This window comes from Schistocerca americana, chromosome 5 (genome assembly GCF_021461395.2).
Source record: "Schistocerca americana isolate TAMUIC-IGC-003095 chromosome 5, iqSchAmer2.1, whole genome shotgun sequence".
Taxonomy (NCBI): domain Eukaryota; kingdom Metazoa; phylum Arthropoda; class Insecta; order Orthoptera; family Acrididae; genus Schistocerca; species Schistocerca americana.
The window spans coordinates 19,650,211-19,722,299 of NC_060123.1; positions in this window are offsets into that span (position 1 = coordinate 19,650,211).

Sequence of the window (72,089 nt, forward strand, 5' to 3'; positions counted from 1 at the left end):
TTCACCTACAAATACTTGTGATACCTTGTGATATGTAATTAAAAAGTGTAGGCGGTAACCTCCTATCGATAACCACAGTTTGGTGAAAATTCAATTTCCCTTAGAGTGGCCACTTCACCCCACCTTCTCTTACGTCTGTTCGATGGTCTTTCTTGAAACTGCGCATTTTCCTATCATTCGCTGCGTTTCGTTCCATGATGCAGAATCGCATAGGTGTCCCATCAGGTCCAATCACGTTTCCTTTGTTTATCGGTTTTACTAGATTTTCGTTTTATGGTCACTTACTCCGATATCAAAAAAATGGTTCAAATGGCTCTGAGCACTATGGGACTTAACATCTATGGTCATTAGTCCCCTAGAACTTAGAACTAGTTAAACCTAACTAAGCTAAGGACATCACACACATCCATGCCCGAGGCAGGATTCGAACCTGCGACCGTAGCAGTCGCGCGATTCCGGACTGAGCGCCTAGAACCGCGAGACCACACTCCGATATCAGTTTTGACGTTAGTAGACTACTAAAAGAAAGAAAACCGGTACGATCTTCTTCAGTGAAACAATTTTGAAAAGAAGTTTAGTATTTCGACCCTCTCTATCCTCCTCCACTTCGATGCAATTGTACTGAATGTCTGGATAGGTGGCTTTGAAACATTTACAGATACAACCTAATACCAAAACTTCTTAGGATTTTCTGTCAGATCAGCGAATCGAATCTTCGTCACTTTTTATGTTTTCCGTCGTTCCTTAGTTGCTTGTATATTTTTGGAGATGCCGTCCGTCTATGCAACTAAATGAAGAGCTGTTTGTTCTTTGTCACGCGCGTTTCACTTCTTTTTATTTCTGAAGCATCTTTAATGGCGGTTTATGAATTTTTCGATCTCGAAATGTACTTAATTGTCTGGGTACAGCAGGTCGTCCAATTTTCCAACACATTTCAACTTAACACCTCACTTTCACTGTTCACTTTAAAACCACATTATTCCGCACTTGTAATCTGTATTATTTATGACTATAAACACGCCTCCACGACTAGCATTTAGCCTGTCTTCGCCACACAGTCCAATCGGAGCTTAGAATTTCATTGCTATAGACACTTGCTGTAGCCAGCTTTCTGTCAATAGTACCTCGATATATGTTGAGTTCTGGACCCTTTCCATGGAAGCTCCCGCAGTTAGGTAATGCTACATTAACACTTGCTTTCTCCAAATGCTGTAATTAATGAGGTTGATATTCTTCACTCTCCGAAATCGGAACGTAATTTATTGGACCGCTTCAGTGATTTCTCAAACCTGACGAAAGAAAAGCACACCACACGTGCCCTGCTTCCCAGTATCTGTTTACTGCGTGAAGTTCACATCTGACGTATTAAGAGGTGGCCTAGAATTCTCCATCGGATATGTGAGGCCGAGAAATTTGCGGGCCAGATAGTTTCAGAATAGTGTGAGCCTCTGGCTGAAGCCTTCCGCTTGCTGGGAATGCTGCCTCCGGCCTTGGCGCGAGGCTATCAGTCTTCAGCAGTGCAGCCACTGGCCAGTAGGAACCTAGGCAGGGCTCGGACGCAAGCGGCAGGCGGCCATGCTGCGGCCGAGAGTCACGACTGCAGCTGCCCGCACCCAGTGCACCCAACAGTCTCGGACCTAAACCTAACCCCTGGCAAGTAAATACACTATGGACGTTGGCCTCCCGTCCTGATCTGCCTGCTATTTCCCTGAAGGCACCCTAATCAACCTAACGTCGCTGCTTCCAGTGACCAGCAAACTCATCTTCTGTCCTTGTCCGGTCCTTTCATACGCTCGGTCCCAATCCCAAAAGATAAGATGCCCTGCGCCGACTATGATGTTTTTTCAGCAACAGGCAGGACCTCAAAAATGTTTTTAAGGTTAAAGGGGACAGCCACTTGCCCTGAATCCCCTTTCGTGTCGAGACGCCCCTCTTAAACCGCAGGACAGGACAGGTAGTTTAAATTGTGGAAAGGGGCCAAAATAAGGGGCTGTCAGTTACACTAGAACACACAACTTTATATATGAAGATAGTAACTGTTCTCAAAAGAACAGATACCGTGCCGGCCTAAGTGGCCGTGCGGTTCTAGGCGCTTCAGTCTGGAACCGAGCGACCGCTACGCTCGCAGGTTCGAGTCCTGCCTCGGGCATGGATGTGTGTGATGTCCTTAGGTTAGTTAGGTTTAATTAGTTCTAAGCTCTAGGCGACCGATGACCTCAGAAGTTAAGTCGCGTAGTGCTCAGAGCCATTTTGAACAGATACCGTTGATGACGGTGCGACTTCTCTAGAATAAATGACAATTAATTGAAACCCTCAGCTGCCGACAGGTGTTGTTGATATACCTCGTTGGGGACAACTGAAAAGGTGTGCCCCGACCGGGACACATGTCAATCTTCACATATATAGTTAAAGGCTACCCAGGCATTGACCGTCGTCTGTGCGAATGCGCACAGGTTGCCCGAACTCTTACGGGAATCGCCAAAGCGTGCGCGAGTAATGAGTGGATGGGCAAATATCTCTTAGGTTCATTACATATGTACAATTGCGGACAGTTGGAAATGTGGGTCTCACGGGAAGCGTGCAAGGGATAAGTCCCTGCAGTCGCGCTATTCATCTGTCCTCGGTGGCTCAGATGGATAGAGCGCCTGCCATCTAAGCAGGAGATCCCGGCTTACAAGGGGAGGCCGCCAATTGTGAAATTCAGATTCGATTCATACTGCGCATAATAAAAGCTCATGGCCAGAGGTGTAATGTGGCAAAGCACCAAGATGCACTTCTCAGCCGTTGTCGAGCAAATCGACAGTTAAAAGAAACCGTTGCGGTGAAATACTATCTACGACTAATAATTTTCTCCAGCGTCGTGGCGCAGCGGTAAGCGCTCGGGTTCGTAATCCAAAGGTCGCCGGATCGAATCTCGCGCCATGCATTTTTTTTAAATTAGTTTTTTGTAATTCAAATATATATATATATATATATATATATATATATATATATATATATATATATATATATACTATTAATGAATTGCTTATGCATGTTGGTGAAGGCGGATCGCTCTCCAATTGTACCGCCTCCATTTTTCCGTTTGTTTAACAGGGTGTACCAAAGCTCTCCCGTCCGCACTGATTTTCGACGATGTTATAAGTTGCGCTAGGGACTGCATCTACCTTCTTTCGAAGTTAGCAGGCAACTACGCTCGTTATGCGGCGGCTCGTTTCGGCCCATTCAACGTCTGTTCTTCAAGTGTAACGAGCGAGTAACGGAGTTTATATTGCATACCTGCCACAGCAAATTTGTGTTCGTGGGAGTCTCTATTCTAATTCGAACGTTTGACTTACGCTATACGTATTCGTTTCGGAATATCGTTTCTACGTCTTCCGTTAACTATACGTGGTTAACATTACGAAGACAATTAATAACATTTGTGAAATACAACTTTGTTTACGCAAAACATAATGATGTTCGAAGTCGCCAGTTTTTACACGACAAACGACTTTCAATAACTTGTTATATGCATAATTGTTGCAACTGATTGCCAGGAATTATATATATATATATATATATATATATATATATATATATATATATATATTTGAATTACAAAAAACAAATACTAAAAAAAAAGGTTGCATCGCGCGAGATTCGATCCGGCGACCTGCGGATTACGAACCCGAGCGCTTACCGCTGCACCACGACGCTGTAGAAAGTTGTTAATCGTAGAGAGTATTTCACTGCAACGGTTTCTTTCAACTGTCGATTTTCTCGACAACGGCTGAGAAGTTCATCTTGGTGCTTTGCCACATTACACATCTGGCCATGAGCTTTTATTATGCGCAGTATGAATCGAATCTGAATTTCACAATTGGCGGCCTCCCCTTGTTAGAGTCCCGGTCGGGGCACACATTTTCAGGTGTTCCCATCGAGGTATATCAACAACACCTCTCGGCACCTGAGGGTTTCAATTAATTGTCATTTATACATACAACATTATTATTTGATCAAATATTACAAGAGCCCAAAAAAAAAATTTTTTTTTAACACGCAGCTTTAATCCTTGGGAATTAATTATCGGCTGAAAGTCAGTTTAATTTAAAAACGGCTGAAGGACAATAACTTAAAACGCAAGCATAATCAGAAATTTAAAAGGAAAGCCTAATATTACAACAGTTCTTTATTTAGGCTGAAGGCCCAAAGAACCTGAGATTTTCAGAGCAAACAATTTGAATTCAAAATCGGATGAAAGCCCGACGCTTACGGCTAAACAACATTAATTTTAAAAAAAAGCCTTACGTAAAACAGTTCTTAGTTAGTGACGCCAGTAAATGGAATAAGAAAACGAGGCGGCAGTACCGTAATAGAAGAGGACAAACAACAAATGGCAGGAACACGAGCCGTGCACGGCGCACGTGGTTTGTCCGTAAGTGTGCAGCCTCATTTCTGTTCGCTATTTATGCAGATGGAGCGTATCGAAAGGCGTTGGTGCATCACGAATCCAGAGTGATTCTACAGCTATCAGAGCTTCCGAAGCTTTCGCCATAGGTGCCTTAACGCCGCTGCAGCCAGCGCACGAATCTGAAGCCTTTCGACCGTGGCCAATGCAGCTTTCGACTTTTTCCAGGCAGTGATTGTTTCCCCCTGCGTCCACATACAGCAGGCACAAAACCTATCTACCGTTAGCCTATGTTTTTCCATACGTCTTGCAACATTAACCCAAGCCGTGGTTAGACGCGGTATAAGTATATCGCTGCTTTGCTCTGGCCACCCCTGCCCCCGCAAAGTGTTACTCGAGAACCACACAACCATTTAGGAAAAAGTTGGAAAAGCACTGCTCACAATAGGTGAATACACTGGTCTATTCATTTCTTCGCAGAATCACGAAAGCAAAAGAGCTAAATTAAACGCTGTACACACAAGTATGGCTGCTGCTGCTTCCAATTGGTCTTGCCTCAACGGCAGCATCTCTTCATTGGTGGATCCACAACGTCGTTATTTAAATCCACTGAAGTTATCCAGGTCTTCAGAAAATATAGCAACTGTTACATTACGATTCAAACTACCTCTTAAAACAGCTTAGAATGTATTCACTCGTTCCCTCACCAGCCATCCATCACCAACTCACTGCATCAAAACAAAAACTCAGAGAATATTACAATAATTCCACTCGTTAGGCTGAGGGTACATATTAGATTTTGTCTCTAGTAACGGAATACTACTCGTAAACACAGTTACTAACACGAAAACTACTACCCATGACGTACGTTTAAAATTAACGGACAAATCTTCCAAGAACATCGAGACTTTAATTCAGTGTAGTGCATATCTTCACCAAAGCAGTCTAATTTACTGCGACCAAAGATAACTGGGCATGCAATCCATTTCAGTTGCAACTGATGTAAATTACTTCTACGTGCCAGAATAATGCAACTTCGAAGAAGCATTAGCTATTAAATTTGTACGTTCGCGTAATAGTTCTAAGCGCGAATAGAACATGTTACAAATTTATCAAAGTCGCAACATGTACATATCACTCACATACATATTTCAAAGAATCTCATCATTTTAAACTGCGTCGAAGAATTCTGAGTCAACGTTACATCCGTGTCTCAGCTAAAACGGATCCTCTCGCTGCAATTGCAGAAAGCACAAGAGGCCTCCGAGCGCTCTCTAGATCTACCTCCGAGGGAGAATTTTATCTCCTGTTCTCCTTTCCTGCTAGGCTGTTCAGAAACACTGTATTATAGTTGCCAGTTCCCTCTCATTACGGTCTTCACAGTTGTCAGTCTGCAACATGAAGCAATGCAATATTAGTATGTTGGAAGAATGAGCTTAGTGCGTCACCAGGTGTAATTCTTGCGGTGAGAGAAAAAGCCTGACGAAGCGGGCTTGCTGCCCTTGCGTCGTGCACCTGCCACGACCAATCACTGGCCAAGACTCAGTATCAGGGGTAGACATAAAGTGATACCTGGATCCTTCTATTGCCCACCAGACTCATCTCCTGAAGTAACTATAGAGAAACCCTCAGTTCACTTGTATGTAAGTTCCCCAATCATACTGTAACCATTGGTGGAGACTTTAATCATCAAACAATTACATCAGGAAAATCATAGTTTTTTTTTTAGTGGTGGGCATGATAAGACATCTGAAAAATGATGGAGATGTATTGGATCTAATGGCAACAAACAGACCTGACCTCTTTGAGGATGTCCACATTGAAACTTTTCTTTACGTTTCCATGGAAACGCCTCAGTGTTGCAGGAGTTGTAATGTTGGCGCCTATGGTCTCCAGGCAGTAAAGACGGCAGCGTTTTGCTTCTCGCGCTTGGAAGCTAGCAGCAGTCACGGACCCTCTTTCGCCGTATGGGGCTACCCAGTGTTGTAGCGACTACATTCCGGGGATGTCTGTTCTGTGGCGTCCGACTGCTCTTCTCAGAATCTCCCACAGATGTGGTACTCCAGATGCCTGGAGGCGATCGACAGGCAGCAAGTCCTGGGCTAAATGAAAGTAAGTTTGAGTTCAGATTGTGGCGTTACTGCGTGGCTGCTTTAGCAGGGGTCAGAAGGTAATTGCAATAGTAAAGGTATACTTTGACCAATACGGTAATAGCGGCCCTGTTACTCTTTGATGCACGGTTTGAATTGCATTTCTGTATAGCACTATTTGTTGTTATATTATCGTTGGTATGGAGATAAATTATATTATTAATCTCTTCTCTGTTTGAGAAACAAAATACAGTCTCTTCGGTTTCGGAAGCATTTATAAAATTTGGTAGATTTATCGCCCTTCTTTTCTTTAGGATAAATATATTTCAAAATTCGTATTGTTAATCAAGGTCTGCACTAAATCTGTTGTGCTCCTTCCACGATACTCAATTCCATCCCTTTCCAAAAAACAGTTAAAGCTTTTTTCGTGATAGGCATTTCTGTTGACTTCTGATACATTCGTAATTGGGTGACGCAATCTCCACTTGAGATATATACAGTTAAAAAGTACGTTCATATACTAGCGTCGATTTCTTTACGATCAATTCAGTTTCTGTTCGTAGTGTGTTGGGCTCTATTTACAGCACCCAATTCCTCCGCTCTCCGATGAGTAGTTAAATTTTTTCTTGTGATAACCATATAGACTACTGGCCATTAAAATTGCTACACCACGAAGATGACGTGCTACAGACGCGAAATTTAACCGACAGGAAGAAGATGCTGTGATATGCAAATGATTAGCTTTTCAGAGCATTCACACAAGGGTAGCGCCGGTGGCGACACCTACAACGTGCTGACATGAAAGTTTCCAACCGATTTCTCATACACAAACAGCAGCTGACCGGCGTTGCCTGGTGAAACTTTGTTGTGATGCCTCGTGTAAGGAGGACAAATGCGTACCATCACGTTTCCGACTTTGATAAAGGTCGGATTGTACCCTATCGCGATTGTGGTTTGTCGTATCGCTACATTGCTGCTCGCGTTGGTCGAGAACCAATGACTGAATCGGTGGGTTCAGGAGGGTAATACGGAATGCCATGCTCGATCCCAACGGCCTCGTATCACTGGCAGTCGAGATGACAGGCATCTTATCCGCATGGCTGTAACGGATCATGCAGCCACGTCTCGATCTCTGAGTCAACAGATGGGGACGTTTGCAAGACAACAACCATCTGCACGAACCATTCGACGACGTTTGGACCAGCATGGACTATCAGCGCGGAGACCATGCCTGCGGTTACCCTTGACGCTGCATCACAGACAGTAGCGCCTGAGATGGTGTACTCAATGACAAACCTGGGTGCACGAATGGCAAAAAATCATTTTTTCGGTTGAATCGAGGTTCTGTTTACAGCATCATGATGGTCGCATCCATGTTTGGTGACATCGCGGTGAACGCATATTGGAATCGTGTATTCGTCATCGCCATACTGGCGTATCACCCGGCGTGGTGGTATGGGGTGCCATTGGTTACACGTCCCGGTCACCTCTTGTTCGCATTGACGGCACTTTGAATAGTGGACGTTACATTTTAGATGTGTTACGACCCGTGGCTCTACCCTTCATTCGATCCCTTCGAAGCCCTACATTTCAGCAGAATAATGCACGACCGCATGTTGCAGGTCCTGTACGGGCATTTCTGGATACAGAAAATGTTCGAATGCTGCCATGGCTAGCACATTCTTCAGATCTCTCACCAATTGAAAACGTCTGGTCAATGGTGGCCGAGCAACTGGCTCGTCACAATACGCCAGTCACTACTCTTGATGAACTGTGGTATCGTGTTGAAGCTGCATGGGTATCTGTACCTCACACGCCATCCAAGCTCTGTTTGACTCAATGCCCAGGCGTATCAAGGCCGTTATTACGGCCAGAGGTGGTTGTTCTGGGTACTGATTTCTCAGGATCTATGCACCGAAGTTGCGTGTAAATGTAATCAGATGCCAGTTCTAATATGATAAATTTGTCCAATGAATACCCGTTTATCATCTGCATTTCTTCTTGGTGTAGCAATTTTAATGGCCAGTAGTGTATATTTACTACTGAAAGGTACATTTATACGGAAATGTGTATCGTATTCTCTCCAGTTATACAGCTAATGTGTATTTTACGATACTAGCTATGGTGTATTTTCGATAAATAATTCTTTAATCCATACTGTGCGTCGTAATGTCCATTACATTTGTAGAACACGTTTGTCCCACACTCGGTTCATTTACTTCCTTTTCTTTAGCGTTTACCCCATTTAGTGCGCATCCGCTTATTTAGGATGTAGTACTTTCCCTTTTTATTATCTAACTTCGTGAGCGGTTGCCCTTCCTGAAGGCAGAGTCGGCGAGGTAGCCTAAGGGAGGGAAGATGTGTGGGCCTCCTGCCTGTGTAACCTTTGTTCTGTGTGTTACCGTATTTTACCTTTTTGTGTATCGTGTCCTCTAAGACGGAATTTGAGGACTAGTATAAGCCTACCACTACTATTGTGATTTAGTATGCTTTTACCTAAATAACAGAAAACCCTATCTGTAAGTTGCCATGTATAACCCTCTTGCTAAAATTTAGTTTAGTTTCCAAATAAAGTACATTATGGGAGGATAATCCTGTTAATAGGAAAAGCTAATTAATAGAGTTACCCTTTTTACAGGATTAGAACGTGTGTTATGTCTAATGGATAAGTAAATCAGACTATTCAATTCTTTTCCTATAACCTTACCCAGAAGTTAGAAAGAAACGCAGTATGAATAGTATCATACTGAAGCTAGCACAACTCAGTTACAAGTTCATTTAGTATTTTAAAACATGTACTAATGGTCGCCAGCCTAGCCAGACAATGAAACAGAGAAGTATTGGAAAAGCGGAAGTATGAATTTTGCTTATTTTCTTGCTACTGTTTAAGTTGCTTCTTGAAATAAATATTACTTCACGTAAACGATGTTGGACTACACCCTTATAAATTACGTTTTTAAACGAGAAGAAGACCAGTAGATAACTTCAAGGAAGTTAAAAAAAATTTGGCCAGGGGGTACCTTTAGAAAAGCACTTTCCATAATCAACAAAATAATAAAATACTTACATACCAAAGCACACACTTCATGTACTGAACATTTCACTTCAACAAAATCTCTTTTTTACTGGAATTTACTTAAAAAGGCTATTATTCTTTGAACTAACTCTGTATACACATTTAACAGATTCTAGTAACAAACTGCCTATTGGCTTCTGTCTCGGGTTCTTCGGCCGACGTTCATCTAATGATTTTTCTCACGTTTCGCCAGCACGAGTGGCTGGCATTGTCAAAGGTTCACCCTCCATGCCGGTGGTGAACTGGAGGCGAGCTCGCGGCCGCAGACTATATGTACCTGGCGCGCCAACGTCCGAGGGCTTCTCCGCGGTCATTTCCGGTGCGGTTCTCCTCTTGCTACCTGCGACGGTCGTTCGCTGCAGTACGGGCAGCCAGGATCCGTTTACCTTAAGGCTTTCCTCTTTCTTGTTGAAACTGTTCGCGTGTTTTTGGATTTCTACAGCTTCTCTGAACAAGCGCGTGTGATAGTGCTTCTCTACAGCCAGAACTTCCGTGTCGGAGAATTTTATTACGTGGTCGGTCTCATTCAGTGCATGTTCTGCCACGGCCGATTTCTCCACCTGCCCCAACCTGCAATGTCGCTTATGCTCTTTGATCCTGGTGTTAATTGATCGTCCAGTCATTCCGACATAAACTTTTCCGCATGTGCATGGTGTACGGTATATTCCCGACATTTCAAGTGGGTCTCTTTTCTCCTTCGTCGATCTAAGACACTCTTTGATCTTCCTTGTCGGTTTGAAAATCGTCTTTACGCCGTGTTTGCGCAATATACGGCCGATTCTGTCCGTCACTCTGGGAATGTATGGCAGAAAGGCCGTACCCGACATTTCTTTTTCTGGTTCCTTACTTCGCCGAGTGTTTGGCTCTGTTACACTTGTAATATAATTTGTGGAGTACCCATTGCTCCGCAGAAAAGTTTCCAGGTGTTGCATTTCTCGTTTGAGGTGTTGCGGCTCACATATTCGTCCTGCTCTCGTTACGAGCGTACTAATCATGCCTCTTTTCTGGCTCGGGTGGTGGTTTGACAGTTTGTGCAGGTATCGGTCTGTGTGTGTCGGTTTCCGTTACACCCTGTGTCCCAGGTTTTCGCCGTCCCTTGTGACCAGCACATCTAGAAATGGCATTTTCTTGTCGTTTTCTACTTCCATGGTAAATGTTATGTTGGCATGGAGGCTGTTCAAGTGTGTCAGGAAGTCACCGAGCTCTTCTTCACCATGGCTCCACACCACGAAAGTATCATCGACGTACCTGTACCACACCTTAGGTTTGCAAGTCGCCGAGTCCAGTGCCTGTGCTTCGAATTGTTCCATGAAGAAGTTGGCCACCACTGGACTGAGAGGACTACCCATGGCGACACCTTCCAGCTGTTCGTAGAAATCGCCATTCCACGTGAAATAACTCGTGGTGAGACATGCTTGGAAGAGCTTTTTGATGTCTTGCGGGAACATGGAACCGATGTGCACAAGAGCGTCACTGAGTGGCACTTTTGTAAATAACGAAACAACATCAAAACTGACCAGGATGTCGTTTGGCGCAAGTTTCAGTTTCTTCAGCTTCTCAATGAAATGTCCTGAGTCCTTAATGTATGTGTCGGTCTTCCCCACGTGTGGCTGGAGCAGAGAGGCCAAGTGTTTCGCCAGTTTATACGTCGGTGAGCCAGGAGCGCTAACGATCGGTCTCAGTGGAACGTTGTTCTTGTGGATCTTGGGTAATCCATACAGCCGAGGCGGTGGGGCTTCTGTGTTGCGCAGGTTTCTCTGTATGTCCGCCGGCAGAGAAGACGCCTTGATTAATCGATTCGTATTCCGAGTGATACGCTGCGTCGGATCTGCGCTTAGTTTTCGGTACGTCGTCGGATCTAATAGGTCTCGGATCTTTTGCTCATAATCTTCGGTCTTCATTACGACGGTCGCATTCCCCTTATCGGCAGGCAGTACCAATATACTCTTGTCGGCGTTGAGATTCTTAATGGCTTGTACCTCTTCTTTCTTCAGGTTGCAAGCTGGTGGTTTTGCTCGGCGCAGTATCCTGGCCTTTCTGCCATACATTCCCAGAGTGACGGACAGAATCGGCCGTATATTGCTCAAACATGGCGTAAAGACGATTTTCAAATCGACAAGGTAGATCAAAGAGTGTGTTAGATCGGCGATGGAGAAAAGAGACCCACTTGCAATGTCGGGAATATACCGTACACCATGCACATGCGGAAAAGTTTATGTCGGAATGACTGGACGATCAATTAACACCAGGATCAAAGAGCATGTGCGACATTGCAGGTTGGGGCAGGTGGGGAAATCGGCCGTGGCAGAGCACGCACTGAATGAGACCGACCACGTAATAAAATTCTCCGACACGGAAGTTCTGGCTGTAGAGAAGCACTATCACACGCGCTTGTTCAGAGAAGCTGTAGAAATCCAAATACACGCGAACAGTTTCAACAAGAAAGAGGAAAGCCTTAAGGTAAACGGATCCTGGCTGCCCGTACTGCAGCGAACGACCGTCGCAGGTAGCAAGAGGAGAACCGCACCGGAAATGACCGCGGAGAAGCCCTCGGACGTTGGCGAGCCAGGTACATACAAAACTTCCCGGCAGATTAAAACTGTGTGCCCGACCGAGACTCGAACTCGGGACCTTTGCCTTTCGCGGGCAAGTGCTCTACCAACTGAGCTACCGAAGCACGACTCACGCCCGGTACTCACAGCTTTACTTCTGCCAGTACCTCGTCTCCTACCTTCCAAACTTTACAGAAGCTCTCCTGGGAACCTTGCAGAACTAGCACTCCTGAAAGAAAGGATATTGCGGAGACATGGCTTAGCCACAGCCTGGGGGATGTTTCCAGAATGAGATTTTCACTCTCATTCTGGAAACATCCCCCAGGCTGTGGCTAAGCCATGTCTCCGCAATATCCTTTCTTTCAGGAGTGCTAGTTCTGCAAGGTTCCCAGGAGAGCTTCTGTAAAGTTTGGAAGGTAGGAGACGAGGTACTGGCAGAAGTAAAGCTGTGAGTACCGGGCGTGAGTCGTGCTTCGGTAGCTCAGTTGGTAGAGCACTTGCCCGCGAAAGACAAAGGTCCCGAGTTCGAGTCTCGGTCGGGCACACAGTTTTAATCTGCCAGGAAGTTTCATATCAGCGCACACTCCGCTGCAGAGTGAAAATCTCATTCTGGAAACATCCCCCAGGCTGTGGCTAAGCCATGTCTCCGCAATATCCTTTCTTTCAGGAGTGCTAGTTCTGCAAGGTTCGCAGGAGAGCTTCTGTAAAGTTTGGAAGGTAGGAGACGAGGTACTGGCAGAAGTAAAGCTGTGAGTACCGGGCGTGAGTCGTGCTTCGGTAGCTCAGTTGGTAGAGCACTTGCCCGCGAAAGGCAAAGGTCCCGAGTTCGAGTCTCGGTCGGGCACACAGTTTTAATCTGCCAGGAAGTTTCATATCAGCGCACACTCCGCTGCAGAGTGAAAATCTCATTCTGGAAACATCCCCCAGGCTGTGGCTAAGCCATGTCTCCGCAATATCCTTTCTTTCAGGAGTGCTAGTTCTGCAAGGTTCGCAGGAGAGCTTCTGTAAAGTTTGGAAGGTAGGAGACGAGGTACTGGCAGAAGTAAAGCTGTGAGTACCGGGCGTGAGTCGTGCTTCGGTAGCTCAGTTGGTAGAGCACTTGCCCGCGAAAGGCAAAGGTCCCGAGTTCGAGTCTCGGTCGGGCACACAGTTTTAATCTGCCAGGAAGTTTCATATCAGCGCACACTCCGCTGCAGAGTGAAAATCTCATTCTGGAAACATCCCCCAGGCTGTGGCTAAGCCATGTCTCCGCAATATCCTTTCTTTCAGGAGTGCTAGTTCTGCAAGGTTCGCAGGAGAGCTTCTGTAAAGTTTGGAAGGTAGGAGACGAGGTACTGGCAGAAGTAAAGCTGTGAGTACCGGGCGTGAGTCGTGCTTCGGTAGCTCAGTTGGTAGAGCACTTGCCCGCGAAAGGCAAAGGTCCCGAGTTCGAGTCTCGGTCGGGCACACAGTTTTAATCTGCCAGGAAGTTTCATATCAGCGCACACTCCGCTGCAGAGTGAAAATCTCATTCAGGTACATACAGTCTGCGGCCGCGAGCTCGGCTCCAGTTCAACACCGTAGAGGTGGGCCAAACGGTTATTCTGGAGTAACCGTTATCACAGTTCCAGTTATTCTCTGATAACCGTTATTGTTAACGGTTACTAATAACTGCCAAGTTATTTTTCGCTAGCGAATACCGAATACTCCGAGAGTTAAATAACGACATAGTTGGAATCCATCAGTTTAGTTATCAGTATAACTGCGAGTAGTGTGAAATAGCAGGAATGTCGTATGAATCGTGTCATAACCTCAGCTTGTTAACTCCGGGTACATTTTAGTTAATATTAGAACGATTATTAGTGTTTCATATTATATGTTTGTAGGTTATCGGTCGCTATTAGAAATATTATCTTCGCAGATGCATCAGAAATTACGCGGAACTTCGCCACAGCACTGTTTAAGTAAAATGTTAACAACGTGCGTTTTTAAGTATGAAGTAATATGTAAACTGAGTACTGTAGGTTAAATTCGAAGCTTAATTTCTTGTGCTGCTCACATAATAGAATAAAGTGTACAGCCTTGTAATACAACAAAAAATCTACGTAATGTGACAGATTCGTTTACTCCTGTGCTGTAAAAGATAGTCCTATTGGGGAAAGTGTGAGTACGCTAATCCAAGTTTTATGTGAGATTTGGAAACTGCTCGATTTCTCCAGCTACAGCATGTTTATAACATATGAAGACATGCAGATCGAAAAGGTTGACAGTGTTACATTTCTGGGACTACAACTCGATAATAAATTCAGTTGGGAAGGGCATACCACATTTTTTCACTCTATTATTTCATAAGGGAGCATATTCTGTGGTAACTCATCAAACGTAGCAAAAGTTTTTTGCATGTAAAAGCGTGTAATAAAAATCGTTTGTGGTATAAATTCAAAAACATCATGTAGGAACCTGTTCAAGGAACTTTGTATTCTAACCACTGCTTCCTAGTATATTTATTCCTTAATGAAATTTGTTACAAGTATTTCCAACCAATAGCTCAATACATAATATCAGTACCGTACTAGAAATAGGAATAGTAATCTACATCTTCGTCCAAAAGGGGTCCAATATTCAGGAACATGCATTTACAATAAACTGCCAGCAAATCAGCAACCATTAAAAACTTGGTTTCAGATAAAGCGCGGTTTACAGTGTGTTTGAAAGACTTTTTGATACAGAAGTGTCTGATTCCACCCATCATCAATATGCCGGAAATGGCTATTTTAAGTGTGTCCATGACGTCACTACACACACACACACACACACACACACACACACACACACACACACGGCAACAAACACGAAGATACATATAAATAATACAATAACATCAACCACCAAAAATACAATCAAACCAACGGGACAACTGCGGGAAGTTGGGGGTTTTAGGCTGAGAACAAGCTAGTAAAAAAAAACACACCATGACCCCAAAACACAAAATGAAGAACAAAAAGAAAAAAAAAATTACAGCATTCTGCTACACCAACAAAAATCTGCAGGAATCGGACACTTCCCTTGAACACTATAACTCATCCGTAGGTGACCATACCAAAACACCAATACCCCCAAACTAAAAGCACGAAAATTGGAATCGGACATTTCCCTTGACCTACATAGGTAAACCTCAGATGACGATAGCAAAACATCAACACGTACAACTATGAAAATGGGAATTGGTCATTTCCGGTGACCTATATAGGTCCACCACAGCTACTGATGCCAAAAAACCAACACCTACAACTGCGAAAAATAAAACCACAATCCCAAAAGTCTACAAATCAATCATCCCTACATAAATTAAATCACATTCAATACTCCATAAACACACAAAACATCACAGCTAGAAAAAAAAATTAATTACCACCATCAAATTCAAATTCCGGCACTGCAAACTTGATCGGCCAGCCGCCCCCCCCCCCCCCACACACACACACACAAAAACCAACTCATAAACACCGTGCCGTAATGACATTAACATACAACAACACTTCTACATCTATACTCCGCGAGCCACCTTACGGTGTGTGGCGGAGGGTACTTATTGTACCACTATCTGATCCCCCCTTCCCTGTTCCATTCACGAATTGTGCGTGGGAAGAACGACTGCTTGTAAGTCTCCGTATTTGCTCTAATTTCTCGGATCTTTTCGTTGTGATCATTACGCGAGATATATGTGGGCGGTAGTAATATGTTGCCCATCTCTTCCCGGAATGTGCTCTCTCGTAATTTCGATAATAAACCTCTCCGTATTGCGTAACGCCTTTCTTGAAGTGTCCGCCACTGGAGCTTGTTCAGCATCTCCGTAACGCTCTCGCGCTGACTAAATGTCCCCATGACGAATCGCGCTGCTTTTCGCTGGATCATGTCTATCTCTTCTATTAATCCAACCTGGTAAGGGTCCCATACTGATGAGCAATACTCAAGAATCGGACGAACAAGCGTTTTGTAAGCTACTTCTTTCGTCGATGAGTCACATTTTCTTAGAATTCTTCCTATGAATCTCAACCTGGCGCCTGCTTTTCCCACTATTTGTTTTATGTGATCATTCCACTTCAGATCGCTCCGGATAGTAACTCCTAAGTATTTTACGGTCGTTACCGCTTCCAATGATTTACCACCTATGGCATAATCGTACTGGAATGGATTTCTGCCCCTATGTATGCGCATTATATTACATTTATCTACGTTTAGGGAAAGCTGCCAGCTGTCGCACCATGCATTAATCCTCTGCAGGTCCTCCTGGAGTACGTACGAGTCTTCTGATGTTGCTACTTTCTTGTAGACAACCGTGTCATCTGCAAATAGCCTCACTGAGTTACCGATGTTGTCAACTAAGTCATTTATGTATATTGTAAACAATAAAGGTCCTATCACGCTTCCCTGCGGTACTCCCGAAATTACCCCTACATCTGCAGATTTTGAACCGTTAAGAATGACATGTTGTGTTCTTTCTTCTAGGAAATCCTGAATCCAATCACAAACCTGGTCCGATATTCCGTAAGCTCGTATTTTTTTCACTAAACGTAAGTGCGGAACCGTATCAAATGCCTTCCTGAAGTCCAGGAATACGGCATCAATCTGCTCGCCAGTGTGGTTCAAATGGCTCTGAGCACTATGGGACTCAACTGCTGAGGTCATTAGTCCCCTAGAACTTAGAACTAGTTAAACCTAACTAACCTAAGGACATCACAAACATCCATGCCCGAGGCAGGATTCGAACCTGCGACCGTAGCGGTCTTGCGGTTCCAGACTGCAGCGCCTTTAACCGCACGGCCACTTCGGCCGGCCGCTCGCCAGTGTCTACGGCACTGTGAATTTCTTGGGCAAATAGGGCGAGCTGAGTTTCACATGATCTCTGTTTGCGGAATCCATGTTGGTTATGATGAAGGAGATTTGTATTATCTAAGAACGTCATAATACGAGAACACAAAACATGTTCCATTATTCTACAACAGATTGACGTAAGCGAAATAGGCCTATAATTATTCGCATCTGATTTATGACCCTTCTTGAAAATGGGAACGACCTGCGCTTTCTTCCAGTCGCTAGGTACTTTACGTTCTTCCAGCGATCTACGATAAATTGCTGATAGAAAGGGGGCAAGTTCTTTAGCATAATCACTGTAGAATCTTAAGGGTATCTCGTCTGGTCCGGATGCTTTTCCGCTACTAAGTGATAGCAGTTGTTTTTCAATTCCGATATCGTTTATTTCAATATTTTCCATTTTGGCGTCCGTGCGACGGCTGAAGTCAGGGACCGTGTTACGATTTTCCGCAGTGAAACAGTTTCGGAACACTGAATTCAGTATTTCTGCCTTTCTTCGGTCGTCCTCTGTTTCGGTGCCATCGTGGTCAACGAGTGACTGAATAGGGGATTTAGATCCGCTTACCGATTTTACATATGACCAAAACTTTTTAGGGTTCTTGTTTAGATTGTTTGCCAATGTTTTATGTTCGAATTCGTTGAATGCTTCTCTCATTGCTCTCTTTACGCTCTTTTTCGCTTCGTTCAGCTTTTCCTTATCAGCTATGATTCGACTACTCTTAAACCTATGATGAAGCTTTCTTTGTTTCCGTAGTACCTTTCGTACATGATTGTTATACCACGGTGGATCTTTCCCCTCGCTTTGGACCTTAGTCGGTACGAACTTATCTAAGGCGTACTGGACGATGTTTCTGAATTTTTTCCATTTTTGTTCCACATCCTCTTCCTCAGAAATGAACGTTTGATGGTGGTCACTCATATATTCTGCGATTTGTGCCCTATCACTCTTGTTAAGCAAATATATTTTCCTTCCTTTCTTGGCATTTCTTATTACACTTGTAGTCATTGATGCAACCACTGACTTATGATCACTGATACCCTCTTCTACATTCACGGAGTCGAAAAGTTCCGGTCTATTTGTTGCTATGAGGTCTAAAACGTTAGCTTCACGAGTTGGTTCTCTAACTATCTGCTCGAAGTAATTCTCGGACAAGGCAGTCAGGATAATGTCACAAGAGTCTCTGTCCCTGGCTCCAGTTCTGATTGTGTGACTATCCCATTCTATACCTGGTAGATTGAAGTCTCCCCCTATTACAATAGTATGATCACGAAACTTCTTCACGACGTTCTGCAGGTTCTCTCTGAGGCGCTCAACTACTACGGTTGCTGATGCAGGTGGTCTATAGAAGCATCCGATTATCATATCTGACCCACCTTTGATACTTAACTTAACCCAGATTATTTCACATTCGCATTCGCTAATAACTTCACTGGATATTATTGAATTCTTTACTGCTATAAATACTCCTCCACCATTGGCGTTTATCCGATCCTTGCGGTATATATTCCATTCTGTGTCTAGGATTTCGTTACTGTTCACTTCCGGTTTTAACCAACTTTCCGTTCCTAATACTATATGCGCACTATTTCCTTCAATAAGAGATACTAATTCAGGAACCTTGCCCTGGATACTCCTGCAGTTTACCAATATTACGTTGACTTTTCCTGTTTTTGGTCTCTGAGGACGGACGTTCTTTATCAACGATGATAATGTCCTCTCTGGTAAGCCGTCAGGTATTTTATCGTTTCGCCCAAGGGGGGTCCCTCTAACCTAAAAAACCCCCGTGTGCACGCCACACGTACTCTGCTACCCTAGTAGCTGCTTCCGGTGTGTAGTGCACGCCTGACCTGTCTAGGGGGGCCCTACAGTTCTCCACCCAATAACGGAGGTCGATGAATTTGCAACCATTATAGTCGCAGAGTCGTCTGAGCCTCTGGTTTAGACCCTCCACACGGCTCCAAACCAGAGGACCGCGATCGACTCTGGGCACTATGCTGCAGATATTAAGCTCAGCTTGCACTCCGCGTGCGATGCTGGTTGTCTTCACCAAATCAGCCAGCCGCCGGAAGGAACCAAGGATGGCCTCAGAACCCAAGCGGCAGGCGTCATTCGTTCCGACATGTGCTACTATCTGCAGCCGGTCACACCCAGTGCGTTCAATAGCTGCCGGAAGGGCCTCCTCCACATTACGGACGAGACCCCCCGGCAAGCACACCGAGTGCACACTGGCATTCTTCCCCGTCGAAGCAGACGGGTGGGATCGGACGCTTCCAATGACCCCTCCTTCTACTCTGTAGGTGAATATCGTAACAGAGACTGATAGACCAGCTTAGGTAAAAATTCTGCTATATTTCAGTTTTGACAGCACTTGTTTGCTACAGTCAAGATCGGGTATTCTGTGTATGATAAATTTAATAAAAGTGCGTAACTGTGTTTTATTCTGACAGTGTATCAATTCTGTATATATTAGCAGTTACTGTAATATATTCACATATTTTGACAATCTCCTGACAAATGATGAGGATAATAATTATTATATAGGTTACCTGTAATGGTAGCCCGATAACTGCCAGAGAGCGAGAACTGTGAGCCAATAAAGATAACTGCCAGAGGAAAATACCGATCTCTGACAGTTATTTCCATAGTCGCTCGAATTCCTTATGGTACCTCTCTTTATACTACCCGTCCAAGCTAAATTGACATATGAGGCGGTGGCTTAAGGGAACGACCGTACTTGTTAATGCCTGTACTGCAGCTCCTATCAGCCACCGCTCGGACATTAACTTTATTTGTTTGTGCTAAAAGTAACGAAGACGCACGATATAGTACACAGTTCTTATCAACAGATGGCGCGCAGTCTCACAGTTATTCCCATGGCCTATAGAACGCCAACCAAATGGTCTACCCTCTCCCTAGTTCCTAGCCAGATCTCCGATGAGTTGACGGGAAAGCGTAGTACGATCTTCGGTCAACAGATGGCGCGAGGCACTGTTGACATTAGACAGTTATTGAAATAACTGCCTGTGTCAGAGGAACGGTTATCGCAGTAACCGTTACTTCTCAGTAACCGGTTATTTCTATCAGTTACGTTATTTTTTGCCACCTCTACAACACCGGCAATGGAGGGTGAAGCTTTGACAATGCCAGCCACTCGTGCTGGCGAAACGTCAGAAAAATCATTAGATGATCGTCGGCCGAAGAACCCGAGACAGAAGCCAATAGGCAGTTTGTCAACAAGTGGCCACGAAAGCCTTAACAATTTTGTAGATTCTAGTAACTTGGCTACAGTCTGATTAAATTTAACGTAAGCAAACTTTTACTATAACACTTTGCACTAGTTAAGAAAACACAAAAACAATTTAAATGGCGCCTCTTTATATTAACTTGGCACTTCATAAGTCTGTAAAACAGAATACTCGGATTAACCAAACACCAGTAAGGAACCCTATATAGGTGTATGATTAGTATGAAATAAGAGGGTGAACCAGTTTCATTAAAGTTCAAGAATGATTATTAAAACATTTAAAATTATTGGTTCATGCTGTACACAAGTAAAATACAAAAAAATCTTATCTTGTGGTTGTAGGCTTGGATGTGGCGAACAATTATAGCTGCTACACTCCCATAGTACAGCCTGCAAGTATCTTGATGTATGGGCTCAATTTCTCTTCTTGGCGTCATTAAGTCTTACAGACAGTAGCCCAACAACTTGCAGCTGTGCCGTAAGCCGTTTGCAGTCTTCATCCGAGGCATTTTTGTGCGAATTTCCAGGCAAAGCTTCACCTGCTCCACAAAGGTGTTGCCTCAATCACTGCTGCCTACAGACTGTGTGACTTACTTCCCGCGCTTGTTCCAATTCGCCCTTGCCACATTTCCCAAAAAAAAAGAAGCACTGACTTTTATATAGCACCTATTTCTTACATTGTTCCTAAGCGTGACCATTTCTTAAATTGTCAAATTTACATCAACGTGAACAATTTATTCCCACAAATGTTTTTAAATACAAAATGTCATCATAAAATTATTTAACGTAACAAATAATTTACATAATATTTTACGTACATTACTCACATACAATGCAAAGAGCTTCAAACCCCAGTATAGCACACTTTACTTTACACCTATAGGAATTATAGTACCGATATACGGAAATTTTAGAGCCAAAAAATATAAAAATTTAAATGAACCATAAACAAGTAATGTTATACCAGCATTTGTTAAACGAACGTGGGAAACCCTCTGAGAACCAAACTAAGGCTCGGCCTTGTGCCAGCTTACGGTCGTTAAGCGACTACTGGGATTCGTCGTTTCACTTCCCTGTCTCGCTACCTAGCACGCGGCACGTTACGCTATAACAACAGGTGATGTACTCGATTCGTTTACCGTCCCAGCATTTCTCTTATTCGTCTGTGATTAATCATAAATGTTGTAATTCAAACTATTTTTTCTCGATTTAGTAAATTCTTGTAATCAAACTTATCTGTGTTGTACATGCTTCCAAATATCGCCAATAATATTATATGATACGTAGTTGCCATGTTATTTGCGTCATCTGCTACACGTTCACAATGTCACTCGTGGAATCCCACGGCTGGTATCGCAATTTCCTCTTTATCTGATCTCCGCCGTTAGGAAATGCCGAGGTAAGAGGACGTAAGTGTACGGGTTCCGGTAGCCCCGTTATGGCGCTGCCACTTGAGTTGCAGCCAAAGCACGTTTGGTGTTGTGAACCGCACTAGCATGTGCGGCTCTGAACGGACTAACAGGGAACAGTCACACATACACAAGGAAGGGCTCTGTGAACGGTCAGTGCTGATTTGGTTGTGAACAGAGCCGTAGAAACGCTCAAAAGAGTAACCGGCAGGTAACAGAAGAAAGGAGCTGTTTATTTCCTGCGAACCTACGCGGAACATTGCAGAAACCGCGTCCAGAGCTGAGGCTAGGTGTATCCTTTAGTCCCACACGTATACGAGCTGTCATCGAAAAGCAAAGGCTGTCTGCTTATAACTAAAAGCAGCCGATCAAGAGCAAAGCTGCACGAGTGTAGCATCATGTATTGAATGCTTACGAAGCGGCAGAGATTGTTTTATTCAGTAGTTTTGACTGGCTTTCGGAAGTTTTGTTTCTCGCATTTGCGAAATGCGTTCTGCAAGTCGATTTTTGAGTGCAAAGATTCTTACGTATAGCTGCTATAATCACCAGTACCTACAACTAGTTCATAGGACTACATTACAGAATGAAGTAAGTCTCGAGACGGCAACCGTACACATGTTCGTGATGGAGAATGGAGTGGCTAATCCAGTATTCATTGTGATGCAGTCGTTCATCAAGCACATCAAAACCTGCTACCTGACCGACGATCGGTGCTGTGGCTGACGAATTTCCTCATGTCTTACTATTAACACAAATTTTGCTGAAAAGCTCTTATTTCGCAAACTCTGTGGAATTCAGTCGGGAACTTTTCGACTAATCTCCCAAAAGTCCCAGCTTCGCTCCCAACAATTATCAAATTTTCTTGCTCTTGAAATAATGGCTTGGTAGGCAAAAGTTGCAAGGTGGCGAGTAACTCAACACTGCTGTTGTCAAACAGTCCAATTCCTAGACGGAGAACTGTTACGCAGACTTGACGAAGACAGAGCAAAGTTACGAAAAATGTTTAGAACTGTGCCCCGATCACGCGAAGAGGCGAGGAAGGATTATAGGAAACTTAAACCGTCAACAAAACATTTTTCTAAGTGATATTTTTTATAACAAAACAACCTTTAGTTTTCGAATACTCCTCCTAGATGTTGCAAAGATCGAAAGGATTAGACAAGCAGCAGCACGGTCACGGAGTAAAGCCAGCCGTTCTTCCCACTCTGAATGGAAAGTGAAGTAATCGTATTTACGGAAGCACAGGAGCTAACGTTTTGAATCCAGGTGTTGCACATGCGAACATCGCCTGAAAAACACTTTTCGTGAAAATGTGGGGCACAGCCGCAGCTCAACGCCCTCATTAAAGAGAAAGCCGCAGAATCCGCGTGTGTCGTCCTGCAAAGCAACGGGAGACGCTTCGCGCCGTGTGACTTACACAGGTACGGGAGGAAGGGGTGGTCGGTGTGTGGTGGTGCCACCTAATGGCCCACCCCCACCCCCACCCCCACCCCCACCCCCACCCCCACCCCCACTGTCCAAGCCGCGCCGCGCGGCTCCCCTTGGGTCCGGCAGGTTCCCCGCTCCTCTTTTATTTTCTCCTACTCTCTCCCGCCCCACTCCACACCACCCCCTCTCATTCCCTGCCTTTGATCCTGCCGCCTTGCTGCTACACGGAAAGTCGCTGCTCCTTTGGAGAGGCATCTGCACAAAGACGTCCGCGCATCAAGGGGACTGCAACACTGTTTCATTCCTCCGTTCTGAGCCACGGTGATGAGAAATTTCTCTCTACTTTCATTACCTCTGTACGGTCACTAACAAAGTGCACACTAGATTTCTATCAAACGCACACTGCACTTTGTTCACTGCACCTACAGTGTCAGGAACGGCAGTAACGTCACACTCACTTTCCAGGTCTGTTCCTTTGCAAAGTGTCAGATCCTTCATTTCCTTTGTCCTCTACAACTAAACCGACCACTTGCCATCCAACACTTTCCTAACTACTACCCAGTTTATGGTGTTAGGACAGCAACCGGCCACAAATTTACTTTCAGTTCCTTTATTCAAAGGAAACCGTTACCGGTTTCGAATCGTTGTGATTCATCTTCAGACGGTTTACACGCTTTCTTTATGACATTTGGTGTGTTTTTACAGATTAACTGTTGTGAAACGTCGGTTTCGAGTGTTTGTTTTCATAACATTCGTCCAACACCATCAACATTTGTCTTCAAACAACAGCCACGGTCTCCATCATGTCATCATATGCAAAATTGCACTACCCAGTCTGCTCCAGCTAGCCACCGGGTAAATCAACATCGAGTAAAGTAAACTAGTGGAGGTAGCATTTTACTCAATGGAATTCACTCACCTAGATTTATTAGAGTATTTTTGCTCCTTCTAAATTCTACTCAGAGTTATTTTACGATTGACACTTCGGCAGGAAGTAACAACCTCCACTACTTCCATACGAAATTTTACATTTCATTCAACTCGCTCAAACTCGCAAGCCGATCAGTGTACAAAGATAAAGTCGTATCGGTGTTGTCTGGAGTACCTGAACAGTGTTTTCAAATGGTTCAAATGGCTCTGAGCACTATGGGACTTAACTTCTGAGGTCATCAGTCCCCTAGAACTTAGAACTACTTAAACCTAACTAACCTAAGGACATCACACACATCCATGCAAGAGGCAGGATTCGAAACTGCGACCGTAGCGGTCGCGCTGTTCCAGACTGTAGTGCCTAGAACCGCTCGTCCGTCCCGGCCGGCACAGTGGTTCCGTTTTACTTTTATCTACCACAATACAAATTTAACACACTGCACTAAAAGTCTACGGAAAAACGTTGCCGAATATTCGAGAACGGGAAAATACTTTCCTTATTAAATTTAGGTGAGCATATGATGTGAAACTAAATCTTAAGAAGATTAAATTACATTTTCATCTGCTCCAAACTGTAATTCTGTAAGACGTCTCTAACACGATGTAGTACCCACAGGAAATGGCCAAGTATTTTTCCTCTGAAACATGGAAAAGGGGAAGGGTCCGGTACAAGGCATACTGGTCGCCTGTCATGACGACAGCCAGATCTTGGAAGGTGTTTACATAAAATTTCAGGGGCTCCTAATAGCATGGAGGGAAAATACTGACCAGAGGCGCCAGGGTAGCGAAGGCCGCGTTTAGCAATAACACTGTAAGCTGTAAAAGCAACAGTGATATATCAGCAGCCAAAGAGCGAGCATACGAGAGAGATAAAGGGGAGCAAGTCTTTGGGAGGGACACCTGTACGTCATCAAGAGCCATCAGCAGGTGTAAGACAGGCTTTAACGACAGACGCCCCTCTCTCCACTACGCCTGCAAAGAAAAGTACACAGTTTTAGCCAATGACATGGTGAGAGCTTTGACGGTACGTCATGTCAGGGGCCGGGGTGGGGAGGGGAAAAATGAATAAAGCCGGAATGAGGACAGTCTGAGAGGCCTATTGCAGTCAGATGAGGAAGTTGCTAGTTGTGTAAGTAGAGGCAGCCAGAGAGAGTAGCCAAGCAGGGCATTTAGTAGCACTTCGGTGAGGACCCTGCATAGGTTCGTGATCAGGATAGAAGATATGGTTCCGGACACAAATTTATGGCTTTTGGATTATTATTAAAACAACACACACAACTTAACTGGTCCATGCCCATACACATAGGTGGATGAATGAAGTTAGTAAAGCAGTGGCGAAGTTTTGGTGGCAAGCTACATGGCGGCTAACTGTACTCACGGCTCTTGAAGTTCGAATGTTCTATAAAATCTCTTCTTTGCCTCGGATTTTCAACATGTTAGCACCATTCCTTTTTGCCGAGAATACCTAATAACAGTCAGATCCACAACCGAGGCAAAAATCCTTTGCAAAGCAGTTTCCAATTGCCTCTCCTGGTACCATGAAAGTGTACCGTATTAAGGCTAGCCACATACTGCGTACCGTTCACACCAAGGAGCCCCCCAGTTCGACCGCCAAAACCACCTTCTATATCGCACCATGCCACTTACGTTACCAAGGGACTTCACTACATCTTTTATACATAACAAATACATGTGCCCTAAGCATGAACCAGCTTTCAACAAACATTGTCTTTTTTATAATCATACACATATTATAATAATTTATCCTTTTAACCATTTATTTTGCTTTTTCCATATATATATTACAAAACTCTAAAATGAATGACTTTAAATTACAAAGAATCCACACTCCATAACTGCAGATATACACTTATATAATATAAACCTACTTCTAATCGTTATAAGTGTTGCAAACCCTTCCACAAAATGCTGTAGATTTCAGTGCTGGGCCATCTACAAGTGCCAGCGTGCGAACCATTCAACGGAACATCATTGATATGGGATTTTGGAGCCGAGGGCTCACTCATGTACGCTTGTGACTGGACGACACAAAGCTTTACGCCTCACGTCGCCTCGGCCGTCAACACCGACACTGGACTGTTGATCGCTGGCCGCGGTCGACGAGCGGTTCTAGGCGCTCCAGTCCGGCACCGCGCTGCTGCTACGGTCGCAGGTTCGAATCCTGCCTCGGGGATGGATGTGGCTGATGTTCTTAGGTTTAAGTAGTTCTAAGTCTAGGGGATCGATGACCTCAGATGTTGAGTCCCATATTGCTCAGAGACATTTGAACCATTTTGGACTATTGATCACTGGAAACATGTAGCCCGGTCGAACGAGTCTCGCTTCATATTGTATCTAGCGGATGGACGTGTACGGGTATGGAGACAACCACACGAATCCATGGAACCTGCACGTCAGCAGGGAAGTGATACGGGACCCCTGATATGTCTAGATACGACTCTGACAGGTGACACGTACGTAACGATCTTGTCTGGTCACCTGCATCCATTCATGTCCGTTGTGCATTTCGACGGACTTGGCCGGTTAATCAGGATAATGCGACACCCCACACGTCCAGAATTGCTACAGATTGGCTTCAGGAATACTCTTCAAAAAATGTTAATCACTTCCGCTTCCCACCAAACTCCCCAGACATGAACATTATTGAGCATATCTGGGATGCTTTGCATCATAGTGTTCAGAAGAGATCTCCACCCCGTCTTACTCTAACGGATTTATGGACATCCCTGCAGAATTTATGGTATCACTTCCCTCCAGCACTACCTCAGACATCAGTCGAGTCCATGCCACGTCGTGTTGCGGCACTTCTGCGTGCTCGCGGGGTCCCTACAGGATATTAGCTAGGTGTACAAGTTTCTTTGGCTCTTCACTGTAATATTCTAACGTCCCTTACTTTTATAACTATATATTTAGGTTACCAGTTTCGACTTATCAATAGAATCATTTTGAGGCCCTGTAGCATTGTTGTTGTTGTTGTGGTCTTCAGTCCTGAGACTGGTTTGATGCAGCTCTCCATGCTACTCTATCCTGTGCAAGCTTCTTCATCTCCCAGTACCCACTGCAACCCACATCCTTCTGAATCTGCTTAGTGTATTGATCTCTTGGTCTCCCTCTACGATTTTTACCCTCCACGCTGCCCTCCAATGCTAAATTTGTGATCCCTTGATGCCTCAAAACATGTCCTACCAACCGATCCCTTCTTCTAGTCAAGTTGTGCCACAAACTTCTCTTCTCCCCAATCCTATTCAATACCTCCTCATTAGTTACGTGATCTACCCACCTTATCTTCAGCATTCTTCTGTAGCACCACATTTCGAAAGCTTCTATTCTCTTCTTGTCCAAACTGGTTATCGTCCATGTTTCACTTCCATACATGGCTACACTCCATACGAATACTTTCAGAAACGACTTCCTGACACTTAAATCTATACTCGATGTTAACAAATTTCTCTTCTTCAGAAACGATTTCCTTGCCATTGCCAGTCTACATTTTATATCCTCTCTACTTCGACCATCATCAGTTATTTTACTCCCTAAATAGCAAAACTCCTTTACTACTTTAAGTGTCTCATTTCCTAATCTAATCCCCTCAGCATCACCCGATTTAATTTGACTACATTCCATTATCCTCGTTTTGCTTTTGTTGATGTTCATCTTATATCCTCCTTTCAAGACACTGTCCATTCCGTTCAACTGCTCTTCCAAGTCCTTTGCTGTCTCTGACAGAATTACAATGTCATCGGCGAACCTCAAAGTTTTTACTTCTTCTCCATGAATTTTGATACCTACTCCGAATTTTTCTTTTGTTTCCTTTACTGCTTGCTCAATATACAGATTGAATAACATCGGGGGGAGGCTACAACCCTGTCTCACTCCTTTCCCAACCGCTGCTTCCCTTTGATGCCCCTCGACTCTTATAACTGCCATCTGGTTTCTGTACAAATTGTAAATAGCCTTTCGCTCCCTGTATTTTACCCCTGCCACCTTCAGAATTTGAAAGAGAGTATTCCAGTTAACGTTGTCAAAAGCTTTCTCTAAGTCTACAAATGCTAGAAACGTAGGTTTGCCTTTTCTTAATCTTTCTTCTAAGATAAGTCTTATATACACTCGTTTGTGTATATAAGAGAGAACTAATATTTGCGCCTGGTTTCCGTAGAAGACTTCACGAGTAATGTGTGCCCTTCGCACACGTTGAATTCTTGCTACATATGTAAAGATCACACAGTCCTCGTGAAATCTTTTACAGAAAAAACGGCGCAAATAGAGGTTCCCTGTTATATACATGTACGATTTGATACTTTTTGTAGTTCATGCTACAGGGTCTGAAGATGACAATTGAGGATTCCAAACTGGTAGCCTAGATAAAAGAAATTGGAAAAATAAAGCCGGTTGGAATATATTTTACACACAAAGTAAAAGTAACAAAGCTGCAGAGGTAGGCATACCAGTTGACAAGGCAAGACACGAGAAATAAGAGAGCCTTATTTAAGTTCGTCGGTGAGGGAAGTAAGATATTATTTGGAACGCTATATGAATCTGTTGCTACGTAATACAGGGAACACATAAAGAAAATGGAGAAGGATTCTAAAGACCTTCTGAAGTTAACTACGGATCAAGTGACGGTGGTAAGAGCCACACTATGAGGCATAAAAAGGACAGTAAGTACGATTAAAGGAAAGAAGAGACGTTAAATTTTTTATGTAAAGGCTAGAAAGGTTTGCTACGACGCTTGTTAAGGATTTAAAAGAGATAATAACAAATTATAAATGCTATAGTATAGCGGAACTAGGATTTGGAGTTGTCCTTCTGGGTTGAGAGACGTCTGCAAATTTCAGAACAATACACTCTTCCAACAAAACTTGTGCCCACTGGCACACAGTGATACAAATGCAGTTACATAGATCTGAATGACCACTAGCTCACTGGGAATTAAGCAATTTAACACAAATTCAAGTCCGTTGATTTATGCAGAAATAATCACCTTCACGACCAATCAGCAACCGAACCAACAAGACACAAGAGCTCTCTCTTTATGGAAAGTTTCCCATCATACAGATATTGGAACAGATCGAAACCGATACAAAGCAACTTGTTAACAGCCGATGGGCCCAACTCGGTTGTGACTCGGCACTTGGGGAAGACTCCTTGAGAACCCGCTGTCTTTCCAGACGATTTGTATGTATCTAGGTATGTAACTAGAAGAAAATGTAACTATTCCCGTTCATAAAAATGTAACGGCAACTGTTTCATTCGAGAGAAAAATATGAATTGTTAATGTAATTGTGCCAGTTTATAAGTATAAATGTAATTATTTCATTCCAGAAGAAATTATAAAGTTTAAATGTTTCATTCCAGAGGAAAATTTAAAGCGTAATTGTAATGGTTTTATTTTATAAAGGAAAAAGGGACATACAAATGTAAATCTTTGTAACGAAACTGGAAGTAAATAACGATTTTAAATTAATGTTATACTGATGAATAGCTCCCATTACATGGGCAGAGCAGATGTAGTACTAACAGGAAATGGCCATGTCTTGTTAGTCAGGAACATAACAAAGGAAAATTTGTGAGACAAGAGACACTGATCAACTGTGCGTGACAATGACCGGGCATTGGAGGGCGATTACCCCTCCTCCCACCTCTTTCTCCTCTCTTCCTCCCTCCCTCCCCTCCCCCTTCTCAGCTTCTGTACCACCCCGCCACCCCCTACCCCTACCCTTTCCTTCACTTCCCCTACCCCTCCACACTTTACTACGCCCCTCGGTCACTCTGTCCACCTCCCCTCCATCCCTCCTCCCCTTCCCACGCCATAGTTGAAGTGGGATGCAGAAACAGAGGACTGTAAAACTTTTTGACTGCTTACTCTTTTTTTACAGTTGAGCCTATGGCTTTCCCTTCAGTCAGCAACTTGACCTCCAATTGGAATTCTCTCGTCACTTATTTGTGGTTAGCTTGCTACGGAAATTTTTCATCTTCTTCTTCTGCTGTTGATGACACTTCGGCTACGTAACAGATGTCGCAACCTATTGTGTTCCTCGCACTGGATTTACCTGTCTGTCAACCGGATGTTGCTCTCTTGTCACAGGTTTACCTGCTGACCGAACAGCGGCACTGTCTCCCTAAATCCCTCTCGCGAACAAAGCCCTTCCGCATGCTGTGCGGGCTTGGCCCATATAGAAGAATATATGGTGACACTCAACTGACACGCACATCGACCGCGTTCCCCAGAAGACAGTTGACTTCCGTACACTGAGAGGTTGGTACACCAAACCATAGAGTATTACAAAAGGGGCACAAAATAGCAATTGTAGCAGCAGCAATGCTGTAGATGTGAATGATCGCTTTGTGCTAAACTATCCTAGGCAACGATAAATAACCTTGCGTACCAAACATCCCACAAGGAACTGTGAAGGCTTAATGCTTAAGGGAATCAAAACAATGGAAGTGGCAGGTAGTTTTCAAGGTGCCTAAGTTATCCAGGCTGATTCTGTGATGATGATGTTACAAACTTTCAGGGATGATGAAGAAGGGTATCAGTCTGAGATAAGGACCCTGGTCGGCAAACGACCGAGTCGAAAGTTATAAGCGGAAATCGTTCTGATATATCTGACAGTGGACGTCTTCTACTGCAACCTCTTTGCGTTCCATATTTTGGGTGGAGGCAGTGTGGACCAAAACAAGAAAAATATGTCGAGTAAACATGGGCTCTATAGTGCATACCTTATAAGCTATGGGCACGTGCTCATATTTCCTACTGTGAAGCCTCTCTCTTCTACTTTTGTGGAACTGCATTTTTAATATATTCTCTTAATTCTTCAACTGAACCATTTAGCCCTATTTTTGCTGCTATATTTAGAAAGTGATTGTTAAAATCACTTGCAACTTGTGAATTATCAGTCATAACAATGTTGTTTAGTTTAACTGTTATAGTATTTTGTTCACAGACTGAATGTCCTGTCTCCCATTTGGCAATACCTCCTACAGCTTTAATCTTATTGTTTGCATTATTAATTTCTGTCAGGACTTGCATACTCCTTGACTTTTTAATGGCTTTCCTTAATTTTTTTTCTAGTACGCAAGTAATGTCGAATTTTGACTTATTCTGGCCTTTATATAAACTTCTCTCTTCCTCTTATACGTGATATTAATTCCCTGAGTTATCCAAGGCTTCCTCGTTGTACTAATGGCTTTTCTGGAACATTTTTTAGGCAGTTACTTTCAAATATTTACACATTTGCTACGGAATACGTTGAATTTGACGTTAGCAGCTCTTTCTGTATATACCTCATGACATACCACGTCATTAAACGTAACCTTAAAACATTGTATCTTGTTCTCATCAATAACCGTCATTGCTTTGTGTGAAACTGCCTCACGGATGTAGTATATATTGTTTATTAGTTGTGCAACATTATCGGATAGTCCGTTGACAACTGGGTGAAAATTGTTTCAACCTTGTGTGGATCGTTTCGTGTTAAATACAATTCTTTTTACCCAAATATAATTGACATGTTCTGCATTTCTCCTTTTATTTCTTGTATTTCGCAATAGGAACAGCTATTTTATTTGTCGTTACTATAGACAGATTCAGTTGCTACGCACCAAGTCGTATGTAGTTCATAATGTTCACTGATACCTTTCGAGCGTAGGCACTCAAGAGATGGACTCTATTTCAGTTTGTTCATTCTGGGTGTGTGTGACCTCGTCACATGATAAAACTATCTTTATCCCAGCTAAGGCTACAGCAGCTTTTGTTAGGGTATCTGCAACAAGGAGCGACACATATGATTGAAACAGTCAAGCAATCTCATAGTACCGTCCGAAGTATCATCATGACATGATGTACAACAAGACTGGTATCGTGTCACAGGCTGCAACGATCTGGAAGAGCGTAATTTGTCTGTCGACATCAGAGTTTTGGAAAACTTAATAATCAGAGATGAGCCGGCCGGAGTGGCCGAGCGGTTCTAGGCGCTACAGTCTGGAACCGCGCGACCGCTACGGTCGCAGGTTCGAATCCTGCCTCGGGTATGGATGTGTGTGCTGTCCTTAGGTTTAAGTAGTTCTACGTTCTAGGGGACTGATGACCTCAGATGTTAAGTCCCATAGTGCTCAGAGCCGTTTGAACGATTTTAATCAGTGATGGAAGTTCCTATTTAAACAAGGTTTGATATAAACAGTCGTAAAACAAAATACTCACCGTAACTTCTGAAGATAGCCGTCGGGATCAACAGCAGCTCCAGTTCATGAAGATCCTGCAAATTGTTTCATTTTCTGAATCTGAAACGTTTTTACGTGTACTTGAAAACGATCGTGGGAACAGACGAAGACTCGCAAGTTATCAGTCGAAGCACTTGGGAAGAAAAAGAAAAAAAAAACCGTAAAGCTAGGTAGAACACGTCGCTTGCTATTGAGGTGAATGGGCATACCCTGCCTCTTGAACCGACCAGTTAAGGGCGGCTATTTAGCGGTTGTATTAGGCCCTTTGTAAGGTGTCTACCTTTCCGTTTCGCACTGTACCGGCTGGTGCGTCAGGTTGGTGGCAGTAGTACGAGCGGCGGATCCGTCACCGGAGGTTAAGGCCGCGTGTTGTGGCGAGAGGTTTGGTGGCAGCCACGGCCATCAGCGGTCTCACCAGGTTACGGACGGGCAGTGGGCCGCGAGGAAGATTAGTGGGTTTGGGGAGCTGTTACCCGTCAAAAGGCCGGTTGTTGACGTTTGGGCAGTAAATATCACCCGACGGAGAACTACTTCCGACGTGGTGGTTGAATCCTTACTAGTGGTTAGGGTTTGGATCCCGGAAGCAACACTGTGTCAGTTGTGGTGGCGGGTTTGATACCTACCATTCTAGTTCCGATCGTTGGTCCTAAGTGCTGCCGGTGAACTACTGCCCTTTGGTTCCAGAACGACAGCATTCTGCTAGCAGTCTGGAACTGCTGTTGATTCCCACGACGGTCCTCAGAAATTACGGTGAGCATTTTATTTTACGACTGTTATATCGTTTGGTGATCTGCCCGTCTATGTGCTTGCCGTCCTGGTTGCCCATAACCTTGTCAAAACCACAATGGAGTCAGTGAACTAGTTATGAAAAGGAGGCTACCAAATGTTTGTTATTAATCTCACGCCTTCAGTGGAGCCCCTGCCCGACACTGGCAGTGGTTGGTGCAACACGGTCCCATATTAGTGAAGATTCCAGTCCTGACTTTGATTGAAGAACTGCGGGTGCAGTCGGCGCCTGGCCCAGAACTCGATGGAAGACACTTGGAGTGCCGTCACGCCACCCTAAATATCCAGGCCGCTTTTAGAGATTCTAGAAGAGCTATTTGTGACCACATGACCGCAGGCAGCAGATGGGTGTACGGGCCAGCGACCTCTGGAGCCGCTCACGATGCCGTCTGCTGGACTAGTCAGCTTGTGTGTTTGGAGTTCTGTAGTCTGCTAGTGTAACGCCTGCCACGTTAGGCCAATTGCGTACCACATGTGTAAGAGGGGCTGCAGGTCTGGCAGGCGAGTGGTCCCTGCACCACTTATTTACCGACAACAGCAAAAAAAGCCCTCCTCGAAAAAGTAAATATGTAAACATTGATTTTTTTAAACTATTAGTTCCGAATGTAGTGCTATACGACAGCAAAAGGCTGACGATCAACAGTATAGAAAACGAGGAATAGAAGCGTTTGAAGTGTTGCTCTACAGAGGAATCCTCAAGATTAGATTGAGTTACTAATGAAGAGGTATTGAATCTAATTCAGAGAAAGTGTGTTATAACACAGTATGATTAAATAGAAGAAATAGGCTGAGAGAACAGATACCATTGAGGAACATTACATTTGGTAATAGAGGTAACTGTGATGAGTAAATGTTGTAAAGGGAGACCAAAACTTGATTTTAAAAAAAGGAGGTTGAGATGGACATGGGATGCAGTAGTTATGCAGACATGAAAGGGTAAGACGGCTAGTGCAGATAACTGCATCGAACAAGCATTGTGAGTAAGAAGTACAGAAACAACAACAACAGCACTGGGCATCTAATTAGCCTTGTCATTTATTTCATACTTCAGCTATCATGCACAAACCCCTTCCTCTAGTGTCTCATCCAATCTAAAACCCTTTTCTTCCCTTTCCCTGTTGCAACTTTAACATACAAGATAAATCTAAGCAGTGATTAACCGTATCTTTATCATATATACACTGAAGCGCAAAGAAACTCTTACAGGCATGCGTATTCAAATACAGAAATATGTAGACAGGCAGAATACAGCGCTGCGGTCGGCAACTCCTATATAAGACGACAAGTATCTGGCGCAACTGTTAAATCGGTTACTCCTGTTACAATGGCAGGTTATCAACATTTAAGTGGGTTTGAACGTGGTGTTATAGTTGGCGCACGACCGATGGGACGCAGCATCTCCGAGGTAGCGATGAACTGGGGATTTTTCCCGTACGACCATTTTACGAGTGTACCGTGAACATCAGGAATCTGGTAAAACATCAAATCTCCGACGTCGCTGCGGTCGGGAAAAGATCCTGCAAGAACGGAACCAACAACGAATGAAGACAATCGTACAATGTGACAGAAATGTACCCTTCTCAAATTGCTGCAGATTTCAATTTTGGGCCATCAACAAATGTCAGCGTGCGAACCGTTCAACGAAACATCACCGATATGGGCTTAGGAGGCGAAGGCTGACTCGCGTACCGTTGATGACTGCACGACACAAAGCTTTACGCCTTTCCTGGGCCCGTCAACACCGACACTTGGCTGTTGGTACAGAACACATGTTGCCTGCTCAGATGAGTCTCGTTTCAAATTGTATTGAGCGGACGGACGTGTACGGGTCTGGAGACAACCTCTTGAATCCATGCCAGCAGGAAACTGTTCAAGATGGTGGAGGCTCTGTAATAGCCTGGGGCGTGTGCTGCTGGAGTGATATGGGACCCCTTATACGTCTAGATACGACTTTGACAAGTGACACATACGTAAGTATCGTGTCTGATCACCTGCATCCATTCATGTCCATTGTGGGTTCCAACGGACTTGGACAAACCCAGCAGGACAATGCGACACCCCAGACGTCCAGAATTGTTCAGACTGGGTTCAGGAACATTCGTCTGAGTTTAAAGGCTTCAGCTGGGACGCTACACCCTATTAGGCTGGTGTAGCAGTTTCTTTGACTCTTAAGTTATATATATATATATAGTGTCTACTTCTACTCATCATTTGATATACTTCCTTCTTCGTCATGGGAAGTTGCATCAAATACAAAAATTTGATGAATGTAATCAATATTACCTTAAACTTCCATAAAGTGCCAAGCAAAAGATCTGAGCCACTTCTTTATTATCATTTTCCTTTATAAAACTGACGTAAAGGAAGTCCAGCATGCTTTCGACTTCTTACAGTATGCTATACTTACCAGGAAATTAACATTCTTGGCATAATTGTCTCTGGCTGATAATTAATGTATGTGAATGTAAACTGTGCATATTTCTAATTGGTAAGTTTCCGATCTCAATTTACTGAAATAGCTTAAGAACTTGGTGAAACAAGAGCTGTGCTCTATCCTAAGAAATTTGCTATAACAGGTTCGATACCTTTTCTCTTCTTCAGTAGGTAATGTGCTTCCAGTTCATCGCCACCTTTTGCTGGCGGTTTAGATGATGGCGAGGGAAATATTTAAAGTACGCGTGAACAATAGTTTGAGAGGCAAACCAGAATTTATTGGCATTAACGGCACCCACTTTGAAGCAGGAACAGCACCACAAAGAACTCGGCAGGGCACGCTCCCCTCTGGAGAGTGCAGCTGACACGACACGCCCCGCTACGCGGCTAATTTTTCGGCAGAAGCGCTGCCTACCCTTCAGCCCGCTGGCTCGGCCCGCCACCCACTCACCACGCACGCCGCCCTGCCGGCGAGAGCGGTGATGGATCGGCGCCGCCGGTGTCTGTCAGCCGCTGCTGTCAGCCGCAGAACCGCCGCGCCGCAGCGCGACGCCCGCCGCGGCCTTGCCGGGCCCGGCTCCTAGCCGCCGTCCTAGCCGCCTAGCCGCGCCGCGCCGGCGGTCGATAGCGGCGGCGGGAGCTCAGGAGCTCTGCTCACTGCTGGAGCGGGCCGTCTCTGCCGGAGGGACAGGCGTCTGTCCGCCTTAACAAAGACCGAGCTACTCACTTCTTTAACGACTTACTGAATGCCCCAGTGTCTACATGTGCATATACAAGAGGTTCCAGGAGGGAGCCATACTAACCATACAAATGCGAAAATGGTTCAAATGGCTCTGAGCACTATGGAACTCAACTTCTGAGGTCATCAGTCCCCTAGAACTTAGAACTACTTAAACCTAACTAACATAAGGACATCACACACATCCATGCCCGAGGAAGGATTCGAACCTGCGACCGCAGCGGTCGCGCAGTTCCAGACTGAAGCGCCTAGAACCGCTCGGCCACTACGGCCGGCCAAATGCGAAAGTAACTCCTTCTGTTACCTTTTCACCACTAAAGCGCTGAAACGATTCGGATGAAATTTCGTATGAAGATAGCTTCAGCTCTGATGAAAGACAAAGGCTACCTAAAAAAAGAAAAAAAATAAATAAAGGTAATGTAGAATACGTGAGTGGAATGTAGACGACGGTTGCGCAGAGGTCAGCGGCTCTTGGTGTTTAGAGATAACTAACGAACCCGGGAATGACTGGCAATTGCTTTAATATATACAGAAATTGGATTCCACCTCTCCCCCCTCTCTCTTTGGCCATCTGCTTTTCCCCCTTTTCATTCTCTATCTTCTCCTCTGTTCCTGTCTCTTTGTCCATCTTCTCCTGCTATCCCTCTTTCTGTGCGTCACCTCCTCCTAACCGCTCTCAACGTCATTCCATCTCCCCCCCCCCCTCCCCCCGAATCACTGTCCTGTTACCACTCCCTCTTATCTTGAGCCTTGTTTATTGTTCTCCCAAACGAAAAAACAATGGTTCAAATGGCTCTGAGCACTATGGGACTCAACTGCTGAGGTCATTTGTCCCCTAGAACTTAGAACTAGTTAAACCTAACTAACCTAAGGACATCACAAACATCCATGCCCGAAGGAGGATTCGAACCTGCGACCGTAGCGGTCTTGCGGTTCCAGACTGCAGCGCCTTTAACCGCACGGCCACTTCGGCCGGCTTCTCCCAAGCGAACTTTGAAGTTCCTTGAAATAAACAAATTTATTGGGCTCATTAGCATACAGGATATGAGAAAGACCTCTGCATCTGCTGGATCTGGAGGAGGGGTGGGCGAGGAGAATGGTAATTTCAATGATAGTATTTCGCATACTTTTAACGTGGGAATGGGTAGGATTACAGAATTTTGAATGGTACAGACTCCTTAATAGTATTATAATTATAAGCTCATAATTCATAAATATAACATTGTCGATAAAAAAAATATACATAACCTATGTCCATCTGAATGTTCGTTACACTATCGTGTAATAATTGGAAGTAAATCGATCTGCAAATTTCGATATTTTTGTTAACGATGTTAAATAGCGTCTTGTCTTTGTATACTAGTATAGGTTTGAAATATAAATTTGTATACCACATATATTAAAATATGTAGCCCATGTCTGTCGGAAAGTTTATTAGAGTATCGCGTAGTCACTTGAAGTAAATTGGTCAACTACTTTTCGATATTTTGGTAACAACGTTAAATAACGACTTGTCTTTATATAGTAAGATAGGCTCCGTGACACTGCGTATCTAGTGTGTGCTAGTACGCATAGTTTCTGAAGTTTTTCGAAGTTTTACGAGTTACTAAACTACCTGGTGAAGCTTAACAGTTTTGACGGCGAAATACTGTGGAGATGCCACAATAATATCCAATGGTAATCCCGAGAACCGTATTTGACACTATTATGATATGCGTCGCAAATGTATGTCTGATTTAACGCATAGATTTAACAAGGGAAACTCCCCATCGCACTACCCCCCTCAGATGCAATGATAAGATAGCACAGTGAATTTCCCATCAAAAACTGATAACATGTCAAGCACGAAAACAGGAAGAAGGCGTACTCAACTGTAAAAAAGAAGCAAAATAGAAACAGTGGACGGTGTATGCTTAAGACGTACAACATCTAGAGCATTTGAATAGCCACGGCGCCGTGGTTACGTGCTCATAGTGTTAGACTGTGGACGGGGAAATCCGTGTTCAAATCTCCCTCGTATCCCTCTTTTTCGCAAAATTATGAACTGACTGGCGTGTCACATCCATGCCCGAGGCAGGACGCGAACCTGGGACCGTAGCAGTAGCGTGGTTCCGGACTGAAACGCCTAGAGCCGCTCGGCCACCGCGGCCGGCCGTGTGGCGTCCGTTTGCAACAGCGAGGTGTGAGGAAGCGACTTCCAGACTACGTACTCCCTATTTCTTCCACTTAAGTACCGTATCTTGTTCAGTTTTGGAAATTTTGACTCTTGAATTCTCTTTTTATAACATACTTCACACCCGTTTATTTGTTGATTTCATTTCTGTGAGAGGCCTATGTGACCTCTCGTCTGCTCTCACTATTCATCACATTTACTTGTGACGGTAATACATCCTTACCACATGACTCATATTCTATAACCAGTGTACAGTATGACAATTGCCAAGAATACAAAAGGAGAACAGACTCGTCAGTGACCGGACGGACAGCTCATAATTTTGTGCAAGAAAAGAATGGTGCATGAGAAACACCTGAACACGGATCTCCGCTGCGCAGTCCAACACTACGATGCAACGATTCTTCCAGCTGGCTGTACGTTGCACATGTTGAGGTTGGACCGTTCAGTGTACATATTTTGCTTCTTTCTTCACAGATGAGTACGCCTTCTTCCTGTGTTCGTGCTTGACCTGTGTTCAGTTTTTGACGGTCTATCCATTAGATCTTTTCACCACTACATCTGAAGGGGGCATGCGATTGGAAGTTTCCCTTGTAAGAGAGCTCGAGTTACGGAAGTTACTCGACCCTACGAATCTCGGACCAATCTCTGATGGGCCGGACCTTAAACGTAGAACGTCAGGATACCTCAAGAGCTAGAGAGACATTAGAACAACCACAAAACCGTCGCGTTCTAGACGCTGAGCGTCGCGCTTCTCTTATAACTACTGGGACGGACAACGACGGCGTAGTTTAAATGCTGTCCGACAAGCAGAGAGACGTCGTGCCTTTACACGTAGAACGAGGGAGGCTTTCAGTGAGGCTCCATTTCATTGTGGTCCACCAGTTGACTATGTTAATCACCGATCAGTCATCTTAGGAACAATGGATGAAAAATGTAGGCACTGCACTGCGTTGAAATGGAAAGAAGGTACGATTGCTATGTGTTGCTCTGGCGGCAAAATCTCACTTCCATTTCTAGGTGAACCAGAGAAACCCCTGAGGACTCTATTTCCGTAAGAATGTAATGAATTAAGATTCAAAATACGGCAAAGTAATGGCAACTTATTCATTATGTGCCTGTCTACCGACAGTTCATACATTGATACATACACATATGCGAATCTGCACCACTATATACACAGTTATTTATAAGTTACTAGATTGCTTACTCACCAATCACCCATTGTAAAAAAACTTCTGACAAGCGAGCGTGGCCGCGCGTAACAACTAGCGGTAAATATTTTGTGAGGTGGTAGTTGAGATTAATTCGATAACGGAAGGATATTCGATGCAACACATGTCCAGTTTTTATTGATTACAGAGATACAGTTGTTAGAATACAATCCAAACAAATACTCACAGAAGGTGTTAAGTAAAGGCGAATGATTAAGTTCAAAGTTGATATTCGTAAATTCAACCCCTGATATCAATGCACTTTGGAATTCTCTTGACAACAGCACGTGTGGCTCTTCTGAGAGACCGCTCTATTCATAATCAAAGAATCATTTCATCTCTTGTGTTTACATTTTCCTTGTAGACTTCGCTTTTCGAGCTTCGCCACAGGCAAAAATCTAAAGAGGGTAAGGTCCGTGGATCTCTCTGGCCAAGTGGCCAAGGAGCGTGACCATTTAGATCTTTCGTTATGATCGTTAGGTTTAGGTTATTTGTCACCTACCGACTAGAATGTGTATGGTCCCCGATATGTTGGAAATACATACTCGTCTTCCAACAATGCTTGGAGCTTTTTTCTCTTCCTTTTTTATATTTTTTTCAAGAAAATCTAGAGAAAGGGGCACTGTAAGATAACGCGGCAACGCAACAGGACACATCAACTGATTGTCTATCACACGACTCGACACATTTGCACTCATCATCCAGAACATTATAACCACTGACCTACTTTCGATATAAGCCCGCCGAGGCGATATCAGAGTTTCCTGTAAAGGAGTGAATGCTAGTCAGACACACGCACGGTGCATGCAATATCAGTGAGAGAGCTGTCGGTGTGTAGAATGGAGAAGGCGCACGATGTATCCGAGTTTGACTGAGGACAGACTGTGATGGCCCGGAGGCTTGGCACGAGCATTTCGGAAATCGCACGACTTGTCGCGTGTTCGAGGAGTGCTGCGATGAATGTCTTCAACACTTGGCGAAACCAAGGTGAAGACGCGTCCAGACGTCGTGGGTTTAGGCGGCTACCCCTCATTACATATGCAGGATGTCGTAGGCTTCATCCCTAACGACGGGCCTCCACAGCCGACGACCCTTGCACGTGCCAGTGTTAACACCACAACGTCGGCAACTACGACTGAAATGGGCGCGTGACCATCGCCAATGGGCGTTGGTGCAGTGGCAGAGGGTTGCATGATCTGATGAATACAGACACCTTCTTCATCGTGCCGATGGGAGGGCGCGAATCTGTCGTCTTCCAGGGGAACAGCTCCTTGACACCTGTACTGCGGGACGGACACAAGCTGGCGACGGCTCCATTATGCTCTGAGGAACATTCACACAGTCATCAGTGGGTCCATAGGAGCTCGTGCGAGGCACCATCGTACACTGGTTGCAGACCGCATACACTCCTTCATGACGGTCGTGTTTCCCGACGGCAGTGGCATTTTTCCGGCTTCACGAGGCCAGAAGTGTGATGGAATGGTTCGAGGAACACAGTGGCGAGATGATCTGACCCTCGACCTCGCCAGATCTGGGATGTGACTGAACGTGCCGTCAGAGGTGATTGCGCCCCATCCACGGGATTCACGGACATCAGGTGACTTTAGTGTGTAGATGTGGTTCCATTTCCCTCCAGAGACCTACCAAGGGCTCACTGCTTCCATGCCACGACGCTTCGCTGCTGTTATCTGAGCCAAAGGTGTACATACCGGCTATTAGGTAGGTGGTTTTAATTTTCTGGCTGATCCGTACACAGAGAAGCGTTTTTACAATGGTCTCTTCTTTCAAAGCATGCGATTTTTCGTCATACACCGAAATGAGTTGCGAATGTTAGTGATACTGTCACGAGTGAATGTGGCATCATAAATGGGAATACTTGGTAAGGACAGAGGCTGTGCACACGTGATGTCCGCCATATTGTTCTATGTAGAACACCGATATGCGTAGAAATTCTGCGGGTGCTAGTTGATCACCTACATTCCATCAACTGAATAATATCTTCTGATCCATCAAGACTCCTTTCATTTGCTCGTTCAGATGCATCAGCCTCATGCAGTCTGTGAAAATACGAATTAGCACCTTTGGATCTGCTATTCAGCGGTTAGGAAATCGTCCAGCGTATTCTCTACATGCAGCATGAGCGTTTCCATTACAAAAGCCATACACAAAGACCGTATTGGCAACTCATCAATTGTAAGTACATGCGGCTTGCTTAAAAGATTCAGCATAATTGACCAACAAATCAAAATTCCAATCATAAATGAAAAGTTCAGCTATGTAAACTGCCAAATAACTTCACATTTTCAACTTCAGAACCAAAATGGCAATCGATAAATAAGCTCGTAGCAATTGAAGTACCAACAGGCGAAGAAGGTAGCTGTTCCGTTTCTCTGTAACCAACAAAAACTGTACACATGTTCCATGGAATGTTTTACTCGAAACCGCCTTCTGCAGTATTTTCTGTTCTTCTTTAAACTTCGTACCAATATTTAGATTTACTACCCAGTTGCATTCACATACTGAGCGCGGAAAAAATTATTGTCTCCAAACCTCAGTACGAGCTCTTGTCTCTTCTGTCTCACTCTCAAGACTCCTGTGCGATTTATACGGTGATGCAAACGCAATGGTGACATGGTCCTCTTCGAGTACGGACTCTCTAAATTCATCCGACAGGATTTCGCCAGATGTACGTCGTTTTTGTTCTAGGGATTCCGATTTACGCTCCCTGAGCATTTCTGCAACACTTTCGTTGGGCTGTACCGATCTGTCACGATCCTAGCAGGGCGTCTCCGAATTCGTTCGATGTTTACTGCCATTCCTACTTTATAAATACTCCAAACATTGGAATAACTGTCTAGTACCGGTCACACTATGCCAACGGCCTTGCCGCAATGGTAACGCCGGTTCCCATCAGTGTCAAAGTTAAGCACTGTCTGGGTTGTGTAGCACTCGGATGAGTGACGTTCGGGGTCCGTCGAGCGCTGTAGGCAAGTGGGCTGCACTCAGGACTTGTGACGACAACTGAGGAGCTACTTGATTGAGAAGTAGCGGCTCTCGTCACGAAAACTGACAACGGCCGGGAGAGAGGTGTGCAGACCACCTGCCCACCTGTATCCACATCCAGTGATACCCAACGACTGACTATGACGATGACGGTACCGCGGGCCTTCCCAGGCCTGTTCGAACAGAGAGAGCGATTGGTCGCGCTAGTGTCTTGTATGCTATTTCCTTTCCAGATGTAATACACTTTCTAGCGGCCGTTCTTTAGTACTGCAGAAGGCATGAAAACGCCGCTACCCGACGCGGCCGGGTGGAACTCCAGGCCGAGCGTGACTGGCTAACAGCGTGGAACAGAACTCTGCGAAAGGGACAAACTCGCCATGCGAATTGAAGCGGGTCTCCCGTGCCGACAGAGGTACGCGCAGTCTGCACACGGCTGACCCTACGACCACAGTCCAACCAACAGTCGCGACATTCCGTCTCTTTTTTGTTACCTACTGCGATAGCAGCATGCCAAGCGGCCAGCAAGCGACACTTCTGACTGCAATGTCTCATGAGTGCGTATACTGTCGTTTATATCGATTTATGACATAGTTTATACAATAGGGAGCGTATGTAGTGCAACGAAAATCGACAATAACTAAAAAATGACAGCACATTTGTCATTCTTTTTCCTAAGGATCCTGGGAAGGTTGAAATGGCACCTTACAGCACAGCTTATTTCTGATTCCCCTGTAACGGACGGATATTTACTGCAGAAAGTCATACTCCTTTAAGAACAAAAAATTACCAGTAAACACCATCAGAATACGCGACCTTTTCGAGAAAGACATATCTACCCAACATCGCGAAGTTTTGTTCGCTATACTTTTTACGCAAACCAGTGAATGTGTAACATATGAAACCTGCCCGGAATGTAGTACCTTCATTATTTAATACACAAAATAAGCCACCGCACCCGTATCTGAAGGAAAAACCAGACACGCGATAATAAAATGTCAAAGGAAATAGAACTGTTTCCCAACACCGAGAAAAATAATTCCACAATAGCTGCTACATCTGAACCACAACCGGCATGAATCTTCAACATATTCCCTTTTGAAGAAAAAATAATTACCTTTACAAAAATATTCGTGAATTAAAAAGTCAAGTGAAGTGTGGAAATGGGTGCATCATTAGACTCCATAAAAAGATTTTACGTCTCGAGGAACGTCCTCATCATAATGAGAACAGACAATAACCGAAATATATGCTTCTCAAGCATGAAATAAGTACTTATACTTCCTTGCTTTCAGTGCTCTCTTGAGTAAGTTATAGTTTATGGCATTAAATCAATGCGATTTGCCCGATTTTACATTTCTTTCACGATAATTTATGTCTATTTGTCATTTATTAATACATGGAACGGGAAACATAACAACCATGTTGTTAATTAAGTAGAAAATTTTTTTCAAACAAACACTGTCGATATGACGCAGGTAACTACCCGTTTTGGTTCAAATGGCTCTGAGCACTATGCGACTTAACTTCTGTGGTCATCAGTCCCCTAGAACTTCGAACTACTTAAACCTAACTAACGTAAGGACATCACACACATCGATGCCCGAGGCAGGATTCCAACCTGCGACCGCAGCGGTCTCGCGGTTCCGGACTGAAGCGCCTAAAAATGCACGGCCACTCAGACCGGCCATACCTGTTATCTCGCCGCTTGGAGCGCTAGTGTCATGCCAGTTGTCAAACGGAAACAATTTTCGCACCAGAGAGTGTTATGACTGTATTTATTAGACTGTGCTACGACAGCCATTCAGCACGCGCCTGGCGCCGGCGGCTGACGACTGAGCACAACAACCCTCGGCAGGAGCGCTTGGCCGAGATCCGCGGCGGTCTGACTCTGCCGGAGCACCGGCCAGCTCCGCTCACTGCCGCCCACGTGTAAACACTGACGTCAGCGTGAGAAATACGGGCCCCGCAGCGAACTCGTCACCTCCACTAGCCGCCTTGTCCGCCGTACTTCGCGAATGCACGGCTCCGTGCAGGGCCCACAGGAAATCAATATGTCAATGGAAAGGTAACTACCAAAGGTGTTTCCATTGTTGTTTGCTATCGAGAGCTGGGACCCATTTAAAAGCACACTCAAGAATTATCAATCTCGTCTAAATTAGTTACGCGCTCCCCACCGGAGAAGGCTTCTGGCACTCGTAAGACTCGAATTGTCTCTTGCTGTGGCGTGCGCACCACGGTCTGTCCTTCTCGCGGGCCTCGTTCTGCCCTTACGACGCGACACGTGCATCCTCGACGGCGGGTTCCTGGATTACTCCGCTGTTCCACCCATGCCACATCATCTACCTCCATCGGGACGTCCGCTCGCAGGGATACCAAACACTCAAATCAATCTAATTCTCGCACATCGCCTTAAGTAATAATGATTTCCCTTCCGCTTTTTCATCGTCATTACCTTACATTCAGCAGTTTTCAGAGTGAGCTGCCATTCATTACATCAAGTATACTTTTTCTCCAAGTCTTCGTACATTTCCTTTCGATCGTCCAGGACAATAATTTTCTGCATACAACAGCATCTTCACGAAACAATCTTACAGTGCTGCTGATTCTACTTAATAAATCGTTTTAAATGTCTCCTTCATGGTGAAGCAATCAACTCTGAAGTGTAATCTGTTCTACCCTCTGGAAATTGAAGAAACCACTTCAGTTTGTTCGTCGCCACAAAAATGCATACGAACCTCTCCATCTCCATGACAACGCAAGAATTCACACAAGTCTGCTCAACCAACAGCACCTCACAAACCTTTTGTAATGTGCTGTTTTTATCCACTTGGCATCTTCTGCATGGCGTCAGCGTAAAATGAACATGTTTCAAAGCAAAAAAATTCAAGACTTGTAGATGACAGCATAGTCTGTTGAAACAGGTTGTCTTGAGAAATATTTTATACAATCTTGGCTGTTGAATGGTTTTTAACAACTAAACAAATCGCCCTTCGGTTTTCCCAGAATCAAAAAATCACTCACAGAACTTCATTGGACTGTTGTTCATCACCCACCCTACAGTTCGGCACTTGCACCTTCCAACTTCGAATTGCTTGGCCCGATGAAGGGCGCACTCCACGGGAAGCAATACCTGGATGATGGGAAGGAAGGTCACTGAGCCACCAAGACGTTGGCTCAGACATCGACCAACAACAGTAGTAGCCTGCGAACATATAAGCCCTGGCAGTAATGTGGCATAACGCCGTCGCACTGAACGGAGGTTATTTTCTAAACCAGGGTTCTTTAGGTAGAAGAGTGGGGAATGGTATAATTTATTGTAATCATGAATCAAACCAACCCGCTTTCAGTAAAACGCGTGTTATATTAGTTATCAAACGCTCCACGAACTTTCGTTCCTGTAGAACACTCCTCATCCAGTATGTTGTGCTGAGTTCTCATAGACAAATATTCTTCCAGTCAATCACATTTTTGTGAAGATACTTCGTACGATCGTATCTTGTCAAGTAGTCGGCGATGTGACTCAGTGTCGAACGCATTACGAATACCAAAAAATACCGAATCTGCCTGTTTGCCCGCTTTAAGCTACTCTCGTATCACAAGACAACTTTTATGTCTTTCATGATCTACCAAATAATGCGCAAAACACCATATTGTCTTAAAAGAAGTAGGAGAATGTTAGACGAAGCACATTCATTATCTCCTTCACCCACCTCTCTCCGTCTAAACATCCAGGTTATTCACCCCGATAGACACTTCTTTTTTTTTTCGATTCGATATTGGAGTCATTTCAACGCGTAACAAAAACTTACGCCATTTGATAATGATAATAGTAACGATCAGGTTAACAATAGTTGCACTTGTAAAGCAAGCAATACGGTCCCATTTGAGCCAAACAGTAAGTACAGTACAGAAATACTCCAACTCTTCTGTCAGTTTTCTTAATCATTGTATGCAGTAGGTGGGAACTTCAGTGCTTTACCTAAAAGCATCAGCTGATGCTTGCCCGTTGCTTTAATGAGTGTTGAATAACTGTTTCTTGGTGTGGTCATGTTTAAATTCGCTTAGCGTATGGAATGTGACAGACTGTAGCCACTCACCGAGCGAGGTGGCGCAGTGGTTAGCACACTGGACTCGCATTCGGAAGGACGACGGTTCAATCCCGTCTCCAGCCATCCTGATTTAGGTTTTCCGTGATTTCCCTAAATCGCTTCGGGCAAATGCCGGGATGGTTCCTTTGAAAGGGCACGGCCGATTTCCTTCCCAATCCTTCCCTAACCCGAGCTTGCGCTCCGTCTCTAATGACCTCGTTGTCGACGGGACGTTAAACACTAACCACCAGTGTAGCCACTCACTAACTCATTCAGATCAGTCAGATTTAAGGCTTGTCTCGCCTGCGGTCCAGTCCCAAAAATCATAAAATAACTCCATGGTAATCTACAAATACAGACGAGGTAGTTACCGGAAACGAAGTTCAGTCCATTTTTACGAATTCTCTCTTTAACAGTAACAGATGCACTATTTCACTCTCAGCATTTGACCTGTTGACATTACGGCTTTCATTAATGACTTTTTACGCTTCAGCTCTGCACGAATGCATTGACTGGAACAGTTCGAGGATGGGCTCCTCAACACATCTCCTCATGGTGCGGGAATAAATCTAATTGAATGGCCTGTGATGTCTGCTAACATGACTGCAACTGAACATGCTTTGGACCAGCTGAAGCTTGGACTGGATCGTCACAGGATGGATCCTCACCCATTGGAAGACATCACTCGTAGGTTGTACACACGGGAAGCAGATTTCAGCAGCAACATCTGGACCACTCTGCGGATAGCACGCCGGAAGCCATCCAAGCGCGTAGGCCCTAACAGCTAACAGAGTGGAGAAACATGGCACTGAGTATGAGGTCCCTCTTATTTCTAACACCATTTGTTTTGTTACCTGTATCACTGAAATGGAACGCTGCTGTTAAGATGAAAAAGTAACGCTCCTAAGCAGTGACGAGTAGAAAGACCGTTCCGACAGTTCGAAGGCAGGTAGTGAGGCTGGCAATGCCGTACAGTGCTGAAAATACGTCAGTGGGATAGGAGCCCCATCAAGTCGTGAAAGTGGATCTAGCTTGACGATCTTACACGAAGTGAAACTTTCGACATTTAGGAGTGAACCTAAGGCTTTTTCTATGTCAGATATCAATTGTTAGATTCCACTTTTGACTTAATAAATACTAGTAGAAACGTAAGAGACATTAAAGCTTTGTTGCCATAGCGCCATTATATAGTACAATATTTATGTCAAAAAACGATTGACGATTATCATTCTGCCGACAAGGTACGAATTATTCCAAGATCGTACAAAATGTGCCAGAGATTTCCGTAGGACACCAAGCACGTCAATCGGCATTAGAACGCACTCTAGATCTGATCGCGGTGTCGAACCTGTTGGCTGAAACTCAGTGCTTAAAGGAAACTATAAGCCAGGATACATTAGATTATTTAATATTTCTCGTAATTATCACAGTAGCAGTAGAGGTTATACAAGTTATTTACATCCGAAAGGGACTTACGAATAATAATTAAAATTTTCAAAGAAAAAGAAATGGACGTGGTACGTTGGTGGTTGGGCCGCAAGTAAAATTAGCAAGGCGGAATGGGAGATGCCGGTTGGAATGAGTTCGGCCAAAACTATGTCACCTGATGGAATAGAAACAGTGACTTGATCGTACTGTTAAACAGAAATATTAGTTATCCAAGCATGAGGTCAAATTACATTGCTTGCCAATGAATAATCAGACATGAACCTGAATTAAAGAGAAGTGGTTAGTTGAATTAGTGTGATGAGCCAAGGGAAAGCCAAGCCTCTATGAGTTCCATGAAGCTTAACAAACTCGGCTCGGCCCTATCGTCCTATTTAGTGACGCCTCTCTTACCGAATTTTACGCCCGCCATCGAGTAGAGGCAGCGTCAGTACCCATCCGACTTTGCTCTCAGTGATCTGCAGTCGTGCCATCTGGGATCGGCTGCCAGCACTCGAGAATAACCCGTCCCACCCGGAGCTTCGCAGCAGAATGTGTTTCTTACTGCCCATAGCAGTTCCACTTTTCCTCTCCTAAGCAAAATGCGCAGCTTGCTTTGTCCTGTCAAAATCGTGCAACCATCACTCCGTCAATGAGGCGAGAGAAACGCGAAGTTGCTGTATCCTGGCACATGAAGTTTAGTGAGTGGCCAATCACATTTTACCAGTCATGAGTGGAAAGTTTTGTTATTTACTGAACTATACGCTGCCAGTTTGTTGCGACAAGTACTTTACGCTGCAGGAAGAACAGACCCGTGGTACGCTGTAGCTACATCACTTTTTCACTGAACAACGACCGGATCAGCTGTACTTTTGCAGCATTTGACAAACGAGCAACAGTATGAGGCACTGCATACTGTACAACTCACGCCTTGTAAACGGGAAAAACCATCGTATTGCATTAATATCATGTAAGCTTCTTACAGATGATGTCAGTTCAAGACGTAATTTCTTGGACTGGCTAAAAATCGCTAATTCAGCAGATATGTTTTTCTGATATTGCAGCCTTCGTAGCGAATGGTTTAAGCATTCTGTACGAAAAACGAGTGGGCTAAAACAAAGAACTCCGACACCAGACAGTGCGTAGAGTGAACGCAGCAATGCCACGCCTTTAAACGGCACCTTCTGGAAGGCGCTCGGTGGACGTACAGGTTGAGTTCACGAAGTCTGAGCTTTAAGGTGGCGAGGAGCTCTGTTTCTGCAACTTTGCCGTCGCTGACCGTTCTCCATCTCCCTTTAAAAAGCAGCGGTGTGGGTGGCGCAGAAGACTTCCCTCCGCTTCTCTGGCCCCACCCCCCTGCGCGAATAACAGGTGTGGCTCTGAAACATTCAGCCGACTTCCTCTCCGAAAAAAAGCGCTGAGTGGGCCGATGTTTAATGCAGAGCCCGGCCACGGGTCTGCGGCGGCGGCGGCGGCGGCGGCGAGTTGCGCCTACTCCCACCAGAATGCGCTGCTCGCCAATCGGATTTTACCGTCTCGTTGCACCCGCCGCTACTGTCCGTATCGGACTTCCGTCGATAGCAAAACTTCTTCTCTCTGCATTACTTCTAGTCCAGCTGCGTTGACCTCAAGCCCACTATGGTGAACATGTTATCGAGATACGAAGCAAGACAGGTTAGTTGAAATACACGTGGCGGTTCTAACATCAATAATTGATTATAAGGACTTAACATAGCGATATAAGTAATCAAATAAAGTCTTTCAATGAAAATTCGACCACTACATCGACAACACTGAATAACCTACAAACACTTCACTTTCAGTGCATAATGAGTTTCTTTCTCTCAAACATCTCCTGCATTCCCTCAAATTATGTTTTCTTACATACCTGTACCAACCACTCTTCTCTAACATCTCCACTGAACTTAAACTCCAACATCCTATTCTAGCCCCCTAGTTTAAATCTTTGTCGTGCTGCTACATATTCGTAAACATGTCCCAGCTTCCTGAATTTCAAGGTTTCTCCTCCACACCCAATGACAATTACGAAGATCTACTGTCCCATCGGCTGTAGCCCATCTTTCTCACCTCAGTCTCATGTGAAGGGTCAAACCCACCTTCTCCCACCTAATTGCAATTCTACGGAGTTGCAAAAACGCCGGCCGCGGTGGAAGAGCAGTTCTAGGAGCTTCAGTTCCGAACCGCACGACTGCTACGGTCGCAGGTTCGAGTCCTGCCTCGGGCATGGATGTGTGTGATGTCCTTAGGTTAGTTAGGTTTAAGTAGTTCTAAGTTATAGGGGACTGGTGACCTCAGATGTTAAGTCCCATAGTGCACAGAGCCATTTGAACCATGCTTATAACTGTCAGCCTAGTAGTAAATTTTTATAAAGTGGTCTATTGCAAAAAAATTTCCCCTTCTTAAAAACTATACCTTTAGGATCTAGGGCTTCTATTCGTATATTAACTGTCGTTGCAAAATAATAGAAAGTATAAAACAGAAAAATGGCGAGAGAGTGTTGTATGTTCTTGAGCATGTACTGGACGTATGCATACGCCAGCATTGTAAAAATTCAAGAAATTTCTTAAAATCACCAACAAATAGCTGTGTACTGGATATGTTGTATAGTCCTGTGAAGTGTGTAGTGGACTGTGCATTTAATCATCGTGGATCATGAAACCAGTGCGCCAAGTCATACGTTGGTGTCACGTAAGCATTTCTTACAGCGGACTGAATTTGCACAATTCTTTATAATTTTGCTGATTTTATGCTTTCAATAAACAAGTAGCACACGTTGTTCGCTCTGCCTAAGTGCAGATAACTGCAACAGTTTAGTATCTAGCTACCACCTATAACGCATAACATTTCCTCTTCCCTTGAAAAGAAACCCACGTTGCTGTGTTTTATAATTTCAGAACTACCTAGATCCTCTGAGACATTTTGCTCTTGCTTTTAATCGAATACTTCCTTACCATTTTGAAGAGATTGCTATTATAACTTTGTTACTGACGCACTGCATACTGAATTTTACCAGTGTTGGGTTGTGTACGAGGACAGACCTTCACAAACAATGTAGACGATTCTAATTATGTTACGTAACTCGCATTTTATTAACCTTAGGAAAAATCGTAAAGAGTGTTAACAGTTTTAAGAGGAGAGCAAACAACGTCGTGTGACCTCAGTCAAGTTCAGAATCCAGCTGATGCTGTTTCAGGTCGCTTTCGAATCTTTTCTTGTTCGTGCCGAATGAGTATTGAACCTGAAGTGGCTACAAAGACGCAGGCGCCAAAATGAGCTGCTAACGTATTGCACAAAGGTGCAAAAATAGGCGATACAACCACTACCAAGCATCGCACACATAAACGGATTAATTTAGATCGCACCTAGGAGAGTGTAACTGATACACTATGCTATCAAAAGTATTCGGGCACCCCCAAAAACACACGTTTTTTGACACTAGGTGCATTGTGCTGCCACCTACTGCCAGGACGCCACATCAGCGACCTCATTAGTCATAAGACATTCTCACGGACTTTGAACGTGGTCAGGTGATTGGGTGTCACTTGTGTCAGACATCTGTACGTGAGATTTCCACACACCTAAATATCCCTGGAGACGTTCAGCACAAAAGCGTACAGGCTAACCTCGTCTGTTGACTGACAGAGACTGCCGACAGTTGAGGAGGGTCGTAATGTCTAATAGGCAGACATCTATCCAGACCATCACATAGGAATTCCAAACTGCATCAGGATCCAATGCAAGTACTATGACAGTTAGGCGGAAAGTGAGAAAACTTGGATTTCATGATCGAGCGGCTGCTCATAAGCCACACATCACGCCGGTAAATGCCAAACGACGCCTCGCTTGGTGTAAGGAGCGTAAACATTGGACGATTGAACAGTGAAAAAAGTTGTGTGGAGTGACGAATCGCGGTACACAATGTGGCGATCCGATGGCAGCGTGTAGGTATGGCGAATGGCCGGTGAACGTCATCTGCTAGCGTGTGTAGTGCCACCAGTAAAATTCATAGGCGGTGGTGTTATGGTGTGGTCGTGTTTTTCATGGAGGGGGCTTGCACCCTTGTTGTTTTGCGTAGCACTATCACAGCAAAGGCCTACATTGATGTTTTAATAACCTTCTTGTTTCCGAATCTTGAAGAGAAATTTGGGAATGGCGACTGCATCCTTCAACACGATCGAGCACCTGTTTGTAATGTACGGCCTGTGGGGGAGTTGTTACATGACAATAACATCCCTGTAATGGACTGGCCTGCACAGAATCCTGACCTGAATCCTACAGAACAGCTTTAGGATGTTTTGGAACGTTGACTTCGTACCAGGCCTTACCGACCGACATCGATACCTCTCCTCAGCGCGGCACTCCATGAAGAATGTGCTGCCAAGGCGAAAAATAACATCGTATCATTTGCTGTCCTGATACTTACCAGCTCTTTGCGGAGAAAGGAGAGAGATGGCGGAGAAGGGAGAAGATTCTTAAAACCAAACAGCAATAGCGGGAGAAGTTATTTGAGGCGCAGCACAGAGCCACTTCTATGGAACCAGCAAAATCAGTTGTCAATATGTAAAGCATTACATTCTAAACAACAATGAGGTCATCCGAATTCCCTAAGTTGTCTAACACTATGTAATGTAAGAACTGCTAAAATACGTGGTTTTAATTAAATGGAAACTTAAAATTTGTTGGAGACTAACTTTCAGAATATGCAGCAGATAATCTCCTCTGGTCGAAAACTTAAAATTTGTTGGAGACTAACTTTCAGAATATGCAGCAGAGAAATTCCTACGATCGAAAAGAAGTGTTTTTTACTTCTTTTAACTCAAAACACACGTCAATAACAGCATTACGAGGGTGTTGGTTCCGATGTTTAATGTTATTTTATTACGTTTCCCTTAACATCATTTTCTCCTCTTACAACATTTCAAAGGGTCTTACAAATGCCAGCTTGTTTCGTCTGTGTTAGCCAGTCCACAGGCGAAAAACCAGAAATGACAGATAGTCTTTTGTAGGTCCATGACACGCTATGAATGATGCTATAAAATCTTTCTTTGGGACTATGAATGGTTTACAAAGTTGCTACTAGAAACGTGACCTTACTCAAACCTTTGCTACTTCTGTACTTTGGAAGCGCACTTACCATCACTATACTAACTCTCTCTTTATGCTAAACAGAAGGGATGTGGCATACGGTCTCTAAGTGTTGATCTACATACGAAATTTATGTTCGTGGAAACGAAGTCTTTTGCAACGGCATTCTTGTTTATAATATTCTAAATATTTCGGTCTTGTTAAATGTGAGTAAATGTCAAATTTTCGAAGACTTCTGTTATCAAATGGTTCAAATGGCTCTGAGCACTATGGGACTTAACTTCTGAGCTCATCAGTCCCCTAGAACTCAGAACTACTTAAACCTAACTAACCTAAGGACGTCACACACATCCATGCCCGAGGCAGGATTCGAGCCTGCGACCGTAGAGGTCGCGCGGTTCCAGACTGAAGCGCCTAGAACCGCACGGCCACACCGGCCGGCCCCTCTGTTATCAGCATCATCACCAACATCGTCAGAGGTCATTGCACTCGCTGCTGAGCGTCGTGACCCCGTGAACCAAAATCCTCGAGCTTCTCTCAAAGCTCGCTAAAGCGTTAGACTGTGTAACACTTATATCGATTAGAAGTAGGTTTATATTGTGTAACTGTGTATCTGTAATTACGAAGAGTGTATTCTTTGTTGATTAAGGTCATTGATTTGTGACAGGAAATTTAAAATATTGTAATGTACATATGGAAAAAGCTAAATGGTGTTTAAAATAATGAAATTTTATAATATGTGTATATTTAGAAATAAAAACATTTTATATTGGAAGCTGCTTCATTTTTAGGGAACTTGTATTGTAAAATGTAAAAGATGTAGGGAAGTCCCTCCGCAACAGAAGTGGCTCGGCGCGATGTAAAAGGTGGTCTTGGCGGTCGAACTGGGCGGCTCCTTGGTGGGGACGGTACGCAGCCAGTGGCTAGTCGTTGCACGGTACACATCGACGGTGCCAAGGGAGGCATTTTGAAGCCACATTGGAACGAATTTTGCCTCGGATGTGGGTTTGGCTGTTGCATGGTACTCTCGGCAATAAGGAATGGCTGTAACAGATTAAAAAGCGAAAGTTGAAGTTATAATTTTGCTAAAGTACTATCAATTTATTGCAAAATATCTTTTGCAAAACTTCAGTGCCAGGCTGTGTATATATTACTGTCTAAAATACCTGCTTCAGAGGTGATGAATAAGGCACATACGTTAAACATATTTGAAACATAATGTAGTCTTGATTACTATCATGAACGATGTATTTGAAGTTAAATGAGCTCAGAGTTGAACAAAAGGAAAAACATTAACTCTTCCGAGTGAAGCTAAGAATTAACTTTAGTTGAATTAAATTTTGCTTCTGAAATAAACATAGAGCTTCTCTGGTGATCCTATGTCAGTTCATGCGTCCCCACTATATTCTTGGACTAAAATATAAATTTGTAAGGTGAAATGTTAAAATTTATTTGTAGCTCTTTTCATGAATCTGTGAAATTTTGTAACCTCCCAAAGAATAATAATTAAATGATAATGGAGCCAGGTGTATCCTCCCCACAAAAAAATAAAAATGTTAAAATATAAATGAAAATGAAGCCAAATGTAAACTCCCCACAAAATATTGTTAAATGGAAATGTGCCAAGCGTAGCCTCGCCACAAAAAATAATAATTAAATGAATTTTTCTAATATTGTAACCTCTGAACAAAATTGGCTCCCATTTATTGGCTGTGTGCAGAAATGCTTTGACATTTAATGTTCCCACAAAAATTTTTTTCTCATTTAATGTCAAGTTTGAAACAGAAAAATTCCTAAACACCAAAATAATAAAAAAGTTTTGTAACCTGATGAATTTTATGAGGACAGCGGCGCTGACCTTCGACCCTGTATTCTGAATAAAAAAAGCAAAAATTCTTACCTCAATAAAACTGCAAATTATATCTGCTCTTAATTAGTCATTTTTCGACACAGCTTCGTGCAATGCGGGCGTACATTTTTTTTGATTCTTGGAAGCAATGATAATCCATTGGAAATATTCTTTAAATTGAAATAAATGCTATTCTTTAAAAGAGTTACTTTATATTATAAAAATTATTATTGGGGCATTTTTTTGGACAAATTAAATTACAATTAAAATACATTATTAAATATGCGCAAGGCTGCTTCTTTACCTTCTACAACAATACTCAACCTCCAGAGTCCTGACCAGAGTCGCGAGCAGAGCGCACAGCCGACGCATGCCGACTGCCGCCGACTCACGCAGACAACACCAGACTGCTACCGACTCGCTACTACTAAAGCCGGCCGACTACTACTGTCGACTCGCGCAGTCAAGCGCAGACTAGCGACAAGCAACAACTAACGATAAACTACTCTCTGGTCAGAGATTCTGTCATGCCTCGCCCATCGCCGGCAAAGGATGCGTCTTACAATTTAAATAATAAACTACTCATATTAGAAAGATAATGGCAGCATAAACAGTGTAATTGTGATATTATTTTTTTATTTTTACTACTGGTTGTTACATGTCAGTTAAGTTACAAGCCCCTCCATGTCCAGCTTTAGTTCGGTGCTTCCTGCAGTAGCGTCTCAGTACTGAGACACGTAATGACCGTGATTGTAGCTGTTATTATTACAAGTTGGTTACAATTTTGCTCTCTATGATTACTGGTTTGTGCGTTATTGGTCACTGCTGCTACTCACAGCTTAGACACCCCTGTGTCCGTTTGTGTCCTGTGTGCTACTCAAAGGGAATCTTAATGAAAGCCATTTCAACTAATATTCAATTTTCTTAAACATATATTTTCAAATTAATGTACCCAATTGGGCGTGCGACAGTTCGATTTTTCATTCGTATATGAATTTTACTACTTTCATTAACCCCAAAGTTAAAGCCTGTTTAGTTTTTCTATTAATTGCACTATATTCAAAATTACAGTCTGATACTTTCATTCATTAGTCAAACACGCGATCAAAATTTCCCAAATCTTCTCAGAGGGTAACCTTAGCTTACGTCACGGCAGGTTAGTGTTATAACTGGAGATCTTCTTCATTTGATCTGTCTGTCTGCTCGGTGCTCTGACCTCGGTCTCGTAACCACCATCCTTCCTTTCATGATGATTTTGTCTAGATTTTCTCCATCTGTTCTCACAATGCGGCCAAAGAACTGGAGAGATTTTAAATGAAACGAGGAGAAAGGGTCCTGAATTTCTCGAAATTATAGGCGGGATAAAACTACTTTTCTCCTAAGTGTGTTCCCATTGGGACTCTCCGTCGAGATGGCTGATGAAGTCATAATGCGCAGCACCAGTTTTAAACAGTGTGTGGTTGGAACTTGAACCGTGCACGGAAGAGGACACTCTATGCTGAGGGCATAGAGAAAAATACGTGGAGTTGCTCATTTCTTGTGTCTTTGATACATTTATTCCTTGCTGCCTGTGTGACACCAGGCTGGTGTATGTTGGTCAGTTATATGACTGTTGGCCATTAACGGAGAATTCGGCAGCAGTTATGACGGTCGTCTGCTTCTGACGTTAAGGACAATGGTGGTCGCCTAAAGCTCAGATTAGAAGGGCTATTCAGAAAGTAACAGACGTTTTGGTCTACCTCGGCGGTCGGCGGGGCTACAGCCGCCATCTTGGTGCCATAACTTTCTTACACGTACGCATCCAGCGGTGATAGCGTGTGGTCTCTTTTTCTGCTACTTTGCATTCTATGAAGTGTTAAAATGTGCGCTGCAATAGAAAATTCCGAGACATATGAGATACGTTCTGTGATTAGGTTTTTGTTGGCAAAAAACTGCAAACCAGTTGAAATTTGTAGTGGTCTTTGTGATGTGTACGGAATAATAATAACGAGCGGAGTGAGGCAGTGGTGCACCGACTTCATGAATTGCCGCACTAACAATGAGGACCGCGATAGTAGGCCTCGCCTTGTGACTGACGAAATGGTGATGGAAATCAACGACAAAATTCGTCAAAATTGTCGTTTCACGATTAAGGAGCTTTCGCAACATTTTTCCCTAATATCACGTAGTTTCGTTTGTGTAATTGTGACTCAAAAGTTTGATTACCACAAATTTTGTGTTAGGCGAGTTTCCGAAATCGTAATGGAAGATCAGAAAAAGAAGACTGATTGCAGCACTTACGTTCCCGGAAGATTACGAGGTAAATGGTAAAAACGTTATTGATCGTATCGTAACTGGGACGGAACTTGGGTGAAGCATGTCAGTTGTGAAAGAAAACGGATCTCGATGGAGTGGGAACACACGAATTCTTCCAAGAAATCAAGGAAGCTTTCGCAAACTCTTTCAGAAAGGCAGCAAGAAGGAGCATGGCTGGCTACTTTGTTTTGGAAGTCTACGGGTGTGATTTCATTGAATGTGACTCAACAGTTAATTCAGAGAAGTATTGTCAAACGCTAACGAAGTTAAAGTGGGCGATACGAAACAACCTCCGGGGAAAACTTAGCGCAAAAGTTTTGTTTTCTCACGGCACCGCACGTCCATACAAGGCCAATCGAACCCCAGTTCTCCTACGGGGTTTTGGATGAGAGGTGTTTGTTTGATCATCCACCACACAGTCTGCATGTGGCCCTGAGCGAATCCCACCTCTTCCAGGCAATGAAGACCACGCTCGTTTGATACTGACGCCTAAATGAATGCCGGGATTAAACAAGTGGCTGCAATCGCAGCCAGGAGATTTAAAGAGGGAAAGAATTGAAAAACTAATGCCACCGTATGATAAGTGCCCCAGTATGAACGTCAATTAAGTAGAAAATACCTTAAGACTGTACCTTTATAATACGTCTAGCAAAAGCGGTTTTTTCACATTTTTAATTTTGTATTTCAAAACGACTGTTAATTTCGGGACAGCTCTTGTATTTACGCAAATTTGACGTTTCTAGAAATGAGAGAACGTTTTTCTACGACTTTTCTTCTGTCCTAAAGTTATGTAAAATTTAACAGACGATACATAAAAATCAAATAATCAGATGCGATTAAAACAGGGAAGATTTTATTAGCTGCTTATTGTATTCTGATTTCATCCACGGTATCTTTACGCAATATTAAGAGAAGAACTATTGAATAGTTAGTGTAACATGATCATGGATTCCGTCTCATTTACTCTTCCATATTTCGCATACAGCCATAAGCATTCTAAATTTGACCGAGCGAGGTGGCGCAGTGGTTAGACACTGGACTCGCATTCGGAAGGACGACGGTTCAATCCCGCGTCCGGCCATCCTGATTTAGGTTTTCCGTGATTTCCCTAAATCACTCCAGGCAAATGCCGGGATGGTTCCTCTGAAAGGGCACGGCCGACTTCCTTCCCCATCCTTTCCTAATCCGATGAGACCGATGACCACGCTGTCTGGTCTCCTTCCCCAAACCAACCAACCAACCATTCTAAATTTGAGCCAGTCAGGTATTGTATACCACGGAGTTCTACACAGAGCACTTTGTTGTTTCTAGCATACGTTAATAATGTTTCCCTTCCAATGTTGCTGCGTCGTATTTTCTGTGGAAGATACAAGATAGTAATAAAAATAGTAGTAGTAGTAGTAATAGCTTTATTCATCGGTAGATCTCTTTTTACAAGGATATAGGACATGTCAAAGTATTTACAAGTTTAGACCAATTTAAAATAAGCTAATTCGTATACACATATATTTACAGACTTATAGTTAGAGACAGTCATTAGATTTACTCTTGGTTTACAATACTTTTTTTTACAAATAATTTATTAAATAATGTAATGCCACACTGTTCACTCATATCTCACTATCAGTCACTGCACACACTGTACACACATTGTTTCATAACTCTTCACTCACTACACTCACACACACACGCACACACACACACACACACACACACACACACACACACACACACACACACACACACACACTGGTGATCTATATGCCATTTTCTGTACCACCACTTCGTGCTATCCTGTAAAACTGAGTGAGCATCCCTCCATAATGAGTGAGTTGTTGAGCTCAGAAAGAGGAAGACGTATTTAGAAAGGAAAAAAGCATAAAGTGAAGGTGTTATGTGGAAAGTTGGATATTTTATAATCATTATTATTATTATTTATTTGTATAAAATTTTACATCAAACCCCTACTCTGTTTTAGGTAAGTAATCCTTCAGTGTATAAAATGTATTGCATAACAGATACTTTTTAGCTGCCTGTTTAAATGAGTGTATTTTTGTAATTTCGTTAATCTTTTTTGTTAATGTATTGCACAGTTTTATTCCTTGACAGAAAAAGCTGTTTTGAGTTTTATGTTTATTTTCTTCTTGGTAAATGTAAGTTGGGTCTGTCTCTTGTTGCATGTTCATGGACAGAGCTGTTTGTGCAGTAATTACCAATGTTATTTTTGATGTGTACAACTGACTGGTAAATGTATTCACATGGAGCACTTAAAATCCCCAGTGTTCAGAACAGATCTTTACAATGAGCTCGACTAGTATTTTTGGTTATCATTCTTATGGCTCTTTTCTGTAGTTTGAAATCTGTGTTCATATTTTGTGCATTTGTTCCCCAAAAAAGAATGCCATAGCTAAGAACTGAGTGTACATATGAATAATATGTAACTAAAAGACACTGCTTGTTACATACCGATGGTAGGATTCTAAGGGCGTAACATAATGATGACATTCTCTTTGCAAGTACCTTTGTGTGTTCACACCACTTCAACTGAGAATCAATATTCACTCCTAGGAATTTTCCATTTGTTACATGCCATCTACATTTAATTTAACATTGTCATTTTTCCTCTTCAAACTGAAATTCATGGCATTAGTTTTCTTTATGTTCAATGTCACTTTATATACTTATTGACCAATCATAAACTTCCTTGAGAGTTTCATTTGCTTCCCCAGCAAAGAGTTCTCTTGTTTTCTCAGTGACTATAATATTGCTGTCATCAGCGAAGAGGATTTTTTCACCACGAGTACCACTACTGGGAAAGTCATTGATGTATATCAGGAATGGTACTGGTCCTAATATGCTATCTTGCAGAACCCTTGTATTAATGTATTTTGGTTCTGATAAGTGTTTTACTAAATGTTTAGGTCTATTTGAAATACGTGTTATCTCTACTCTTTGTACCCTATCTGTCAGGTATGATCGAAACCAGTCATTAGCTGCCCCTCTTATTCCTAATGCTTCTACTTTATTTACTAGAATCTTGTGGTCGACTGTATCAAACGCCTTAGAAAGATCCAAAAATATGCCTGTGACACACTCATCTTTATCAAGAGCATCAAGTACAACTTTCGTGAATTCCACCATGACTGACTCTGTATTTTTGCCACTTCGGAAACCAAACTGTGATTCGCTTAAAAGATTGTATTTATTCAAGTAATTCATTAATCTGTCTTTCATAATTGCTTCTATTATTTTTGAGAATGCTGACAGCAGGGAAATGGGCTGGTAATTTTCTATGTCTTCTGCATTACCTTTCTTAAGCAAAGGTACAACTCTTGCCTGTTTTAACTGCTCTGGGAATGTCCCTGATGTGAAGGATTCATTTATTATATTTGTTAAGAGGCCTTGTATAATCCCTCTGCATTGTTTCAGCACACACATTGTTACTTCATCTAAGCCTACTGATTTTTAATTTTTTAGTTTATGAATTATTTTACTGACTTCATTCTCTGTGGTTGGAAGTATCATCATTGTAATTAGTACAATATTATTTACAGGTGTTATATTTGTTTCGGAAAATTTTTTCTGTAACTTCTCTACAATACTTCAAAAATGCTCATTTACATAGTTTTCTAAGTGCTGTGGATCATTTATTACTTTATCCCACTCCCTTTGCAGTAAGTTATTCTGCATTTGTTTGCCTCTCCCTGTTTCCTTTTTTATAACATCCCAGACTGCTTTGCTTTTATTCTCTGCGTTATATATTATTTTGTCATTAAATGACTTTTTTGCAGCAATCAGCACCTTCCTATAGATCTTTTTGTATCTATGATAGAAATTTAAGAATTCAGGATCATTGCGAATCTTTTTCATGGAACTGAAATGTTGAAGTGTTTGGTAGGATGTCTTAATACCTGCTGTTATTCATCTGTTTTTGTGAGATGTTGATATAGTCATGCATACTTTTGAAAATGCCTTTTCAAAGTTCAATTTAAACAGTGTGGAGAATTTAGAGAATTTCATATTCACATTGGTTTCCTTATACACTTCATCTGAGCTTTGTTTTTCTAGTTGCTTTGAAAAATCTAATCTTTTGATTGCTGATAGATGTATTTGTAGGCTTGTACTCGTAGTCTAGGGATTGATTCGATGCCTGAGTTAAAAGTTGTTATTTGACAGAGATGGTCAGATAGTCCGAGAACTTTTACAGCTACATCACATTTTTCCCTGTCCATATCTGTGGCCACATGGTCAATTACTTATGAAGTCGTTGTGGCAACCCTTGTTGCACTGTTGACCAATAGGGACGCGCCAAAACTTTGAGACTAGGGACAAAATGTTTATGAAGGTGCTGCTGGATTCATTTATGATGTTAGTGTTGATGTTAATGTCCTCACACATAATTATGTTGACCTCTGTACTTAGGACTTTATCTAAAACTTCCGTTAACTTTCTGAAAAAAGTTTCCACACTACCACTGGGACATCTATACACACACAAAATAATTAATTTCTTTGTGATATCAAGCCCTGTTAATTCAATAGCTGATAGTTCAAAGTGTTTCTCTTCACTTACGCTACTGAGGTCATGCCTTGATTTGAACTGTGTTCCTTTTCTGATATAAATGCATGATCCTCCACCCCTTGCAGTAGTTCTGCAGTAAGAGTTTGCCTCTTCATACAATGATAATACTAAATGTTGGATTTCTGTGTCTGTACACCAGTGCTCAGTAATACAGACTACTGTGCAGTTCAAAGATTGGAGCTCAACTTCTAATAGTTGTGTTTTATTTTTTATTGACTGCACGTTTTGATGGAGGATTGTTAAGTCTGTGAAATGCCCCATGTTACTCTTTCCAATGGTTCGTTTTCTTTGTGACATTTGGTATATGTGACATTTGAGGTGTTAAAATCTGTCTTGTGAGTGACTGTTTCAGTATTTTTTAAAGTGCTGGAGATACTCTTTGGGCAGGGGAACCTGTTCTAGGGATTTATCCTAAAAAAGACCTACTTTTCCTGCCTCTGGCAACTGGTTCTGTTAAGAGCAATTGTTTTTGTTGTGTTTGGGTTCGCGATTACGCTTTTAAACAAAGTCGTAGCAAGGTCGCACTATTTCAGAGAGGCGAATTAACTCTCAAAAAACTGGCGTGGAGAGAACGCTATATCTGAGTATAGGAAAGAGGGATAAAGTGTGGTTACATAGCGCTACAGAAGAATACTGAAATTTAGGTGGGCTGATAACAAATGAGGAGGTTCTTTGTAGAATAAGCGAAGGACAAGATGTCTTGAGACATAAAGGGATAACTTTCATGGTAATGGTAGGACCTGTAGAGTGTAACAACTGTAGGGGAAGTCAGAAATAGGAATATACCTAACAAATAACTGAAGACGCTGGGTACAAGTGCTACTCGTGGGCCACTTGAAACCAATAAAAAATCCGATGACCACAGGTAAAACAGATGCAAAGGCTCAACATTTTTATCGCATGTCGTTGGAAGAATTCGAATACTTAGTTTAACTGAACTCACGGACGACACCCTAGTAATCTCGAGTACCAGGTTTTTATTGATTACAGAATCCTCATAACCACAGATAACTTTCCATTTCCTGGGATATGGTAAGTTTCTGTGCCATCTATAAAATTTAGTTCTTATAGCATGGGACAGACAACCAACTATTCTTAAAGTTTAGCAAGACTCAATAAATATATGAGTAAATTATTTCTTACAACTTGGCAGAACTTACAACAAAAGCCTCTTCAAGCAGTCAGCATTTGTTATCTTTGACTATAAATATGTAGAACAAAACTACAGTTGGGAAACCCTTATTCAACACTGAATAAAGTACTTTACTGAATTACTTTCATGGGATCTATGTAGGTCAAACGATATGAGTACTTAAGAAACTCAGAAGCTGAAAAGTTATCACTATCGTGGCGGCTCACTGGACGTGAAACTGGACAAGAAAATCAATGGCCTAGCATCTCTCAGGCGTATGTTATTTTTCGAAATTTTGCTATGGGACTGACATTAAGAAAACCACTAATCTCACTGCTCTTTGTTTAAATATTTCATGCAGCATTTACAAATCTGCTGAATTACAGTTCGAGGGTCTAGAGTTTCTGAAGCGAATAACCCACATTCCGCCAAAAGAGTACGCGCTCGAAGAACATACGCGGATAAAAAGCATTTTCCTGTAAGGCATCTGTGAAACTTTTTCCTCCGTCTCGGCGATAGTTGCGGAATCGATACGCACAGTTGGTGCACTGGTCTGCCGAACTGGGAGAAAGGAACGAAATTGCCTTTCCTTGCTCCTATTCTGTGCGCTCCAAACGCCTCTTGCCAGACACGTCTCCAGGCGTCTGGGTGCTGTCTGTGGAACTGCGCGCAAAATGCTTTCAGCAAGAGCACGTGCGCCCCTCCACAGCTGCACGTAGGGCCACGGACGTGCCGGGGGGAAGTGTGGGGCGGCGCGCGGGCGCGCGGCTCGCGTGCTGACCAGACACCCAGCTGCAGCCGCAACTCCCCCTCCCCTCCCCCCCCCTCCCCGCCTCTTGTTGTCTCCGCACCAGCGCTCCTTGTGGCGCACGGGCAAAGTTTTTTTTTTTTTTTAAATAAAGCTAAGGAGGCTGTTTTCCCGGAAGAATTTTCCACAATGCGCCTAACATATCCTCTGTTATACAGTAAAATCCTTCACTAAAATACCTCGTGCATTATTAGGTCTATTGGAAAGGTAATGAATCGAAATGGTGTAAGTAGGGTGTTTAGGTTTTTATATTGCTAACGCCACGTTGCGCTCTGTATGAAAATCACTGGCTGTGCTGTGTGCAGTCTGTGGCTGGGTGGCATTGTTGGAATTTGCTATTGTAGTGTTGGGCAGTTGGCTGTTAACAGCGCGTAGCGTTGCGCAGTTGGAGGTGAGCCGCCAGCAGTGGTGGATGTGGGCAGAGAGATGGCGGGGTTTTGAGAGCGGATGATCTGGACGTGTGTCCATCAGAGGCAGTAAATTTGTAGCACTTGATGTCATGAACTGATACATATATTATGACTTTTGAACACTGTTAAGGTAAATACGTTGTTTGTTCTTTATCAAAATCTTTCATTTGCTCTCTATGCCTATCAGTAGTTAGTGACTTCAGTAGGGAGAATCTTTTATTTAGCTGGCAGTAGTGGCGCTCGCTGTATTGCAGTAGTTCGAGTAACGAAGATTTTTGTGAGGTAAATGATTCATGAAAGGTATAGGTTATTGTTAGTCAGGGCCATTCTTTTGTAGGGATTTTTCAAAGTCAGATTGCGTTGCGCTAAAAATATTGTGTGTCAGTTTAAGCACAGTCATTTATAATTTTTCTAAGGGGACGTTTCAATGGGGAAAAAAGAACATTATGACGCAACTAAAATGAGGGATGGGGAGACGGAGCACCTCCTGAGGTACCAATTTGTTTCAAATGGCTCTGAGCACTATGAGACTTGACAGCTATGGTCATCAGTCCCCTAGAACTTAAAACTACTTAAACCTAACTAACCTGACAGTACATAACACCCAGTCATCACGAGGCAGAGAAAACCCCTGAACCCGCCGGGAATCGAATCCGGGAACCCGGGCGCGGGAAGCGAGAACGCTACCGCACGACCACGAGCTGCGGACAGAGGTATCAAGAAAAAATTAATTTGCTAACTAATAGAATATTACGGGCAAAAATTTTAAGAGAGCCTTTCTGGTCCTCCCATCGTCACTTATTTTATTGCCCAATAACAAAACTCATCTACTACTTTTAATGTCTTATTTCCTAATCTACTTCCCTCAGCACCGCTAGTTTTAATTCGGTTGTATTATCCTTGTTCTGTGTTTCTTGAATTTAATCTCTTAAACCTATTTCCAAGGAACTGTCCGTTCTACTCAGCTGCACCTCCTAGTCCTTTATCGCCTCTGACAGAATTACGTCATCAGTAAACTGCATTGTTTTTATTTCTTCTCACTAGACTTTAATTCTCTTTTCAAATTTATCCTTGTTTTCCTTTATAGTTCGTCACTGTTCAGATTCAGTACCATAGCGGATAGACCAGAACCCTGTCGCATTCCCTTCTCAACTACAGATTACCTTTTATTTCCTTTGATTCTTATAATTGCAGTCTGCTTTCTGTACAAGTTGTAGATAATCTTTCACTCCCTATATTTTTACTACTGCTACTGTCACCATGTGAAAGAGGTTGACTTCCAGTCAACATTATCAAGAGTTTTATCTAAATCTACAAATGCTATAAAACTAGATTTATCTTCTATCAGTAAGATACGTCGTAGTGGCAGCGTCGACTACCGTGTTCTTACATATCTCTGGAATCCAAGTCGATTTTCCCCGAGCTCTGATTCTGTCAGTTTTTTTGCATGACAAAATGAGTAAGCATCTACGCTGTGCCCTATAATGTACTTCAGGTAAATTGCTAACTTAAAACGTAATTGCTTACCACAAATACAAGCCTACAGCCTTACTTTAATGACTGTGCATTCTGCGCAGTTTCTTGTCGCTTGAAAACAAATGGAAAATTTCACTTTTTAACATAACAGTTTCCGAACTATTCTCGCTACTTTCCTAGAGCTTCTCTGCTTATCCGAACACCAGACAGAAATTCAGGATCATCTCGTTGTTCATCACCTCTTTAATATCTCTCTCTGCAAGCAGTCACGACAACTGTTTGAGCATGATACATAACATGTGCATGAAAATTCTTTGAAGAGTATACAGGGTAACGAACAATGTACCACAAATACTCTTCCTTCTTGGAATTTGGTTTATTTATATTTTAAACCGTGTTTTCAGGTTCTAAATGTCGAAAACATGAGTCGACAAATACTTTATGAAGCATGTTTGTATGAAATTTTCTATTTCGTTAACCTTGTTATCGATAAGTTTATTTTTTCATCACTTCATAAAAGTGATTTACTGACACACTTTCCACTGGACTAGCTCTTCAGAGTTCATATTCGCCTACTTCACGTGCCACAGACTTATATTTTTTTTAATATTCAGCTGAACGAATACATTTTGGTCTCATTGTATATTCCTCACGTCAGGTAGCATAGTCGCCCCTTCATGAAGAGCACCATGTGCTTCCATATCGGTATTGTGCTCTTGGTAGGAATTCGTTAATAATTTTGCCCCTTAAGCTGCAATGATAAAATGGTTATAAAGGATATATATATATATATATATATATATATATATATATATATATATATATATATATGAGAGAGGGGGAGGGAGAAAGATGGTAATTTTTTGAGACGTCTCATGCTATAAGAAATAAATTTTATAGATGACACAGAAACTTACCAAATCCCAGGAAATGGAAAGTTATTTGTGGTTATGAGGATTCTGTAATGAATAAAAACCTGGTACTCGAGATTGCAAGGGTGACGTCCTTGAGTTCAGTTAAATTGAGTAAGTGTTCGAATTCTTCCAACGACATGTGATAAAAATGTTCAGACATTGCATCTGTTTTACTTGTGGTCATCCGATTTTTTATTGGTTTCAAGTGGCCCACGAGTAGCACTTGGACGCAGCGTCTTCAGTTATTTGTTGGTTATATTCATATCTCTGTCTTCTCCCATAGTTATTACACTCTACAGGTCCTACTGTTACCATGAAAGTTATCCCATGATGTCTTAAGACATCCTGTCCTTCGCCTATTCTACAAAGAACCTCCTCATTTCTTATCAGCCCACCTAAATTTTAGTATTCTTCTGTAGCACCATGTAACCACACTTTACCCGTCTTTCCTATATTCAAATATAGTGTTCTCTCTACGCCAGTTTTTTGAGAGTTAATTCGGCTCTCTGAAGTAGAATGTCACTGCTACGACTTTGTTTAAAAGCGTAATCGCGGACCCAAACACAACAACAGTTGCGCTTTGAACACTATGCTTAACTACAATGCACTCTGTGACTAACGTACATCGTGTATTTGGCTAACTGAAGTTTAATTTGGCTGTCTAACTTCTTCTGAAACATTTAGTAGGATAACCATCGGCTCGCTGTATTTAAGTATTCGGAGCACTTCACGTTCACCTTGATTCCGGTTTTCCAGTAAACACAGTGACCGTATACTCGACTGGAACTGGAACTTTGACTAAACCCACCTTTAGGAATTCCTCCAGAAATTTAACGCTTCTGTTTACTACACAAGATAATTCAGCTGCCCTTACATATAGGTTTTCTGCACCCCGCAACACCTTCAAAAAACGCACGCAAAATTTTCATATCTTGCAACTGGCTACGCACAAACTACAAAAAATTGAATAGGACATGTTTGTAGCAAATTTAAATAAAGTTACATTTTGTACTGGGATACGTTTTCGCTACAGGCCACCGTTTTCGAGTTATTCGAGAGAAACGTATTTCAAGGTCACTTTTGTACGTTTTCTAGAACAATTCGAGAACTACGCGACCTGTAGCAGAAATGTATCCCAGTACAAAATATAACTGCATTAAATTTCCTATAAAAAAAGTCTTGTTCACATTTTCTGTAGGACCACATTTTGCGCATAGCGAACGAGAAAATAGGAGAATGTATGGTATTTGTAGGTGTTGTAGGTTGCATAGAACTAATAGGTAGGGGCAGATGAATCACCCTGTATATGGTCGCCACGTTCTGAAGGAAGGAATTTCAGAAGTTAAGTCTGTTGATTCAACTCGGAACATTCATTCAAGTTACTATTTTTTAATCAAAGTTAAAACTTGCTTTTGAGAATGAGAATGAATCCTACTAGATATTAATTGACTTCCTGTCGATACTTTATGATTTTTCAAAAAATGGTTCAAATGGATCTGAGCACTATGGGACTTAACTTCTGAGGTCATCAGTCCCCTAGAACTTAGAACTACTTAAACCTAACTAACCTAAGGACACCACACACATCCATGCGCGAGGCAAGATTCGAACCTGCGGCCGTAGCGGTCTTGCTGCTCCAGACTGTAGCGCCTAGAACCGCTCGGCCACCCCGGCCGGCATGACTTTTCACAGTTAAGTAAAGGGCATACTTGTTATTTGAATAAAGAAAATATACCCTTGAAACTTTAAGAAGATGACCTTATGCAAATAAGTTTTACTCAAGCACTGTAGCAAAGCGACCCATCAAAATACGTAATAGTATGACTTTAAGCTTACGAAAAGGCTGCGGCTACTGCTGCTGTTGTTGCAATCATCATCGACACATCTGGACTTAAGATTTAAGAAAAATGAAATGAATTTTGAAATCAAACAGTGAAAATGACAATATATTGAACAAAACGCACTTGACAACGCAACGAGATGGATTAGACTCTTCAGGCTTTCCCGGCGAGATCTTGACATGTGGAATAATCGGGTCTACTGCCGGATGTTTGTGTCGCTCTGGCACAATATTTCGGCCACGTAACTCGTTGCCTTCTTCAGGTGCAACCTGAGACTGCCGTATTGGAGGATCTTGTCCAGTATTTATGCCCAGAGGGCGCTGGGTGCACCCACATCACATTTTCTCTCGTAGAGCTCGTGTTCCCCAAACGAGAAGAAAGGAAAAATCTGGACCTCTTTCGAGCCTAACGGAGTCCTTTCTTACGCATGTTTTGCTACTTCTTACAATCATAATTTATATTAAGTTAAGGCTGAGCTCAGACTGTACATAAACGATTCGTTTTATCTTATTAAACCTAGAATAATACTTTATTGCGTGTTTATCATTGTAATTTAAACTTTACAAACTTTACTAAACAAGTATGTCAGACCTCAACGAAACACTATATACGTGTGTAATAACACTGTTTCGTTATGACCACGTTTTAAACGCTTCGATAACTTTTTTCATAGCTTTACAATAGTCCATGGTTCACTTCCATACACCGCTGTGCTCCAAACGTACATCCCCAGAAATTTATTCCTGAAATTAAGGCCGATGTTCGACGCTAGTAGGTTTGTTTTATCCAGCAGTGCCCTCTTTGCCTATGCTCGTCTGCTTTAAATATCCTTGCTGTGTAGATCACGTGTTATTTTGCTTCCTAGACTGCAAAATTCTTTCACTTTGTCTACTTCGTGGTCCCCAAATTTTGAGGTAAATGCCTCACTTATTTCATTTCTGCTACTCCACATTACTTTCGTCTTTCTTTGATATACTTTCAGTCTATATTCTGTGATCGGTAGACTGTTCATTCCATTCCTTAAGCTATCTTCTGCAAGTCATCCGTACTTACACTGAAAACAGGAATTTCATTACCGAACCTTATCATCGATATCGTATCGATCGCTATTGACATGTAAATCACTTTAGATTACTTCCACCTTATGTCTTCCGAATTGTCAGCAGTGGTGTCCCCCTTCAGCTGCTAATAAACAACTATGAAAGCAATACTTGCAGTTTTTTAGAGCTTCGTCTTTGATTTTTACTAAGGCGCGCACTGGAAGCTCGCCGAGCACCTACGAACACTGTCTGCTCCATCATGCGCAATTCCACGCCTTTCTGGTCCGTGCACGGCGCTGCGGCGGGCGTCGCGGCGTTTGCGATGTGCAGCGCAGCTGACAGGCACTTGATGTTGACAACAACAATACCTGTTTTACTCGTCGTCTTGAAGCTCACATTCAGTACTGCTCGGTTCTGTCTTGGGATTGCTTTTCCATCTGTACTGGTTGTCCGTTAATTTGGACAGGTTTACTGTTACCAAGCTGGCCGATAAGCGCCTTGTGTATGGGTTCACTGAATGCAATGGAAGAGCGGTACAACGAACGCTACCCTGAGCTGCTCCCGCACCGACGACAACAACATCACAACCCCCTGCCGGCGGGGTTGTTCTGTTACTGTATGTTTTGTGTTGTACGGTTTGCGTAGTGTGTATTACAGTCATCTTCAGGGTTGTGAAGATATTTTCACAGAAACAAGGACAGCTGCAGTAACAAAACGAATAAATCATAATTATACAGGGTGTATCAGAAAGAATCATCCCACTTTAAAAAGTCATAACTATTATGTTATTTGAAATTCGTACTCGAACAGCACACTGTTGGAAAGAGCAAACACTCGAGTTTTATATGGTTCCCGCTAGGTAGCAGAATTGCGCGCCCACTTCTGTTTTAGTAAAAATGGTGTCCGAACAACAGAAAACGTTTTGTGTTCTACGTTTTGCACTGTGCGAGTCAGTAATAACGGTTCAGCGTAACTTTCGTATATGTATGCTGTGGATCCTCGTACAGCACACACCATTATACAATGGCATGCGCAATTCCGAGGAACAGATTGTTTGTGTAAAGCCAAATCGCCGGGACGTCCCCGAGTGTCTGACACAAACGTCGAACGCATCCGCCAAAATTTCACAAGGAATCCGCGGAAATCCGTTCGCCGTGCAGCTCGACAGCTCAACATGTCCCCGTGTCCGTCTGACGTGTGTTGCGTCGACGTTTACACATAAAACCACACTAAATTGAGCTACTGCAAGCTCTTCGTGAAGGTGACAAACAATAACGTCTGGAGTTCTGTAATTTCGTTCGTGCCAAGATGGAGGACGACAGTGGCCGAGCGGTTCTAGGCGCTTCAGTCCGGAATCGCGCAGCTGCTACGGGCGCAGGTTCGAATCCTGCCTCGGGCATGGACATGTGTGATGTACTTAGGTTAGTTAGGTTTAAGTAGTTCTAAGTCTAGGGGACTGATGACCTGAGATGTTAGGTTCCATAGTGCTCAGAGCCATTTCTTGGAGGATGACAGTTTTCCTCCAGGTTTAGTGTTTAGTGACGAGGCAACATTCCACTTCAATGGAAACGTAAACCGTCATAATGTGACACGGAGCACAGAACAACCACATGAAGCTGTACATGAGACGGACTCTCCGAAATTTAATGAGAGGGACTCTCCAAAATTTAATGTGTTTCGCGCAGTTTCACGGAAAAAGGCGAATGGTCCATTTTTCTTTGCCGGGAACACTGTTACAGGAATCTCATATTTCGATATGTTTGACACCTTTCTATTCCCACAGTTGGAGACTGATTCGAACGACTTCATACACCGACAGCGTGGCGCACCGCCACGCTGGCATCTGCAAGTGCGCGAATCTTTAAATCAAAGGATTGCTGAACGATGGATCGGTCGCACTGGACCAAATAATTCAGCCTTACATTACTGGCCTCCAGTGTCACCGGACCTGACTTTATGTGATTCTTTGTTGTGGGGGGCTGGTTATGTGCCTCCGTTACCAATAACAATGAATGAACTGAGACATCGCATAACAGCAGCTGTGGAAGCTGTAACTCAATATATCCTCACTGCAGAGTGGGAACAGTTTCCATACTGCATTGTCATGTGTCGTGCATCTCAAGGGAGGCATGCTGAACACATATGAGAAGGTATAAAGAAGACGTGTCGAGTTTCAGAAATAAAGACGTGCCAAATCGAATGATCCTTTTCCATGGACCCTGTATTATTGATCTATAACGAGCCACCAGAGACCATGAGTCCCTTATAGTAATATACTCAGAAGATATCTCTGAACAACCTCAGAAAGTTTGTCGTTGGAATTCTGGCTGGCTCTGAGCACTATAGGACTTAACATCTGAGGTCATCAGACCCTAGAACTTAGAACTACTTAAAACTAAGTAACCTAAGGACATCACACACATCCATGCCCGAGGCAGGATTCGAACCTGCGACCGTAGCGGTTTCGCGGTTCCAGACTGAAGCGCCTAGAACCGCTCGGCCACACCGGCCGGCTGAAATTCTGGTTCAACCTGTATACACACTGCCTGAAAAAAGTGAAG